A 72089-nucleotide genomic window follows, 5' to 3' on the forward strand; every position below is an offset into this window, starting at 1 on the left:
TGTCCAGCCATAACACAGTACCAGCCCTGTAACCCTAGCCATTGTGGTGTGCCACACCAATATAGTGACCAGGTGCATTGCTGTCACTGCACTGTACTACATATAGCCACTTGCTTGAAAACCCAAGCACACCAGGCCCAACCTCACGCCCCCAGCAGTCCCATGTGCAGTCCCACCTGCAACCCCCACCTGCCCCAGCACTTGCGGGTATCAAGCATAGGACTAGTGGTACAATGAAAATTTTGCTAACAATTCTATCCCACTATCAAGTTCCCCAGAGCTGGACTGCCTGGGTTACTGACCATAGAGAGCAAGCATAGCCCATCATAGGCAGAGAATCAGTGGAGATGATGACACTAAAGGGCAAATTGACTCAGACACAACAGAGGGTGGAAGCAAAACACATAGGACCCTGAAGTACACTAGAGGGCACTCCAGGACCTGTTCTTCATAAAGTCACTACATTCAAGAGAAAAATACACTGCTGACTTTCTTAACACACAGAAACAGACACAAAGAGGCAGACAAAATGAGATAAGAGAAATGTCTCCCAAATGAAAGAGCAAGAGGAGGCTATAGTCGGAGATCTAAGTGAAACAGACATATGTAATATACCTGATACAGAATTTAAAATATTTTGAAAATATTTTAAATTAAATTAAATTTAAAATAATTTTAAATTTAGCAATGATCATAAGGATACACACTGCACTTGAGAAAATGAGTGGAAGACATGAATGAGACCGTTAACACAAAGATAAGGTATAACATAGTCGAGATTAAGAGCACAATATATGAAATGTAAGACTTGCTGGATGGAATGAACAGCAGGCTGGAAAAAACAGAGGAATGAATTCATGACCTAGAACACACAGTAATGGAAAGTAATCAAGCTGAACAAAAGACAGGTAAAAACCATGACAATACACTGATTGAGGGAATTCGGTGCCTTCATCAAATTAACAACATTTGTATCATAAGAATCTTAGAAGAGGAAGAGGGGGAAAAGAGGGAAGAAAATTTATTTGAAGAAATAAGAGCTGAAAACTTCCCTAATCTGGGGAAGGAAACAGACATCGAGATCCAGACAGCCAGTAAATAGGCACAGAGATCCCTGACAGATTCAACAAAAGCAGGCCAACACCAAGAAATACTGTAAATTTAGGAAATAAAAAGTCTTAAAAGCAGCAAGGAAAAAGCAGTCCTTAACTTACAAGAGAAAGTCCGTTAGGATAGCGTGAGATTTTTCAATAGAAACTTAGCATGATAATACTGCATGTGCTGAATGGGAAAAACATGCAGCCAAAATACTCTATCCAGTGAGTGCCACTTAGAATAAAAGGAGAAAGAGTTTCCCAGACAAACAAAAACTAAAGGAGTTTGTGTCCACTAAACAAGCCCTGCAAGAAATATTAAAGGGACTCCTTGAGCGCAAAGGAGAGACCCAAAGTGACAGCAACAGTAAAAATAAGTATATCTGTAAAACAATCACTCAAGAAACTCACATAAAGTATGAATTTAGCTGTTTTTGTTTTTTTTTTTTTTGTATATGGTCTTTATTATGGTGAGGTATATTCCCACTAATCCTTTGTTGAGGGTTTTCATCATAAATGGGTGTTGTAGTTTGTCAAGTGCTTTTTCTGCATCTATTGACAGGATCATATGGTTCTTATCCTTCTTATTAATGTGATCAATTTGCAAATATTGAACTACCCTTGCAGTCCAGAAATAAATCGAACTTGATCAGGGTGAATGATTTTTTTTAAATGAATTTTCTGTTAGAAAAGGCCATAAAAATCTCCTGCTCCTGAAACTAGTGTGCTTTATAGAAGAGGTCATGCATGTATTGTCCAGGGCACATCACTTCAGGGAGCATCCCTGCTGTGTGCTGCGTGAAGTCTGCTGTTGTGTCTTGGCTGCTCTGTCCTTCAGACCAGTTGACTGCAGAGGCTCTCCTTGCCTTCAGTGGGCAGTGTTTGCTTCCTGGCATGAATGTGGTGAGATTTAACTGTGTGTGCTCTGATCTGCTTGTGAAATGAGACCTGACACCACCTCCACAGAACTGAAGTCTTACAGAACACTCTAATCAAGAGAAATGGTGTGAACAGGGTTTTCTGGTGGTCTTGTGAGGAAGGGGTCTGCTGTACTGGGACTGAGGCAGGCTTGGCCAAGAAGGGCAGTCCTGCCAGTGCACAAGGTGCATAACTTGGTATAAGCAAGTTATGCAGCCAGTGTTGGGACTCAGCTGCTTCCTGCACATAGCTCTTTCTATATGCTCCAGGGTGGAGAAGGGAAAGGGTGCCAGCCAGCTCCTTCCCGCACCCTCCAGGTGTCTCCATGAATATGTCTCTCAGGGAGAGGCTCCAAGAAGAGTGAAGGATCTTCCCACTGAGTGCCCCAGATATTCTTCAGATCACTGTTTCCATGCTGTTCCCCCTTCTCCTCCAGGTTGTTTGCCTGTCTTTTCTCCAGAAGCAGTGCAGTGCTCCCTGGCCTCTATACCAGCCACATTGCTGTCTGCTGTCATTTAAAATTCCAGGTCTTTAAGCCCTGCTAGTTGCTACAACTCATGAAATTCAGCCCCTGTTCTTCCAGCCAATGCTTTGGGGAAACATTCTCCTTGTGCATTACCTTGCGTGCTCTTCTCTCTCTGGCCCTTCTCTGTGATCAGGGCTCCCTCCCCTTGCAGCACCTGTAATCTGTTTCTCCCCCAAACCACATGTCTGCACTTCCTACAATCTTCAGTGAGTCCTCTTCTCCCCCTTTAGTTGTGGAGTTTGTTCTGTCAGTATTTAGGATGATTTCTGGGGTATTTAGGATGATTTAATAATTGTCTAGTTGTGTTGGAGGGATAAGATGAGTTTAGGGTCTTCCTACTGATGTAGAAAAATGCTGTGGTTCAGAGCCAATGCCCAAGAAAGAATTCTTGAGACATCTTTGGTGCAAAAAGTTCATTTTATTAAAATACAGGGACAAAAAAAAAGTACAGGGACAGGACCCATGGGCAGAAAGCGCTGCCCTGGGATTGTGACAGGTGACTGATTATATACCTTCAAGTTGGGAGTGGGGTAACCATAGCCGTAGTCTCCAAGGAATTTTGGAAGCAAGGTTTCTGGGACCTCGAGGGGCCTGGCTATTGTTGGGAAAAGGTCATTTATTACCGTCTAGTAAAACCTGACTCATGAGACCCTTCAGATGTGTATCGGTGGGTCATACGCTTGTGGGATGATTGCCAACACGTATATTGGGGGCGTTTAGAGATAAAGAAAGTTTCCAAATGAATTTTTATATGTGATAGTAGACTTACAGGATCCTGGGGGTCAGGCTAAGGTTGCCTCTGGCCCTTAGCAAAGTATTAAGAAATGGAGATATAACAAAGAATGCCTAACAAAGAATACACAATAATTGTAAAGATGATCAAATAGGTACAAAAGAACACATAATTTACCAAAATGAATAAAACAATAAAGGACAAAATATGAAGTTCAACAAAGTGATAGAAAAAATAAAGAATTAAACAGAAATTTTGGAGCTAAAAAATACAATGACTGAACTAAAGAATTTAACAGGAGCTTTAAAATCAAACTGAGCCAAGCAGAAGAAAAAAAAAAAATCTGTGAACTTGAACATATCATTTGAAATTATTTAGTCAGAGGAGCAAAAAGGAAAAAGAATGAAAGGGACTAAGAAAGCTTATGGGACTTATGGAACACAATCAATATAAACAGTGTATGCATTATTGGAGTTACAGAAGGAGAGAGACGAGGGAAAGGTAACAAGCTTATTTAAAGAAATAATGACTGGCAACTTCCCAAAACTGGGAGATATCTGACATCCAATTAATGGAGCTGATACGTACATAAACAAATTTAACTCAATTCTCCAAAACATATTATAGTTACACTATAAAAAATTAAAATGAAAGAGAATTTTAAAAGAGCAAGAGAGAAGAAGATTGTCACTTACAGCGGAAGGCCCACACAAGTGTTACTAGGTTTCTTAGCAGAAATCTTACAAGCCAGGAGACAGTGGAATGATTTATTGAAAGTTTTATCCAGCAAATATTTTATCCAGCAAAGCTGTCCTTCAAAAATGAAGGAGAGATAAAGACTTTCCCAGACAAACAAAAGCTGAGAGAATTCATCAACTAGACCTGCCTTACAAGAAATGCAGGAAGGAATAGGCAAGCTGAAATAAAAGGATGGTAATTAGTGACAAGGAAACATGTAAAAATATAAAACACATTAGTAAAGGTAAATATATACTGAAATTTAAAATGCTTCAATATTGTAATATGGCATTGTGTTATCACTTACTCTAATATAGAGGTTAAAGACCAGAAGTCTTAAAACAGCTATAGCTACAATTTTTTTAATGGATACCCAGTTTAAATCCTGACAATCAAAATGTGTGTGGGAGGGAGGAATGCAAGGGAAGATTTTTTTTGTGAGGGACTGAAGTTCAATTATCAGGCTAAAAGAGACTGTTATATCTCTAAGATGTTTATATAAGCTTTGGGCTTTTATTTTACCTTTAAACATAAGGCCTGAAGCCATAAAATTCCTAGAAGAAAACACAGGAAAAACCTCCTTGACATTGGTCTTGGCAATGGTTTTTTGGATATGAGACGAAGATAGGGCAACAAAAGCAAAAATAAACACATGTCACTACATCAAACTAAAAAGCTTATGCACAGTAAAGGAAATAAATAATCAACAAAATAAAAATGCAACCTATGCAATCTATTTACCAAACACAAATCTGAAGGATTAATACTCAAAACATGTAAGAAGCCCTCATGACTCATTAACAAAAAAACAAAATAATCTGATTAACAGGCAAAGGACCCAAACTGCTATTTTAAAGACATCCAGATGGCTAACAGACAAATGAAAGATGCTCAACATCACTCATCATCAGGAAAATACAAATAAAAACCACAATAAGATACCACCTCACACCTGTCAGAATGGTTTTTAACAACAAGCCAAGAGATACGTGCTGGTGATGATGTGGAGGAAAAAACACTTTGCAATGTGAGTAGGATTATAAATTAGCATAACTACTATGAAGAACAGTAGGGAATTTCCCCCCAAAATTAAAAATAGGACTTACATGGGGCATCTGGTTGGCTCAGTTGGTTAAGAATCTGCCTTTGGCCCAAGTCATGATCACAGGGTCCTGGCTCCCAGCTCAGCAAGGAGTCTGCTTCTCCATCTCCCTCTCCCTCTGTGCTCTTTCCCTCTTTCTCTCCCTCTCTCTCTATCTTTCCCTCTATCAAATAAATAAGATCTTTAAATTTTAAAATTTAAAAAAAAGAAAAATAAAATAAAACATAAAAGTAGGACTACCTCCTGATTTATCAATCCCACTTTGGCTATTTATCTGAAGGAAATGAAATCACTGATATGTACACCCCCACATTCATTGCAGTATTAAGCACTATAGTCAACATAAAGACAACCTAAATACCCATCAGCAGATGAGTGGATGAGTAGATAAATAAAATGTGGTGCATATGTGTGTGTACATAATTTGTATATTTAGCTATATTTAGTCATTTATAAAAAAGAAGGCTCTCCTGCGATTTGCAACATGGATGCACTTTGAGGGTATTACACCATGTGAAATAAGTCATACCGAGAAACACTATGATTTCACTTATATGTGGACTCTAAAAAAGCCAAACTACAGACGGTAAATATGTGGATGCCAGCACTTGGGGTCTCAGGGAAATAAATACATAATGGTAAAGGGCATAAAGTTTTAGTTATGAGGAATAAGTTCAGGGATCTATTGTATAGCAGGATGGCTACAGTTAACAAAACTATTCTTTACTTAAAAGTTGGTAAGAGTAGATCTTAAAATTTCTCAACATAACAACAACAAAAAATGGAATTACTATGCAGTGAAAAATGTGTTATCCAACCTTACTGCAGTAAACATTCTACAATGTATACATGTATAAATCATTGCATTTTACATCTTAAACTTTATGCAACGTTATATGTCAATTATATCCTAAAGCTGGGGCAGAGGAAATAATTTTTTCATTTCCTTTAGGTGACCTTTAAAAGAGTAAATGAAGCAATGTATGTGATGTACTTAGAGCAATGTCTGACAGTAAGTAAAGGGTAGTCTCTAAAAAAAAAAAAACAAAAAGGGTTATTTTTTGCCTTTTAGTGTGTTTTATCATTTTTTCATAACTGGATATGATGTACTGGGTATAACGAACTGACATAAATATATCTTTAGCAATGTGCTAGTAAGATGTGGTGGATGGGAATCATTTTGTAGTCCTAGGATTAAGTCTGTCTTTTATTAAGGTGGACTATGAACTTCAAAAGCGCTTCTCAGTTTTTCGCCCTGAGTAGGAGGTAGAATGGCTAGAGTTGGGTATTTCTTTTCCCATATGCCAGTTAGACTCCGATAGAACTCCAATAATTTAGGCTACGGTAAAAAAGTTTCTTCTCAGGGGAAGTTTTAACAGATGCTCTGGTGTATTTTAAAAATGGTTCCCTTTCCTTAAACTCTGTTAAAAATTTCTCTGATATTTACTGTGAGAGCCTGACTGAGCTTATGACTATAGCTCTCTGGAGTTTTTAACTCTTAGACTTGGCCACAATGAGTGTCTAGAAACTGGTCAGTTATATTTAGGTTTTCCTATCCTGATATTAGTTCCAAAAGAGGACTCCACCCATGGATTTGTCCTCTGGTAAGTTGTCAGTCTCTGCATTTGCCCCTCTTCAATTATAGGGGCAATATTTAGATTGGTCTCTGATGGATTAGAGTTTGATGAGTCTAAGAATAGTTACTGAAGTTAAATTTTTCAGCTTTTCACTTAAGATATCTATTTATCCACCTATATATCTATATGTGTATGTAAATATATCCTCTAAGATGACAGTGCATTATCCATTTCCTCTACACTTCCTCCTTACCACCCACTCAGAATCGCCCTTATTATCTATATTTCTAAGTATCTCTTCAAGGAAATCTTAGATTTTGCAGTCAAATGTCTCAAAATTCTTTTAGCCTCTATTAACTAGTTCCACAGCAATTGCCACATTTTTGGTAGTTGTTACAGCAGTGCCAAAATACGTATTAATTTCCTAGGGTTTAGTAGTTGTTGTTAAATGTTGATGATAACATGCTTTTATTTCCTGTCCCTCTCGAAACACAATTAAGTGAAAATAAAGGACCATTTAAGTATTACATTATACAGGACATAGAAGTACCAGTAGGAGATAGTAACACTAGAATGTCAACAAAATTGTGCAAGATAAAGTGGACACTGATAAGTGGTAACTGACATAGAAAAGCAGAGAAAGTTCTTGAAGAAAAGGCAACTAAACAAGTGGGAGCCAATTTATCTGACATACCCTTTGGGGTATACTGGAACTAGAGGCATTAAAAGTGGAAGACTGAACCATAGCACGGTGCTGAAAACTGGGGAATTGTTTGAAAGCAAGTATGCAAAATGAGCAGACCACCAAGACAGAAACCCCAATAGACTGGTAAAACCAAGAATGTGTACAAGGATGAAAACATTCATGACTTAGCTCTGTAGAGAACTATACTTACATCATCATAACTTATACACTGAAAATATATGTAAAACATACACACACAGACAAAGAGGAGACTGAGAGAAGATGGGAGAGCACTGTATTTTTTCAAGCAGTTAAGCACATAGCAATTCCTTAGTTTATACACAAGCGCCTAAGAGCACGAAAATGAGAACAGACTTAGAGAACTCATGACTCCATGAAATACAATAACATTTGCATCAAACGGATCCCAGGAAGAGTAAAAAAAAAAAAAAAAGAAAAGAAAAAAGAAAAAGAAAGAAAGGAAAAAGAAAAAAAAAAAGGGAGGCAGAAAATGCATTTGAAGAATAATAGCTGAAAACTTCCTGAATCCATGGAGGGAAACACACATCCAGATCCAGGAGGCACAGAGGTCTCGCAGCAAATTCAAAGCAAGGTGGTCCACACCAAGACACATAGTAATTAAAATGGCAAAACACAGTGATAAAGAAAGAATTTTAAAGGTTGCAAGAGAAAAGAAGACAATTACATAGAAAGGAAACTCCATAAAGTTATCAGCTAATTTTTTAGCAAGCCAGAAGAAAGTGGCATGATATATTCAAAGTGCTGAATAGGAAAAATCTGTAACCAAAAATACTTTATCCAACAATGCTATCATTCAGAGTAGAAGGAGAGACAGTCTCTAAGACAAACAGAAACTAAAGGAGTTCATGACTACTAAACCAGCCCTGCAAGAAATATTAATGGGGACTCTGTGAGTGCAAAGGAGAGACCCTAAGTAAGACTATGAAAAGTAGGAAACACAAAAGCAGCAAAACAACTATTTCTGTGATAAATTAGTCAAATGACTCAGAAAATAAGAGAATGTAGAATATGACAACAAATGCCTAAAACATTGGGCAAGGAGAGTAAAGAATGAGTCAAAACCCAAGTGACTATCCACCTAATATAGACTTCTATATACAGAAGATGTTGTATACAAACCTAATGGTAACTACAAAACAAAAACCACCAACATGCAAAGAATAAAGGGAAAGGAATCCCAGTATATCACTAAAGAAAACCAGCAAACCATGAAAGAGAACAAGAGAAGAAAGGATCAAAGAAAAGCTACGAAAACAACCATAAAACAAGTAACAAAATGATAATAAATACATATCTATCAATAATTACTTTGAATGTAAATGGACTAAACAATCTAATCAAAAGATAGGTTGACAGTGTGCTTTAATATCAAGACCATCTATATGTTGCCTATAAGACACTCACTTCAAGCCTAAAGACACCTGCAGATTGAAAGTGAGGGGATGGAGAAACATTTAAAATGCAAGCCAGAGAATCAATATTTGCTTTGGACAGAACAGGCTTTAAAACAAAGACTGTAATAAGACACAAAGAAGGACACTATAGAATCATAAAGGGGATAATACAACAAGAAGGATATAACAGTTATAAATATTTGTGCACCTAAAATGGGAGCACCCGAATACATAAAACAGTTAATAGTAAACATAAAGGAACTAATCAATAGCAATACAATAATAGTAGGGGACTTTAACTCCCCAATTCTATCAAAAGACAGATTTTTCAAACAAAATAAAGAAACAATGGCCTTGAATGACACACTGGACCACGTGGACTTCACGGATACATTCAGTACATTCCATCCTAAAGCAACAGAATATACGTAGTTCTCGAGTGCACATGGAACATTCTCCAGAATAGATCACATATTTGGTCACAAATCAAGCTTCCACAAATTCAAAAAGACTGAAATCAAACCATGCATCTTTTCTGAGCACAATGCGATGAAACTTGAAGTCAATCACAAGAAAAAGATCTGAAAAATATGTGGAGGTTAAATATCATGTTACTAAACAATGAATGGGCAAACCAAAAAATCAAAGAAGAAATTGAAAAGTACATGGAAATAAATGAAAATGAAAACACAATGGACCAAAACCATTGGGATACATCAAAAGCAGTCCTAAGAGACAAGTATATAGCAATACAGGCCTACCTCAAGAAGCAAGTCTGAAGTAAAACACCTAACTTTACACCTAAAGGAGCTAGAAGAAGAATAGCAAACAAAACCTAAAATCATCAGAAGGAAAGAAAAAAAGTCTAGAGCAGAAATAAATGATACAGAAACTGAAAAAGAATGGGTCAATGAAACCAGGAACTGGTCCTTTGAAAAAAACCAATAAAATTAATAAATCTCTGGCCAGACTTATCAAGAAAAAAAAGAGAAAGGACTCAAAAAAAAAATCACAAATGAGGGAGAAATAAGAATCAGGTCATAGAAATACAATTATAATTATTTAATGTCAATCTTATAATTATACATAATTATGAAAAACTATATGCTAATAAATTGGACAACCTAGAAGAAATGGATAAATTCCTAGAAACATATAATCTTCCAAAACTGAAACAGTAAGAAAGAAATATTTTGAACAGACTGATAACCAGGAAAAAAATTTAGTCAGTAATCAAAAAACTCCCAGCAAACAAAAGTCCAGCCCTAGATGGCTTCCCAGGTAAATTCCATCAAACACTTAAAGAAGAGTTAACTCTTCTCAAACTTTTAAAAAATAGAAAAGGAAGGAACACTTCCAAACTCATTCTATGAGGCATTACCTTGATCCCAAAACCAGATAAAGACACCACAGATAAAGAGGACTGCAGGCCAATATCTCTGATGAACATGGATACAAAAAATCCTGAACAAAGTACTAGCAAACGAAATCCAACAACACATTAGAAGGAAAAAAATCATCCACCATGATGAAGTGGGGTTTATTCCTCAGTTGCAAGTGTGGATATTCATTTGCAAGTCAATCAATGTGATACATCACCTCAATAAGAGAAAGGATAAGAACCATATGATCATTTCAATAGATGCGGGAAAAACAATTGACAAAGCACAACATCCATTTGTGATAAAAAAAAAAAATCCTCAATAAAGTACGTGTAGAGGGAATATACCTCCACATAATAAAAGTCGTCTATGAAAAACCCACCACTAATATGACCCTCAATGCAGAAAAACCGTGAGCTTTTCCCGTGAGGTCAGAACACAACAAAGATGTCCACTTTCACTGCTATTGTTCAGCATAGTACTGGAAGTGCTAGCCTCAGCAATCAGACAACAAAAAGAAATAAAAGGCATCCAGATTGGTAAGGAAGAAGTAAAACTCTCACTCTGCAGATGACATGATACTATATATTAAGAAAACCCAAAAGACCACCAAAAAATTGCTAGAACTGATAAATGAATTCAGTAAAGTCACAGGATAAAAATCAATGTACAGAAATCTTTTGCATTTCTATACACTAAAAATGTAGTAGGAAGAAAAATTAAGAAAGCAATTCTATTTACAATTGTACCAAAACCCATCAAAAACTAATGATGTAATGTATGGTGATTAACATAACAATAAAAAATTATTAAAAAAAAAACAATTGTACCAAAACCCATAAGGTACCTAAGGAATAAACCTAACCAAAGAGAAGAAAGACCTATACTCTGAAACATAAGACACTGAAGAGAGAAACTGAAGAGAATACAAAGAAAAGGAAAGTCCATAATTATGGAATGGAAGAATAGAAATTTAAAAATATCTATACTACCCAAAGCAATCTACACATTTAATGCAATCCCTACGAAAATACCACCAGTAGTTTTCACAGAGCTGGAACAAACAATCCTAATATTTGTATGGAACCACAAATGACCCCGAATAGCCAAAGGAATGTTGAAAAAGAAAAATATAGCGGGAGGCATCAGAATTCCAGACTTCAAGTTATATTACAAAGCTGTAGTAAACAAAACAGTATGATACTGCCACAAACTACACAAATACATCAGTGGGACAAAATAAAAAACCCAGAAATAAACCCACAATTATATGGCAATTAATCTTCAACAAAGCAGGAATGAATATTTAATGAAAAAAAAAGACACGTTTTAACAGATGGTTTTCGGAAAACTGGACAGCCTCATGCAAAAGAATGACACTGCACCACCTTCTTACAACATACACAAAAATAAATTCAAAATGGATAAAAGACCTAAATGTGAGAGGAGACTCAGAAATGTAGGTATTAGAGAACACAGGTAGTAAACTCTTTGACATCAGCCTTAGCAACTTCTTTCTATGGATGTCTCCTGAGACAAGGGAAATGAAAGCAAAAATAAACTATCAGGACTACATCAAAATAAAAAGCTTCCGCACAGTTAAGGAAACAATCAACAAAACTAAAAAGGAACCTACAGAATGGGAGAGATATTTGCAAACAACATATCTGACAAAGGGTTAGTATCCAAAATCTATGAAGAAATAATATAACACCCAAAACCCAAATAATGCAATTAAAAAATGGGCAGAAGACATTAACAGACATTTCTCCAAAAAAGACAAGCAGATGGCAACAGACACATAAAAAGATGCTCATCATTACTTATAACAGAGAAATGCAAATCAAAACTATAATGTGATATCACCACATATTTGTCAGAATGGCTAAACTCAGAAGCACAGGAAGCAACATATACTGGCAAAGAGGTAGAAAAAAAGAAACCCTCTTTCATTATTGGTGGGAATGCAAACTGCTGCAGCCACTCTGGAAAATAGTATGGAGGGTCCTCAAAAAAGTAACAATAGAACTACCTTATGATCCACCAATCCCATTACTAGGTATTTAGCTAACAAACAGAAAAACACTAATTGAAAGGAATACATGCACCTCAATGTTTATAGCAGCATTATTTATAAAAGCCGAGTTATGGAAACAGCCCAAATATCCATGAATGGATAAAGATGTGATGATGCATATATGCAATGGAATATTATTCAGTCATAAAAATGAAATCTTGCCATTTGCAACAAGGATGGAACTAGACAGTAGAATGCAAAGTGAATAAGAGAAAGACAAATACTGTATGATTTCACTCATATGGGAGATTTAAGGAACAAAATAAAAAGAAAAAAGAGAGAAACGAACCAAGAACCACCCTCTTAATTATAGAGAAACAAACTAATGGTTTCCAGAGGGGAGGTCAGTGGGAGGATGGATGAAATAGGTGATGGGGATTAAAGGACTTATGATGAGCACTAAGTAATGCACAGAATGGTTAAATCAGTATATTGTAATCTGAAACTAATAAAACACTAGTTGTTACTATACTGAAAATAAAATAAATGCGTAAAAAAAGAATTACTTGTAATTCACTCCCTTAAATATAAGTAAACTTATGATGATGAATGAACATCTACTAATGTATAGAATTGTTCAATTGCTATATAGTACACCTGAAACTAATATTAAACACTAAATATTCATTATACTGTAATTAGAATTAAATGCTTAATTGAAAAAGGATCTAGTTTTGAAAAAAATTCTAATTTATTTTTGGGATATTCAACAAAAAGTTTATGGGCCAACAAGGTCAGCTTTTTGCTTCCTTTTTAAGAAGCATTGATGGGTAATTAGCATTCCACATGGGAAACCTCATGTGTATATAAGGCTCCCCTTTCTTCATGTGTATAAGACAAGTTAGACTTGAGGGATCACACATTTTTCCATTAAAAAAGAAGAGAGAAAAAAGAAAAAAAGAGCACCCATTAGGTAAAAGGCACTATGCTGAGCATTATGGGTTTTAACAAGTCTATTAATTTCATGGTCCTTGTCAGTCAACTGATTTTTTAAAGTTTTTTCCAAATAGTGTAGGAGGCTGAGGTTATAAAATGAATGGTCAAAATGATGTGGTACATAGAGAGAAATGGGAAGTGGGTGAAAAAGAGAGTTTTACAATGTTTGGACAGAGTTTTACAGTGTCTGGATTCACCTCCAAGTTGGACTGAAAGCCAGCATGGCCGTGTCCAGTGCAGAAAGGAATGGGATTTACCGCCGAGAAAAGCCGCTGTTTGGGTTGTCAGTAGAGACCAGTCCGTCACCAGGCAGGACGGGCGAAGCCATCCATAGAAGACGTTTTGTCTCACGTGCAAAACGTACAGCAGTACACACGGGTCGGAGGGGGCTTCCCATTTTTAGTTTCAGGCAGTTTTGTAGCAGAAAAACTTGCAAAAGACACTTCTAATGCCGGCACTAACTACACGAAAGATCTGAGTTCTTTCACCCAGGATAACAGCGCCCTCTCTCCTACCATTCCATCGGGGATAAGCTGCTAGTCTTTTGGGGGCACGGAGAATTACCCGGCCTTGAAACTGTCTCTTCACTTGCAAAGGTACGAAAACCTTCCACTTGAACTAGGACAAATTCCCTCTGGGTCTCCTTAGAAAGAAGTGCGCAGGCGCCCTCCCCCAAAGCTGTTTCCGGGACATGCCTCCTTGTCATTCCGGATTCCTCGGATTGTGAGGTCCGTGCGCAGGCTCCCGAGCCATTGGGGACAGCGGAGCTGCGTCCCGCATGTAGTGCGGTGCTCCCCTCCGTTCGACACAACTCCGGCCCTTCTCTCATCCGGTCCTTGGGGCGGGTTTGTAGGCCCGCCTTCTCCTGGCTGCCAAAGCCTTCCTTCCGCCAACTGGGTCCGCTCCTGACAGCAACACTGCTTCTCTTCCACAGCTTGGCGACAGGGGCTTCCCCTCAACTGCCGCGGGTGCGGCAGAACAAGTTACGGAGAGCCCGCGGCCCGCGGCCGCCGTAAGTCCTGGGGGGCGACTGGGGCGTCGGGGGCCGTAAACGAGTGTTGAGCACCTTTTCCATCCGCGTCACCCCGGGGGATGTGGAAGCCAGTGACTGATGCGGTGTGGCCTAACCCGTTATCTTTGGTTCTGGAATCATTAAATTTCGTGGGTCATATTTGGGAGGGGCTCGCGAACAGGGACGCTGTCGGCTGATGCCTTTATTGTGCACCTTGCCTATCATCTCCCCTGGCGTCCATCATTGGTGAAGCATAGGAGACGACCCGTCGAGGAGAGTTGGACGGCGGCCCAGCGTCTTGGTCGAGCCGGTGTGTTTAATACCAAAATCAGAGTTCCGGTATGCTGTCGTTTTCGGCAGAGTAATAAAAGCATTGCTTTTTAACAAGGCGGGTTATGAATACTTGTATGTTGCAAGTAAGTACCTGTCCATTCTAGGAGAAAATGTATATTTAAAGAAGAGTAAGTTATTACTCCTATAAAGAATAGCTGGGGTTGGTGTGGAGGTGCGGAATACCGGTACCCTACAAGCAGTCTTAGGTGCATACCCTACCTTTCCAAAGCAAATCCGCACCCTCACTTCTGTTTCAATATCCACGAATTTAGGCTCCATTCTTTTCCGAATTCCGGTAGCCAGTTTGCATTTGTATATTGCCTAGTGACACTTATTTGTTGTTCCTTTTCAGAGCTGCTGTGTACAATATTAGGAAGCGAGTTGATGTATACGAATGTTTGTAGTTTGTGCTAATGAATCATTTTCAGTGAAATAAAATGGGTTGGATCGTTAAGACAATACTTAATGTCGCTTCATAAATTTCCAAATGTTTGCTTAATGTTTCTTGGATTATGTGGAAATCTTCGGATTTCTTAGTAGCTTTGCGATTTAGGAGTCATTCTTTTTCTATTCTGGTTGTCTAATTCACCCTTATTCAAATCTAAGATAGTGTGGCAAATATTAATATCAGGCTTGAATTTTATTTTTTTAAAATAAAGAGAAATTTCAGCAAATGAAAAGAAAAGATTACCTACGTAAATTCTGCCTTTAATCTTTGTAGAAATATCACTTTCTGTTTGCAGTTGGTACAACCAGTTGAATTACAACAGGCTTTCTTCAAAAACTAACCATGAAGATAAATCAGATTGCTTTCTAGATTCTAAATAAATATAAACGAAATATTTTATAAATTTGCTAGATTTCAACACCCACTCCATCTGTAGAAGCTGCTATTTATTATTTTCAATGAAGAATTTTGTGTAATGCTTCCAAATTTATATCTTTTGCCTTTTAAAGGCTTATATACTTTTATATTGCATCAACTCAGTTCTTTATTGTATGCATATTTTTTGGATTTTTTTTTTAAAGTGAGATGAGAAAAGGTACCTAAAAATTAGCTTTTCAAGAAAAACCTGTATGTACATTTGGGTTTTTTCATTGATTTTAGATTTTTAATGTTTGCTTAAAATATGCTAGCTAGCATTAACTGAAGAAAGCATTCTAAATGAAAGTCTAAATGATTCTTTCTGGAAGTGGAAAGACCCAAGTGTCAAAAATTGTGGGTCTCTTTTTCTTTTAAATTTGTCTAACTAATTGATGTATACAGTTCTCTTTTGTTTAAATAGAGTATGGAATGTACAGAAAAGATAGAAAATAGTTTTTTAAGTTGCAAAGTTGACTGCAACAGGCAATGCTTTTCTCTTTTCCCCATTCATTTCTTTCCGGATTTAAGCAGACCAAAGTAGGTTGGGAAGATTTTTTTCTACAAGAATTATCTATTTTCATTTTCTTCAAAGGCCTTTTATTTTGTAATCTTAACTTTACTGAATGAAGTCATCAAATGTAACTTTGGTTTTATTTATCTTAACAGATGCAGTTTATGTTGCTTTTTAGTCGTCAGGGAAAGCTTCGACTGCAGAAATGGTATGTCTCACTATCAGACAGAGAGAAGAAAAAAATCACAAGGGAAATTGTTCAAACTGTTTTAGCACGTAAACCTAAAATGTGCAGCTTTCTTGAGTGGCGAGATCTGAAGATTGTTTACAAAAGGTATAATTTTTATTTATCAGAAATTTGGAAGTAGAATCAAATGTTAGGTCATTTGTAGTGTGGAAATTGTAGACTTTTGAGGGCGAACATTTATAAATAGTAAAATTTTTGATAAACCTATTTAGGTAGAAACTTTGTTTTTTAAAATAACTTTTTTATTACCCAGATTAAATCTTAAAAGCAGGGGAATACTTTTAACTCAGTTTACAAATAATGTTCATGTTTACCTTCTAGAAAAATTCAGTGAACTCGTTTTCTTGCAAATTATGTAGGGTCAATATTTTAAGTCATCAGTTCTTTAATTTAGGTAAGAATAGATAAGAGAATGTAATAATGCATTCTCCCACTCCACTCCACCTCTCCTTATGACTCTGTAATGATTGATATTGATAAGGCTTTTTTCTTCATTTTCAAGTCTTATTCAATTATAAACACATCTTAAATATGATGTTCAGTCATTTAGTTGTTTAAATACATTTATTTTGTAACTTACGTTTGTGTACAGGATCTGGTTTTTAGGTAGGTTTATTAATTTGAAGTAAAATGAAGCAATGGTAGAAGTGTGAATAATTATCAATTTTGCCACGGATAACTTCTTTAAAATTTGATCTCATAGTCCATCTCATGGATTTCTCTTAACACTGAAGTTACCAAAAATATGCTATCTTAATTATTATTGGAAATAGCATATTCTTTATTAGTATCTGAAGCTTTAAAAAATTTAGAACGAATTTTTAAAGATTCTTCTGAGAAGGTTAAAAGAAATGTAATTTCTTTTATAGAACATCTGGGCCATATTTACTTTGTTTCTTCCCCATTCCTATTCCCTTTAAGCTCTTTAATTTAAAGATAAATAACTACCTTAATGGTTCGGCGGCTGCCTTCGGCTCAGGTCATGATCCTGGAGTCCTGGGATCGAGTCCCGTATCGGGCTCCCTGCTCGGTGGGGAGTCTGCTTCTCCCTCTGTCCCTCCCCCCCCCATGTAGTCTCTCTCTCTCTCATTCTCGCTCTCTCAAATAAATAAAGTCTTCAAAAAAATGTTAAAATTAAAAAAAAAATAAATAACTACCTTAATGAGTTCAAGTAAAGACAAGACAGTTTCTGTATGTAAAAAATTGTTTCTTACATGGGAAATGTGCAGGAAACTAATGGTATGGATGCTGTGAGGATTAAAAAGAAGTTTGATTTTTTTTTATCTGCTTTCATTTATTTCACTCGATATGGTTGGTGATATCTTTGTTGGAATGGTGGCAGAACAAATGGAGATTATAGAACATACAGTTTAAATATTCTAACAGAATGAATTTGATCATTTTTGTTTTTTTTTAATATTCAGTGTTATTTTAGTGTTTACTAAGAAAATATCATAGAAAACCATAGAAATTTAGAGCTAGGAGATACCTAGTTAAGATAGAACCTAATAAGTAGAACAAGTAGAAGTGGAGCTGCGATTGTAAAGTCAGGAATAGGGAGCCTGTGCCTTTGTTCAGTTGGCTTCTGTCTTCTGCATAGAGTTTCTCAGAAATCTGTTGCTGTTGATCAAACCTCAAATTCAAGGAGTCTTGTCTGAAGGGTGAATGACATGCCACTAAAAGTCAAATTTTAATCATAGAGATAAAAAGACCTCACAGATAAGGGATCAGATTTATATTTCTTAAAAGATTATTGTAATAAGAAAATAATTGAAGTTGTATACTTCTGAGACTGAGTCCTAAGAGATAACTTAAGAAGATATTATAATGAGGTCCTGAACAAGGACAGTGGCCCTCAGCAGGTGGAAAGGAAAGTTCTAATAAAGGTAAATTTTGTAAGACTTGGTTATTCATAGAAGTAGGGAAGGCAATGAATGAAGGAGGGTAGAGGGGTGATTTCTGGTTCAGCTCAGTAGGAAAATGATAAACTGGAGAACTTGGCTCATTTTTTAGGTGGTTTGTGATGCCTGTGTGACTTGCATTTGCCAGTGTTTAGTTTTCTGATGGAGTGAGTATGCTGAAAAGTATGTTGAAATTTTTGATATAAATTGTTAATTAGCAGCATTTAGCATTTGGCAAAAGGAATAAAAGAAAAAAACCTCCAGAGTGGAATAAAAACGAAAAACAATGAGCATATAATCAGTGTAAAGTCCTGGACTCCCCAAGATTATCCTCACATCTGACACCAGATATAAAATCAGGGTTTTCTAAGGCTACCCTCAGGTTCATAACTCACTTTAAGTTAATTTCATCATAATTCACAAAACTTATTGAAAAGTAGTATATTCATGGTTACTACGGGGAAAGGATCCAGATTACAATAAGCCAAGAAAAGAGGACCGTAGCATACAGTTCAGAAGAGTTCCAGGCTTGAACTTTCTGACTGGTTTCTCTCACTGGAATTATGTGACCTTCTCTATGCTGTAATGTCTAAAAATACATATAAACATTCTAACCAGGGAAGTCGTGGTGACCAGTTTTTATTGGGGTTTGCTTGGTCACATAAACATAACTGAATGGCCTACTTCAGCTGATATATGGTGGCCCAGAACCCCCACTGTAAATGATTCTCAGCATAGACTATGTGGTACGCCCAATGCCTCCAGGTAAACAAAGATACTCTCGTCGGGCAGGGAATTGCAAGATGTTAGATATTAGAGATAATCTTCTAGAACCCAGATGTCTTTTTGGGCAAGGCTGTTCCTCTAGTATACAATCAAAAAGATAATTTATTTAAAAATAAGATTACTAGTTCAAATATGGCTCAAAATGTCAGATAAAGTTCCCAATTAAAATGAAGAAATAATCCATTAGATTTTACAGTGGGGCATTTCATGAATGTCTTTTGCCAAAACATTTTCAATAGAGTAATAGAGGCAGAACTCTCCATGTAGTGAAATGCAATGTGAAGAAATGAAGAAATTTAAAAGGCAAATGTAGACTATTTGGGGGAACTTTGCCATGAAAGAAAAGAAGAGGTAGTATCCACCCATACTCCTAGGACTGGGAGATAGGGCTTCAAAAAGGATTGAGAACCTTAAGCTTGTTTATACATAGAGGGAGTCCCTGTTAAAAGAGGAAGATTTGAAAGTGCTTTCAAGAGAGTAAGTCCCATGAGTCAAAGTTCCTGTATTTGAAGTAAAAGGGCTGTTAAATGGATGAAAGGAGAAGCAGTACACATATCAATCAGCCTGTCCCTTCCTTTTAATAGCTATAGTATGTAATCTATTGTGATTGATACTTGAATTGAGGGAAAATTCACATGAAAAAGTTTTGTGTCATTTGTAATCAGTGTACCTATTAAAATCCCCTCCCCCTGTTTTGTATTGAAGACTCATTTATGCTACTACTTAATGAACTATTTTTTGTTGATATAAACAGGTGATTTGTTTTCTCTAGCCCCGCTGGAAGAGGAAAGATCTTTTAAGCAAGAGAATTACTTTTGAGCATCAGAGAAATTCTGATATTTTGCTGTTCACATCAACAAGTGGTCTTTATATCTTCATTAACTTATACATTGTGTTCTGTCTCATCCATATTCTTATCCTGAATATCTCTTATGCAGATTTTCCCTATTTGGGAAAGAAAGATAAGAGACTAAGGACAATACAGTTGAAAAAAAAAAACAACACATTGAAAAGTGTAGAGACTTCAGTTTTATTCCGTTTCTACCACTAGCATTTTCCCTTTGTTTCCTCCTCTCTACAGAAAATGTTCTTAAAGATTGCTTGAAGACAGAATATTGAATGCTTTTTTTTGGGCTGGGGGGAAGAGGCGCTGAATTTACATTTACTATAAAATAAACATACTTCCAAATTATCATTTTGAGAATTTGTTAAAGAATATTGCTGAACAGATTTTCTTTAATAGCAAAACAATTTTTATTAATATACCAGTGGGTATGACATTCAGCTATATTCATGGACAGTCAGTCTATAGATATTTAGCTGACGGAGAAGTCAAGTGTTTTGAATATATGAATAGATACTTCTATATGTTTTTGAAAGCTAATAATTAAAAGAAGCTGTGTTAAAAACAACGCAGATAATTTCTTACTGCTCTGGGTTTTTTTCTTTAACAATTTTGAGATATAACTAGCATATCAGATAAATCAGTCATTCAAAAGTGTATAATACGGTGGCTTTTAATATATTTAGTATATTCACAGAGCTGTGCATCCAGTATGATCAATTTAGAACATTTCCAGTACTTCTCCCCAAAAACCATGTAGCTTTTAGCTGCCACACTACCCAAAATCCATCCCCCTTGCCTTATGTAACTAATCAACGTACAGCCTTATAGATTTACCTGTTGCACACATTTCATGTAAATGGACTTCTAAAACATGTGATCGTAAAACATGTCACTGATTTCTTTAACGTAGCATTACTTTTCAAAGATTTATTGTAGCATGTATTAGTATTTCATTTCTTTTCCTTGTTACATATATTCTGTTATATGGATAGGCAACATTTTATGCATTAATTAGTTGATGGACATTTAAGTTGTGTTTACTTTGGGGGTATTATAGGTAAAGTGAGCATTTGTGTACAAACTTTTTGTAGACCTAGTTTTTATTTCTCTTAGGTTTATACCTAAGAGTAGAATTCCTGGGTCATAAAGTAACATTTTGAGGAACTGCTAAACTGTTTTCCAAAGCGTATGTACAATTTTACATTTCTAGTAACAGGTTGTGAGGATTCCAATTTCTCCTCACCTAGGCCAACAGATGTTATCTGTCATTTTTTATTATAACCATTCTATTAGGTATAAAATGGTATCCCATTGTGTTTTCCTAGGTTGATATAAAATTCACATAAACCATTAATCCTTACATTATTCATTATTTTTACTGTATTTACAGAGTTGTGCAATTATCACCCAGCTGTATCACCTCTATTTTCATCATCACCAAAGAAACTTCACACATATTAGCAGTGACTACATATTTATTTCTGTCCATTTCTCTTGTGACCTTAATTTTTTCTGTCAGGGTAGGTTTATCTTCTTCTGGACATTTCAAGTAAGTGGAGTCATGTGAAATGGGCCTTTTGCATATTACTTTTTTCATTTAAAATAATGTTTTCAAGATTTGACCATGCCATAGCACATATCAATAATTCAGTCCTTTTTATGATGCATAATATTCCATAGTATGGATTTACTACATTGATTATTCATTCATCTGTTGGTTGACATTCGAATTGTTTCTAATTTTTGGCCATTATGAATAGTGCTACTATGAACATTCATGTACAAGTATTTTCTTGACTACCTGTTCTCAGTTCTTTAGCGAGCTAGGAGTGGAATTGCTGAGTTGTAAGATAATTTTGTGTGTATCCTTCTGAGGTTATGCCAAATTTCTGTGATGGCTCTAGTAGTTTACATTCCTACTAGAAATGTACAAGAGTTCTGGGGCACCTGGGTGGCTCATTTGGTTGTGTCAGATTCTTAGTTTCAGCTCAGGTCATGATCTCAGAGTCAAGAGATGGAGACCCATGTCAGGCTCTGTGCTCAGCAGAGAGTCTCCTTGAGGATTCTCCTCCGCCTTTGCCCTCTGCCCCTACCCCCTCAAAAAATATTTGTATGTATAAATGTACAAGCTGAGTTTGAATTTCTCTGTAAGTTTGCCAATACTTAATTTGCTTTTTTCCCTTATTATAGCCATCCTGGTGAGTGTGAAGTGATATTGTGGTTTCAATTTGCATTTTTTTAATGACTAATGATATTGAGCATCTTCTTGTGCTTTTTGGTCATTCATTTATCTTCTGTGGAGAAAAGTCTACTCGAGTTCTTTGCCTATTACTTATCATAAAAAGGTGCTGGATGCTTTGTGCATCACTTGAAATGATTATGTGGTTATTATCTTTCATTCATTCTCTTACTGTAGTGTATTATAACAATTTTTTTTTCTGTATGTTGACCACCCTTGAATTTTTTGAAACCATATGTGGTCATAATGTACAGTCCTTTTAACATGTTGATGGATTCAGTTATTCTGTTGAGGAATTTTGTATCTGTATTTATAAAGGAAATTGATCTTTAGTTTTCTTGTGAAATCTTTATCTGGCTTTGCTTTCATGGTAATGGTTGCATCCCAAACTAAGTTAAATTCCTCCTCCTCTCTCTTTAGGGAAGAATTTAAAGATTGTTATTAATTGTTCTGTAAATATAGTAGGATTTACCATTGAAGCAGTCTGGTCATGGGCATTTCATTGTTGGGAGGTTTTGCCTACCAGTTCAGTCTCTTTACTTGCTAGAAATTTATTCAGATTTTCTGTTTCTTTAGTCATTTGACATTTTGTGCATTCCTTTGAATTTTCCATTTTGTCTAGATTGTCTAATTTGTTGGTATTCAGTTGTTTTTAGTGTTCTGATATACTTTTTCATTGCTGAAAGTTAGTAGTAATGTTCCCACTTCTATTTCAGATTTTAGTAACCAGGATCCTCTAGTTTCTTGGTTGACTCTGTTGTTCTTGTTGTTGCTTTTTGCACTTTACGTATGTAGTACCACTGCTGGCTTCCACAGTTTCTGAATAACAATCAGCACTTAATATTATTGAGGATCTGTGTACTTGGTGAGTTTCTTCCCTCTTGATGCTTTCAAGAATATGTCTTTGTCTTTGGCAATTTGAATATAGTCTGTTTCAGTATAGAGCTCTTTGAACTTTTCTGTGTGGAATTGCTAGAGAATATTGAATGTGTAAATTCATTTCTTTGATCACATTTGGAAAGTTTTTGGCCATTTCTTCAAATATTCTCTAGTGTCTGTCCAGGCTTTTTCTGAGTATGTGTCCAGCCATGGACATACATGTGATGTTCTAAACTACCCAAAATACCTCAGGAATCTTAAAAACTCTCTTTCCCCATCATGTCTCCTTTCCCACTCTCTCACAAGCCTTTAGGTCTGCTTTGCTCTCTATTGCTTCTCCCAGCTATTATCTCCTGCCCATTGTTGGTGCAGCCAATAATTTTGCATTTAAACACTTTGGGTAAAAGCTGCCTGTGAAGTTATCCTAGCCCTGTGAATGCTCACAGCTGGGAGAAAAAATCTTTATTATATTACTTACCCTGGGCCCTTTACTTAACTAAGCCTTGTTCTGTGGTTAGGGTCATTGTGGTGTTTCAAATGACAGTATCTTCAATAAATCCTCTATTTTCTTCTTTGCTTACTTGTCCTTTGAACTAATCATGGAGTGTATTTTGTTTTAATTAAGTAAGCGCAAGAAAAAACCTGGATCAGGGTCACCTGGGTGGCTCAGTTGGTTAAGCAACTGCCTTCGGTTCAGGTCATGATCCTGGGATCGAGCCCCACATCGGGCTCCCTGCTCTGTGGGGAGCCTGCCTCTCCCTCTCCCTCTCCCCTGCTTGTGAGCTCTATCAAATAAATAAATAAAATCCTTAAATTAAAAAAAACCCTGGATCAGCTGTGTTTTAAAATACTCATAGAAAGGAGCCTGAAAGAAAGTATAAAAAAATATGTTAGCCTTAATTTCTCTTTCTTCTGTCTTGTAAAAAAAAAAAAAATGTTACCCTTTCTAGTTTATGTGATTGAATGATGTTTCTTCTTTTTCCCTGTGTGTATTTTTCGGAATTTCTCTTAGAAGCATTTATTATTTTTTTAGTCTAGAAGAAAAGTAATCTGGACTATTAGAAGAAAGAAAATTTGTAAGTCTGGGGATTTTCACAATAGTGTATAAAAATGTATTTAGAAAACACAAGTACAGGGTAAAATTTTATCCCACATTTATATTTTGTTACAGATATGCTAGCTTGTATTTTTGCTGTGCTATTGAGGATCAGGAAAATGAACTGATTACTCTGGAAATAATTCATCGTTATGTGGAATTACTTGACAAATATTTTGGCAGTGTGAGTAGTATTGTAAGAAATTGAATGCCATAGTATTTTTTTAACCTTCATGATGAGTTTATCATTTGTTTTACGGATTCTCTTTAAATGCTACTGTTACTGAGAGGTAAAGAATGACTCAGCTTCCTGTAAGTGTGAGTAGTCAGTTAACTCAAATTCCTTTCACCTAGGGGAGAAGAACCATGAGAGACTATGGACTCTGAGAAACAAACTGAGGGTTCTAGAGGGGAGGGGGCGTAGGGGGATGGGTTAGCCTGGTGATGGGTATTAAGGAGGGCACGTTCTGCTTGGAGCACTGGGTGTTAAACACAAACAATGAATCATGGAACAGTACATCAGAAACTAATGATGTAATGTATGGTGATTAACATAACACAATAAAAAAAATTCCTTTTACCTAGAGAACTATTCATTTATTTATAGTACTAAGAATAAGATTTAAGATACTGGAATTGGAAGTTCAACTGCAAATAGTTTACTGTTTTGAAAATGTTTAGTATGGAATTTAGATTTGAATAGCAGCTATATTTACTTGTTAAATAAGTACGGAAACAATAGTTTTGAAGGTAGAAAAATTTTGTTGGGAACATGCAAAATCAAATATTATTTAGCTTGTAGACATTGTGTTTTCAGGTACTTCAAATTTGAAAGGTAAGTTGGTGATGCTTTGACTAGTATAATTGCTATTTTACAAGGAGTTAAGATTGATTGACTGTGTTAGGTTTTATTTTACCACCTAATAGCATATAAGCAAAATTTGCTTCCTTTAGTTTAACATTATTATTATTCTTACTATTTTTGCTTTTTAGGTGTGTGAACTTGATATCATCTTTAATTTTGAGAAGGCTTATTTTATTTTGGATGAGTTTCTTTTAGGGGGGAAGTTCAGGAAACATCCCAAGAAAAATGTCCTAAAAGCAATTGAGCAGGCAGATCTACTTCAGGAGGTAAGCTACTTCTACTAGTCTTCTTTACTAGGACTATCATGTTTTGCTGTTGCTAGAGAAGTCTTGGTCATCATCCTTATACTTTCAGAAAGTACTCAGAAACATAGGTGGAATATAGTGTTCATGTGCAGGCTATTTATTTCTTATAACACATGTTCAGTCACATCAACTCAATTATCAATGGATATTATTCACTTTGAAAATGGTCTGTCAGTGTTCTCTCTGTGCCTATTTTTAGCACTCAGAATATCAGCCTGAGTTTTTAGTAGGTAGACTACATTAAGAAGGGAAAAAAAAGAATCAGTTAACATTAATATTTCAAGAACTTTATTATATATTGTTTTAGTTACTTAAGAAAACCTCCTTTTTTTAGGCTGGGTAATTGAGCCTGGCATTTCTTTCCCAGTTGGTCCTTATTTTCATTTGATGCCTGATAAGTGTAAATGTAGCAAAGCAGATTAGAGTTTTCTTAGGGTTTTTTTTCCCTTTTTTTCACCTTTGAGGAAATGTGTTTCTCAATTTTCTTCATATTTTTCCATTAGTTCTCACAGTTGTTAGGATTTGGTAAATCAGGTATACTCCATTCATGTATTTTTTAAAAATTTAACTTTTTTATTTTCTTAGGGTATATGTAAAATAAAATTTACCATTTTAACTGTTTTGCAGTGCATAATTCAGTTTCACTAATTACATTCACAGTGTTGTGCAACCATCATCACTCTCCATTTCCAGAACTTTTTATCATGCCCATACTGCAACACTCAACCATTAAATAGTAGTTTCATCTCCCTGCTACCCTTTACCAGTCCCGGTAATCTCTATGCTGTTTTCTGCCTCTTTCCGGTTCTACTTCATATTGTTTTGTGTCTGGCTTATTTCACTTAGCATAATGTCCTCAAGCTTCAACCATGTTTTACCATCAGAATTATGGCTGAATAATATTCAGTTGCATTTACATGTCATACTGTGTCCATTCATCCATTCATCCATTGATGGACACTTCGATCATTTCCACCTTTTGGATATTGTGAAAAATATGTTACTATCATGGGTATAGAGGTATCTGTCTGTGCCTGCTTTAAATTTTCTTGGGTATGTATATACCTAAAAATAGAATTGGTGAGTCACGGTAATTCTTGGTTTAACTTATTGAAGAATAGTCAAATTGTTTTTCACAGTAGCTGCTCCATTAGTGCTTTCCACCAGTAAAATACAAGGTTTTCAGTCTGTTCTCACTCTTGCCAGTAGTTGCTTTGTTGTTGGTGGTGGTGGTGGTATTGTTGTTATACCCATTCTAGTAGGTATGAAGTACTATCCTGTACTTTTGATTTGTATTTCCATAATGACTAATGATTTGGGACATCTTTTCATGTACTTGTTCTCAGTTTATATCTTATTTGGAGAAATGCTTATCCAAGTTCTTTGCCATTTTGAATTGGTTTGTCTTTTTGTGGTTAAACTGCCATAGTTTTTTATATATTATGAAAATTACGGGTGCCTGGGTGGCTCAGTCAGTTAAATATCTGACTCTTGATTTTGTCTCAAGTCATCACCTCAGGATTGTGAGATTGAGCCCCAAGTCGGGCTCTGTGCTCAATGGGGAGTCTGCTTGAGATTCTCTCTCTCCCCCTTTCCCACCCCTCCCTGTCTCTTGAAGGAAGAGAGGAAGGAAAGTATTAAATGTATGTCAAGTATATGATTTCCAGATGTTTTTGCCCATTCTGTATGTTAGCTTTTGATCTTGTTGATTAAATCCTTTTTTGCATAGAGGTGTTAATTTTGAAAAGTGCAATTTATCCTCTTTCTTTTGTTAGTAATGATTGTGGTGTTATACCTGTAGATCTGTTGCCATATCCAAGGTCATCAGGTTTACACCTGTGTTTTGCTCTATGAGTTTAAGGTTTTAGCTCTTACATTTATATCAGTGGTCCATTTTGAAATAATTTTTATATATAGTAAAAGTTGAAATGGGTCCATATCTCGTTTTTCATGTGGAAATCCAATGAGTCCAGCAACATGTATTGAGGAGACCATTCTCTAATCATTTAGTGTTCTTGGCACCCTTCTCAAAAAATCAGTTGGCCAACAGGTACATGAAAAGATGTTCAACATCACTAATTATTAGGGAAATGCAAATCAAAACAACAATGAGATATTATGCCTGGCCATCATCATCAAAAAGATAAGAGATAACAAATATTGGTGAGGATGTAAAGAGAAGGGAACCATTGTGCCCTTTTAGAGGCATTGTAATTTGGTATAGCCACTATGAAAAACAGTTTGGTTATTCCCTAAAAGATTAAAATTGGAACTGTTATATCCAGCAGTGCTACTTCTGGGAATATACCCAAAAAAATGAAAACACTTAATTTGAAAAATTATCTGCACCCCTATGTACATAGGAGCACTATTTACAGTAGTCAAAACATAGAAATACAACCCTAAATATCAATGCATGGATGAATGGTAAAAGAAATTGTGAGATAGATGGATAAGTAGATAGATAGGTATAATGGAATATTATTCAGTCATAAAAAAATGAGGAAATCCTGTCATAGGTGACAGTGTGGCTGGACCGGAGGCAATATGCTAAGTAAAATAAGTCAGACAAAGACAGATCTCACATGTGGACTCTACGGGGAAAAAATCATGGAAAAAGAGATCAGAGATCAGATTTGTATTTACTGGGGGTGGAGGAAGGGGGAGTTGGAGGAAGGTGGTCAAAAGGTACAAACTTCCATTTATAAGATAAATAATTATTAGAGGTAGAATGTAAAGCATGATAACTATAATACTGCTGTATGATATATAGGAAAGTTAAGAGAGTAGACGCTATGGTATATGATTACAAGGAGAAATTTTTGTTTCCATTTCTTTTTATTGTATCTAAATGATGATGGATGTTAGGTAATCATTTCACAATACATGTAAGTCAAACTTTTATGCTGCACATCTGAATCTCATACAGTGATGTATGTCAATTAGATCTTAATAAAATTGGGGAAATAAAAAGACTTGTAATACAGATGCTTCTAAGAAAGCTACCTACAAGCTGTGTATATGACAGAATTATTTTACCATTTGGAAGTGATACCCATTCTGTAATGCATGTAGCGCAGCGTTTAAGAAAATTTATAATAAATAGATTACTAATAAAACTGATACAAAAAATCAGTTGGCCCCAGATGTATGATAGGCTTATTTATGGGTTCTCAGTCCTATCTAACTGGTCTGTATGTCTTTTTATGCCAGAGCCAGAACCACACTGTTTTGATTACGGTAGCCTTATATTAAGTTTTGAAATCAGGAAATACGAGATCTCCAGCCTTGGTCTTCTTCAAGGTTGTTTTCACTTTTGAAGATTGGCTTTTGAAGATAGTTTGGTCCTTTGAGATTTTATATGAATTTTAAGATAGATTTTGCAATTTCTGCAAAAGCACCATTGGGATTGCATTGAGTCTGTGGATGACTTTTTGTATAGTTAATCTTAACAATGTTAGTAAGTCTTCAGTTAGTGAACACTGGATATTTTTCCATTTGTGTTTAATTTCTTTTAGCAATGTTTTGTATTTATCAGTGTACAAGTGTTTTACCTCCTTCTTGGTTAGTCTGTTCCTAAATATTTTACTTTTCCTGATGCTATTGTCAATGGCATTGTTTTTTTAAGTTCCTTTTGAAATATTCATTTCCAATGTGTGGAAATAAGACTGATTTTTGCATATTGATTTTTTTTATCTTGCCATTTTGCTGACTTTATTGATTTGATTTTTTTGTGGATTTTGTAGGGCTTTTTCTATAAGATACATGTTATAGCAGACATAATTTTCCTTTTTTCTTTCTAACTTGGATATTTTTTATTCCTTTTTTAATTGCTCTGGTTAGGACTTTAAGGACTATGTTGAATAAAAGTGGAAAGAATGGACACCCTTATCTTTTTCCTGATCTTAGAGGAAAAGCTTTTAGACTTTTCATCACTGAATGTGAGTGTGGACTTTTCATACATACCCTTTATTATCCTTCTGTTCCGGAAATGTTAATTTTTTTAAATCATAAAAGATTATTAAATTTGTCATGCTTTTTGTGCAGCAGTGGAGATGAGTATGTGGTTTTTTTTCTCTGACTTTCTTTTAGTGTGGCTTCTTATGTTGATTGATACTGATATGTTGAATGAACCTGATATTCTAGGAGTAAATTGCACTTGGTGGTGGTATATAATTTTTTTTATTTTGCTTTGAATTGTGTTTGTTAGTAACTTGTTAAGGATTTTTAAATCAGTATTTTTTAGGGATATTCATTTGTGCTTTTCTTATAGTTGCCTTTGTTTGGCTTGGTATCAAAGTAATACTGGCTTAGTAGAATAATTTTGGGAGTGTTTTCTGCTTTTCAATTTTATTGAAGAGTTTGAAGAGAATTGGTGTCAGTTCTTCTTTAAATGTTTGGTGTAACTCAGGTACTGGGCTTGCTTTTCTTTGTTGGGAAGTTTTGATTCCTGATTCAGTCTTATTAGCTACGGATCTGTTGAGATTTTTTATTTCCTTATAGCTCATTGATAGATTGTGTTTCTAGGAATATATACATCTTATTTGGTTATCCAGTTTTGTTGGCACACAGTTGTTCATAATATTCTCTTACAATCCTTTTTTTTATTTTTATAAAAAATCGTTACAATGACCTTTTTGATTTGATTTTAGGGATGTGAATCTTCTGTTTTTTAGTCAATCTAGTTAAAGATTTGTCAGTTCTTTTAAATTGTTTATTTAAATTCAACTTACTTAACATATACTGTATTACTAGTTTCAGGGGTTGTCAATTTTGGTCTCTTCAGAGACCAAACTTTTGGTTTCTTTGATTTTCTCTGTTTTTCCAGCCTCCCTGTTGTTTATCTATGCTGTAAATCTACTATTTTTCTCCCTTCTGCTAACTATGGGTTTAAGTTTGTTCTTTTCCTGTTCTGTAAGGAGTAAGTTTAGGTGTTGGTTTTGAGATCTTTTATCTTTTTTAATGGAAATTTATAGCAAAACCTAGAATTTTAACATTGCATGTTATAATTTTTTTTCGTCTAAAGATAGTTTCTAATTTCTTTGATTTCCTCTTTGACTCATTGGGTATTTAGGATTATGTCATTTAATTTTGTGGATTTATTTGTGGATTTTTCTGATTTTCTTCAGCTATTGATTTCTAGTTTGATTCACTGTGACAGGAAAAGATAATCTCAAATGTATTAAGACTTGTTTGGTGGTCTAATATATGGTCTCATGTGCACTGGAGACGAATGCATATTCGGATGTTGCTGGGTGGAGTATTCTTGTCTTTGTCTTTTAAGTCCACTTGTCTCATAGTATGATTGTTCAAGCTCTAAATTTCCTTATTGAGCTTCAGTCTGATAACACATAGAGTGGCAATAGTATCTTTTCCTCAAAGTAATTACTTGAAAAATGTAAATGGGGATGCCTGGGTGGCTCAGTTGGTTGAGTGTCCGACTTTTGATTTCGGCCCAGGTTATGATGCCAGGGTTGTGAGATTGAGCCCTGCCCTGGGCTCTGCATTGGGTGCGGAACCTGCTTGGGATTCTCTGTCCCTCTCTCTTCCTCTAGTTCTTTGAGCTCGCTTTCTATTCTATGTCTTTGTCTGTAATCTGCAGGCACCCATAGGTCTGCAGCATCCCTACAATTCCTCACACACCATGGCACCTGCCATTATTTTAAGTAGCCTCCAACTTGATATCCAAATTATGCCATTCTTCCCATCATCATTTTGAGTAAGGTGAGGAGATACCATTTCATGGAGTAGCCCCATACAAACCAGAATGTTGCAAGCAAGTTCCACATTTTTTCTTCTAACTCAAGGGAAGACCAGAAATTGGGTGGCTTTGTTCCTACTGGGGTTACTACTGGTTTTAGCCCTGCTGGGGAAACATGTAGTTTAAGGGTAAAGTGAAGATGTCATGAAATTTCTTAGTATTTGAGTTCAGCTTTTGCTTATTTCCGTGTTTGCTTGGTAATTGCAATTTTCTAACTGGCTCTTAGAGTTCTCAGTGATACTTTGGTTTGTGTTATTGTTTATTGGTGTAATAATGGGAGAACAAATGCCTGGAGCTTTCTAGTTCACTGTCTCTTTTATCCCTCTCAAGATGTCTTTATCTGGCTTTGGATCAGAATAATGGTGGCTTCATAATATAAGTTAGGAAATGTTTCCTTCTCTTCTGTTTTTGCAAGTCTCAGTTTCCCAAAGAATCTCCTATAGCTTTCCCTTAAGGCCTTAAGTAGTCAGTTGTAAGTCTTACTTTTGCCCCAAGCACTGCGGTTAATTTGCTTTATATTGTTTTTGTCCAAAGTCTACATGGAAGCCCTTTTGCTGCATGAAAGAACTGAGTGCCTTACATGAATTCTTCAGAGAGCCTGCACACAGTTTAGTATAGATATAGACAGTACTTTACAAAGAAGTTCTACTTTGCTCCTTCCAGAGCCAGAAGGGTCCTACACTAGAAGCATGCCTATCTGTACTTCAGAACTGCCACTGTGGCCTATAGGGAGTGGGTGGTAGTATAGAAAATGCTACAAAGCTTTCCTACCACTTTCAAGTTACCTTTTTCTTCATTCAGAACTTACTTAGTTCCTGTAAACTTGACTGGTTTCCAGTGTCCTGACAAAATTGTTTTTTTTTTTTTTTATGTTATGTTAGTCACCATACACTACATCATCAGTTTTTGATGTGGTGATCCTCCATTCACTGTTTTTGTATAACACCCAGTGTTCCATTCAGTACGTGTCCTCCTTAATACCCATCACCAGGCTAACCCCTCCCCCCACGCACCTCCCCTCTGAAACTCTCAGTTTGTTTCTCAGAGTCCATCGTCTCTCATGGTTCATCTCTCCCTCCAATTTCCCCCCTTCGTTTTTCCCTTCCTTCTCCTAATGTCCTCCATGCTGTTCCTTATGTTCTACAAATAAGTGAATCCATAAGATAATTGACTTTCTCTGTTTGACTTATTTCACTTAGCATAATCTCCTCCAGTCCCATCCATGTTGATGTAAAAGTTGGGTATTCATCCTTTCTGATGGCTGAGTAATATTCCATTGTATAGATGGACCACATCTTCTTTATCCATTCATCTGTTGAAGGACATCTGGGCTCTTTCCACAGTTTGGCTATTGTGGACATTGCTGCTATGAACATTGGGTGCATATGGCCCTTCTTTTCACTACATCTGTGTCTTTGGGGTAAATACCCAGTAGAACAATTGCTGGGTCATAGGGTAGCTCTATTTTTAATTTTTTGAGGAACCTCCACACTGTTTTCCAAAGTTAGAATACTTGCCATTCTAACTGGTGTAAGGTGGTATCTCGATGTGGTTTGATTTGAATTTCCCTGATGGCTAATGAGGAACACTTTTTCATGTGTCTGTTAGCCATTTATGTGTCTTCTTTGGAGAAGTGTCTGTTCATGTCTTCTGCCCATTTTTTGACTTGATTATTTGTTTTTTGGGTGTTGAGTTTGAGAAGTTCTATATAGATCTTGGATACCAGCCTTTATCTGTAGTGTCATTTACAAATATCTTCTCCCATTCTGTGGGTTGCCTCTTGGTCTTCTTGATAATTTCCTTTGCTGTGCAGAAGCTTTTTATCTTGATGAAGTCCCAAAAGTTCATTTTCGCTTTTGTTTCCCTTGCCTTTGGAGACGTGTTTTGAAAGAACTTGCTGTGGCTGATGTCAAAGAGGTTACTGCCTGTGTTCTCCTCTAGAACTTCGATGAATTCCTGTCTCACATTGAGGTCTTTCATCCATTTTGAGTTTATCTTTGTGTATGGTTTTACAGAATGGTCGAGTTTCATTCTTCTGTATATAGAAGAATGATTGGTTTTTGATAGTTCAGCTTGTTTCTTGATGTTTCTTTGAGGGAATGACAGGTTGGCACTGCCTATGCTACCATTTTGCTGCTATCACTCCGTAATTCTTCTTATTATTTTTTTTACTCCCAAGATGTATTAATGTCATGAAGACCCAGAATACTAAATTTATACTTACCCCATTATATTTTCTTGATACATGAGAGAACAAAATGAGTTGATTAATTGTCGGGCTTATATATCATTTAACTAAAACTCAATCTTAAATATTTAAATGTCATTAACGTATTTATTTTTGGCCGAGTCTTTCAGAGATTTCTTTTAAGGTTGTTTTCTCTTACAATGAAGAGGATTTTTCTCCCTAATAAAGGAGAATGGCCTTCATAGCTAATTAATGTTAATCTTTTATTTTAGTAGAATGATTATTGCCTGTGAGGAATACTCTGGCTTATTATCAATCCTTGCCTAAAGAAAAAGATCTGCTCATCTATGTAATTGTAGGGTTGGCTGAGACTATCACATTTTGTAGGTGTTCATACAGGGTTGTTTATTCTCTTTCATAATAAGTCTCTTTTAGGATTTTGAGACTGGATAATGAGTTAATATCCAAAATATATCAAGAATTCTTAACAACTCAACAAAAAACTGATTTTAAAAATGGGCAAAGGACTTGGTAGACATTTCTCAAAAGAAGACATACAAATGGCCAACAAGTGTATGAAAAGATGCGTAATATCCCACCACTCATCAGAACTGAAAAGCACAGTGACATACCACCTTATATGCGGTAGGATGGTTGGTAACAAAAAGCAGAATCTAACAGCTGATGATGAAGATATGGAAATTGGACCCCTTATACACTCAATGGGAATGCTAAATGTACAGTTACTTTGTAAAATAGTATGGAAGTTCTTCAAAATATTAATAGTAGAACTACCATATAATCCAGCAGTCCCTCTTCTGTGTGTCTATCCAAAAAAGAAGCACTCTTCACAATAGCTAAGATATGAAAGCAACCTAAATTTTCATCAGTAGATGAATGGATAAAGGAAATGTGGTATATACATACAAAGGAATATTTAACCTTAAAAAAAGAAGGAAATTCTCAATATGGAACAGCATCATTAACCTTGAGGACATTAGCATATATGAAATAAGCCAGTCACAGAAACACAGATTAAAAATTTAAAAACTAGTACAATTTGTGAAGTCCATTTGTATTTATAATTTTGTCAGGTTTGCCATTTATGTTTTCATATTACCTGAAAAGTCTAATTGTATCACAAGAGATAGCCCCAAATATTTCATTAAATTGTTACTTTCATTGGGAATTTTGCCCTGTTAATTATTTTTATTGGAAATTTTCCCCTGTAAATTAGTATTTTTATTGGAAATTTTGCCCTAATGTGTTAACATCAGAGCTTATAATGCAACTTTTCTAGAGAGAATATTGAAATAGATCCAGAATTTCACTGGAAAAATATTTATTCATAAAATAATATGAATCACTAATGGCATTGATTAAAAAATAGATTCCCCCCAGAAAGTAAGATCTTTTGTAAGAGAATGAATTGCGTTTGTGTTTAACTTATTTTAACTTACAGCTTCATTCCATTACAAGTGGAATGGAAAAAAGAGGTAAGGTAAATATCTCTTTAAAATGTTGGGGAGTGGACTAAGGGTTACTATTTAACTGGCTTTTCTCCATTTAATTGTTTTGTAAGTTTAGGTTGAAATGTATCTACATTTTTTTAGAGTACTTTACATAATTTCATACCTTAAGTATTCAGTGTTTGTGGTTAAATATTAAAGTGAAATACTTTAAAAATACTTAGTATGCATTGCTTTTTAAAATTAATAGTTTTAGCTTTGGGTATTACAGGTATTTTGGGCATGACTCGGAAGAGCCAAGGACCCTCTGCCTAGAAAAAAAATGTACATAATTTTGTCTCTAATGTTAAGGGTTTCTCGTATTACTAGAATTTCATCCATAGACTTTATAAGGGACAGTAAAAAGGTGGTTCTTTTTTCCTGTGGAATTGAGAGACATGTTTTTAAATTTGTAGGCTTGGGCATCTAACACATCTGTTTGGGGAATTCTTTAAAATCTGTGGAGTGTTTTGTTTATTTTCCTAAAGTAATATCCTTAGTTTCAAAGTCATTCTTTTGGCTTTTGTTGTTGTTCATAGCTGAGTTTAATAGTTAGAAATCTGCATTACTATTTAAAATGGCTGATGAGAAACTACTTTTCCTTGGGAAAAATTTTCCTTGGTGATCTGTAGGAGTTTATGATCACATTAAGATGTAATGATTATTACAGTGTAGTAATTTTCATGAAGGCAGTAGTAATAAGATCCTGCTTAACTTAATCCTGATAAACTGGCAGAGTGGATTATTCTAATTGAATTTTCAGTTAACTCAGTATTCAGCAGATGACTATACTGAACATATTTCCATTATTTTTAATAAAATGCTTCATGGTTTTGCGGAAGGTAGGTTGTCATTTTGAATGAGTATCATGATATACATTAAGATAGAAATAGTAAAATGAATCTGAATTCTTGAGCGTTCTTTTAAAGTTAAATATTCAATCATTAAAAAAAACAGCAAAATTTGTTTTTGTTTTACTGTGCACTAAGTGTTGTAGAAGTCTTACTGTATGTCAACTTAATGTATTCTATGTAAGAACATGCCCATTTCTTTTTCTGCCACATTATGAATAGTCTAATAACTGGTGTGCTAAATAACTAGTCATCTTTTTAAAAGAAACATAAAGAGCTGACACACTTATGAAAACCTACTTATGAATGAAGATACACTCAGCTCAGTGTAGATCTAGTATTTTTACAAGTATATATTTCCCTCTCTGCAACTCTAATCCTACTTTTTTATTTTTATTATGTGTGTGATCTTCATATACCTTATTCCTGCCCACAGTTGACATATTTCCTATTGAAAAAAATTTTGACCTATGAACATTTGAGGAATATTTCTTTTTAAACGCATATGTTTCTAAAGATGAAACATCATGAATTTCATCATAATGAAATTTTTTTTTATGATTGAATACTTTAATCTTTGGTTAACCTTGTAAGATTAAAATCTGCAATTATTAAAATGTTTACTAAAGAAAACGAAGAGTTGGAAAACTAGGTTAGCATAAGTAGTGCCATAATCAACAGTGTAGTTTGGTCTCCAAACCAATAATTGATATATTTAAGAACATTAAAACTTAAGTTGTAGGTTTTATGTTACATCCATTCTGTACGAGCTTATGTGTTATCACTTAGTTTCGTCCCATAATAATAGTATGTGGAAACAGTATTCAAGTAAAATTAATTTTTCCATTATATAATGTTTAAGGTAAACATTTCTTAGCAATTTTAAGGATTTCTAATGCCTCATTCATTGAATCATATTTTGCTATATAATGGTATTAAACGGTCTCTCTTTAGGATCTCAAAACTGTCAGAAAATATACAATATATGTTGCTTAGTAGTAAGTATCACTTTAAAGGTATTATTACTAACTTTATTTATAGAGTTAAAATATCATCTGTTTTGGGGCACCTGGATGGCTCAGTCAGTTAAGTGTCTGCCTTCAGCTCAGGTCATGATCTCAGGGTCCTGGGATCCAGCCCTTTGTTGCGCTCAGGGAGCTTGCTTCTCCCTCTACCTTTGCCCCTCGCTTTGCTCGTTCTCCCTCTCTCTCTCTCATCTCTCAAATAAATAAAAGCTTAAAAAATATATATCCATCTGTTTAACTAAGTATTTTTACCAAAATATGGTTTTGGTTTTGTAATATAGTTTAAGTGTGTTTATAGTTAATGATTTCTAGTTATGGTTTTATATTATAGAATATTAAAACCAGGTTTTTAATATTGTATGTGCTTTTATTAAAACATGCATCACATTCAATATAAAAGGAAAAATACCAAATAATTCATTGTTTATATCTAGGGAATTTAATGTCTGATTTAAGTAAGTTATAATTAAACAGTAAATTCAAAACTTAATCAAACTGGTTTACCACTAAAAGAGGGCTTTGAAAGTTATTTCCTAAAGTCTAATATTATGGACATATACAGTAGATCCTTGAACAACAAGGGTTTGAACTGTATAGGTCTGATTGGTGGATTTTTTTCAATAAATACAGTATAGTCCTTATGATTTTTAATAATACTTTCTTTTCTGTATATAATATGTAATACAAAATATGTGCTAATCAATTATTTATGTTATCAGTAAGTTATTAGAATTATTTTATTTGATAATCTAAATGCATGACATAAGTACTATTTTTGTTTTCCACATAAGGAAACAGACCATCCAGTTAAGCAGATAAATAAGATTACAATGTTTAGTGCTCTAAACACATTAAATCTAATGTTTTAACAATTTGTGGTTTTATATAATTTGTATTTTCTTTTTTTTGTGCTATACCATGATTAGGATGCAAAAGTAAGTTTATGTATTTAGTTGATGGATATTATAAAATTAAACTGTTTCTTCCATTAACGTACAGTTCACCTTTAAATTACAAAACTGTCGGTGGTAAAATCTAAAATTTGACTTACTTGGAACCTTTTTCTTTTTTTTGTAATGTGCAAAACCAGCCACAGCAGAAATTTTTCAAAATTTTTCTTAATATTCCTGCTTTGTTTTGTCCTCTTGGAAATTTAACAATGACTACCAATTGTTAAATATGCCTTTTTTGTCCCAGAGCATTATTTCTCTATTTTGCCTCTACCATTGCCTTTGGTTGCTTTTGAAAGGCTTGAGGCAGTAACTCTTTTTGAAGGTTTGCCTATGAATAATTAATTTAACAGAATTTTTTTAAAAAGTATATTTTTATAAAAATGTGACCCAAGAACAGCACAAAAAATAACTTTTGAAGATTTATGGAAAGAAACACTTTTTTTTTCTTTCAATTTGGAGAAGAGGAGTTTAGTTTTAACAGTTTCTCTTTCCTGCATATGTCAGTAGTAGTGATTTCAGAAATTGCTGGTCAGTTTGCAATTTTGTGTTATTAGTATGGTAGGTAATCATTAGGTATTTAAAGAATGCTGAAAATAATTTTTCTGTGATCCCAGGTGTTTTGGACCCCAAACACTAAATAACCACTAGCTATCACTAGTAGAGAGCTCCTGTAATCCTGAGGAGTTTTTTTAAAGGTTGTTTCCCATTTTGCTTTCTTTATTCTCTAAAACATGTACAACCTGCCATGTCAATTTCACACTTTTAAGCCTCTCTAGATCTCCTTACTAGTCTCACATTTTCCCTCCACAGAAAGCTGAAACCCCACGTAGTGTTCTTGAAGAAATTGGACTGACATAACTCTTCTCCCTTGTTGATGACTTCTTGTGGCATTTCACACACTGTAGATGGTCATTGCTGTAATTGTCAAAGTTACTTAATAGTGTTAAATGATGTCTTGTCAGTGTTACTGTTTCATATGCCACTTCTTCAAATCTACACAGAAACATTTTTTGTGCTCCCCAGAGAGAACTTTGGTTAACTAATAAATAAGTTACTTTAAATATGAATTACTCTGATGGAGCACAGAAAAGATACCTTTTATGGATATTTTAGTTTGAAAGTCAGTTCTCTTAAATGACACACCTATATATATATTTTTAAAAGTTAGGTGATATGCATTTATTACATTACTGTTTTTGGCAAAGGAAACTGAAATTATAATGTGAAAGCTGGTACAATAACTAAAAACCGAAGAAGCATTTCAGTATATATTGGTAGACATGTTGCAAATTAAATTAATGAAATTTTAACTCTGCTAGAACTTAAAAAGTACATATATATATATATATATATATATATATGTATATATATATATATATATATTACACTCACATATGTATACATATGAAAGACCTATTGGAAGTTATGTATCTTACAACACAACCAGTTCCGCATAATTTAAGTGACTTTGTTAGAACAATGTTATTTTATGCTAAATTTATCACTTCAGGATTCTGAGCCTGGGGCAAGATAGGCTGTTTCATAACAGTACTTTTTTTCTTCCTTTCTATGGCAAGGACATAGGACTATGAAAGGTTCTTTGTGGTTATATCATTTGATCACCTGTTTTGACATTCCACGAAAAAGTAGAATGGTTGTCAGGAATTCTTCATAACACTGTTTTGACAAAGCACATTGTTCTTACCACAAAGTGTTACAGAAGTCATTGTTTAAAGCATGAATGCTCCTTTGGGGGTGCTTGTTACAGTCAAATTTATTTTGCCTCCTATTGCTTCCCTCCACACAGAAGTACTGCATACTTTACGGCAGTATCCTTCTGTGGCATATGACACTTTGCTAGTTATCAAAAGGCTTAAAAAAAAAAACTTTCAAGTGAAAGAGTTGAATGACCTAAAATAGCATCAGTAGTGCCTATATTTTTTAAAGTTCTATAATTGTTTCACTGTCATTTTTATAAATACTTGTATGTACGTAAACATATCTTCACAGTTTACACTTTGGCTTGTATATGCTCTGGAGGTATTTAATCATTCTTGTGATTGTGCTGATACTCAGTCTATGTAGCATTGTCTTGCCACATTACCAATTAGTTGTAATGTTTAACATTCACCATTCTCTGTTTTTATGTGTTTCCATAAGTACTTAAGCTAGGGAGAGTTTGCTAAAGAAGAATTTTAATTTTTTCAGTAAAATGTTAAATACTCATTTCCATTTGAATGTAGAGTTTGTTGTAAGCACACACAAGTAGGGATTTAAGGCGTTTGTGTACACATCAAGTTCATTAAAAAATGTGAATTCTTTGCTACCAGAAGTGCGTCTATGTATTTATTTTCAGTCAATAAATGCCTCTTTTAAAACTTTGATGTAATTGACTTTTTTGAATGAATAACTTAGATCATTATTTTATTGTTATGTTAATCACCATACATTACATCATTAGTTTTTGATGTAGTAATCCATTGTTTGCGTATAACACCAAGTGCTCCATTCAGTACCTGTTCCTTGATACCTATCACCAGGCTAACCCACCCCCCGCCCCCCTCCCCTCTAGAGCCCTCTGTTTGTTTCTCAAGAGTCCATAGTCTCTCATGGTTCATCTTGCCCTCTGACTCCCACCCCCTTCATTTTACCCTTCCTGCTATCTTCTTTTTTTTAACGTATAATGTATTATTTGTTTTAGAGGTACAAGGTCTGTGATTCAACAGTCTTACACAATTCACAGCGCTCGCCCTAGCACATACCCTCCCCAATGTCTAGCACCCAACCACCCCATCCCTCCCACCCCCCACCACTCCAGCAACCCTCAGTTTGTTTCCTGAGATTAAGAATTCCTCGTATCAGTGAGATCATATGATACATGTCTTTCTCTGACTTATTTTGCTCAGCATAATATCCTCCAGTTCCAAACTCATTGTTGCAAATGGCAAGATTTCATTCCTTTTGATGGCTGCATAATATTCCATTGTGTATATATACCACATCTTCTTTATCCATTCATCTGTCGATGGACATCTTGGCTCTTTCCACAGTTTGGCTAATGTGGACATTGCTGCTATAAACATCGGGGTGCACGTACCCCTTCAGACCTTCAGATCACTACATTTGTATCTTTGGGGTAAATACCCAGTAGTGCAATTGCTGGGTCACAGGGTAGCTCTATTTTCAACTGTTTGAGGAACCTCCATACTATTTTCCAGAGTGGTTGCACCAGCTTGCATTCCCACCAACAGTGTAGGAGGGTTCCCCTTTCTCTGCATCCCCACCAACATCTGTCCTTTCCTGACTTGTTAATTTTAGCCATTCTGACGGGTGTGAGGTGGTATCTCATGGAGGTTTTGATTTGGATTTCCCTGATGCCAAGCGATGATGAGCACTTTTTCATGTGTCTGTTGGCCATTTGGATGTCTTTAGAAAAATGTCTGTTCATGTCTTCTGCCCATTTCTCGATTGGATCATTTGTTCTTTGGGTGTTGAGTTTAAGAAGTTCTTTATAGATTTTGGATACTAGCCCTTTATCTGATATGTCACTTGCAAATATCTTCTCTCATTCTGTCACTTGTCTATACCCACTTCTTTTCATCCATTTTGCCCATCCTTCCCTTTTATCTCTGGAGCCATCCATTTGTTCTCTGTATTTATAGGTCTATTTCTGCTTTTTATTTGTTTATTCATTTGTTTTGCTTTTTAGATTCCACATATGAATGAAATCATATATTTGTCTTTTTCAGTATGACTTATTTCACTTAGCATAATGCACTGTACATCCATCCATGTTGTCACAAAAACAGTATTTTTTTAGGTTTGCACAATATTCCATTATATATACACCATGTTTTCTTCATCCATCTAACAGAAGACATTTAGGCTGCTTGCATATCTTCACTATTGCAAATAATGCTGCAGTAAATAGGTGTACACATATCTCTTCAGACTGGTGACTGGTATTCCCATTTTCTTTTTTTTCTTTTTCTTTTTTAAGATTGATTGATTGATTTGATTGATTGATTGATTTGACAGGGAGAGACACAGTGAGAGAAGGAACACAAGCAGGGGTAATTGGAGATGGAGAAGCAGGCTTCCCGCTGAGCAGGGAGGCCAGTGTGGGGCTCGATCCCAGGGCCCTGGGATCATTACCCGAGCTGAAGGCAGATGCCCAACGACTGAGCCACCCAGGCACCTCTGGTGTTCCCATTTTCTTTGGGGAATAATTGAACTGCATGGTATTCATATTTTTAATTTTTTAAAGAACCTCAAAAGTTTTAATTAAATAGAATATCACAGTTCCACACTGGATTATCATTCAGAATACAGCAGAACAATTGGTGACCATATCATTTTTTTCTAGAATTTTGCCATACCACTAATTGACATTACTAACATTGAAAAATTAGCCCTTGGAGGGTGCCTGGGTGGCTCAGTTGGTTAAGCGACTGCCTTCGGCTCAGGTCATGATCCTGGAGTCCCGGGATCGAGTCCCGCATCGGGCTTCCTGCTCAGCAGGGAGTCTGCTTCTCCCTCTGACCCTCTTCCCTCTCATGCTTTCTATCTCTCATTCTCTCTCTCTCTCAAATAAATAAATAAAATCTTTAAAAAAAAAAAAAAGAAAGAAAAATTAGCCCTTGGAGTCCCTATGGCAGTGTGCTTTGAGGGCACAGTGGTGGCAAGACAAAACTACTAGTCAAAAGAGAGAGCCTATTAAAAAGAAGTTTAACACTGGCCTAATCTTTAAATTTACCAAGTTCTCTTAATACAGAAGATTCTTGTCAAAATGAAACCTGTTTGGCTAATCCCTTTGGAGCTTTTAACCTTTCTTAAAAAGCAGTAAGTTCTCCAAATATATAAAACAGTGAAAGATGAAATAACTTTCTCTATGACATTTTTATACACAAAAATTAACTCAAAAATGGCTCTTAGACCTAATGTAAGACATGAAAGTTATAATATTCTTTAAAGACAAAAAGTAAATTTTTCTAACATGGGGAGAAGCAATGGTTTCTTGGATATAACACCAAAGTAATAAGCAACAAAAAATAGATGAATTGGACCTCATTAAATATTTTTGGTGCTTCAAAGAACAGTACCAAAAAAGTAAAACAATAGGAGAGAATATTTGCAGAGCATAAAACTGTGATAGGGAATTTGTACCTACCTTATCTAAGACCACTTACAACTCAATAATAGAAAGGCAACAACAGTTTAAAAACAAGCAAAGGAGTTGAATTGACATTTCTCCAAAGATATAAAAAATGAACAACAAGCTCATTAAAACATGTTTAACATCTGAAGAATGGTCAGGCAGCTTCTCAAAATATTAAATACAATTAACAGCCAAGAAAACACTCATTTCAGACCTAAGGACATCTTTCTAAAGACAGAAAATGAGGGATTGGAGAAACATCATGCAAATGGGCAGACATCAAAAGAAAGCCAGAGTAGCCATGCTTATATCAGAGAAACTAGACTTTAAAACAAAGACCGTAACAAGAGATGAAGGAGAGCACTATGTCATAATAGAGGGGACAATCCAACAAGAAGATCTAACAGTTGTAAATATTTATCCACCCAACATGGGAGCACCCAAATATATACAATAATAACAAACAAAGCAACTCACTGATTATACAATAATAGTAGGCGACTTTAACACCCCACTTAAATCAATGGTCAGATGATCAAAGCAGGAGGAAATCAACAAGGAAACAAGGAACCGACAAAACCAACCAAGGATTGACACACTGGGCCAGATGGGTTTAACAAATATATTGGGAACATTTCATTCTAAAGTAACAGAATACACATTCTTTTTGAGTGCATATGTACAGAAATCTATTGCATTTCCATACACCAATAATGAAGCAGCAGAAAGAAATCAATTCCATTTATAATTGCACCCAAAACCATAAGACACCTAGGAATAAACCTAGACACAGACATGAAAGACCTGTACTCTGAAAACTACAAAACACTGATGAAAGAAATTGAAGATGACACAAAGAAATAGAAAGATACTCAATGCTCATGGATTGGAAAAACAAATATTAAAATATCTACACTAGTCAAAACAATCTACACACTCAATGCAATCCCTATTAAAATAACACCAGTATTTTTCACAGAAGTAGAAAAAAGAAATCCTAAAATTTATATGGAACCAGGAAAGACCCTGAATACGATGCTGGAAGTAAGCTTGAAAAAGAAAAGCAAAGCTGGAGGCATCACAATTATGGATTTCAACTTATATTACAAAGTTGAAGTGATCAAGACAATATGGTACTAGCACAAAATAGACACACAGATCAATGGAACAGAATAGAGACCCCAGAAATGGACCCACAACTGTATGGTTAACTAATCTTCGACAACGAGGAGAGAATATCCAGTGGGAAAGAGACCGTTTCTTCAACAAGTGGTGTAAGGAAAATTGGACAGCCACATGCAGAAGAATGAAACCGGACCATTCTCTTACACTAAAGAAAAGCAAATTCAAAATGGATGAAAAGGCCTAAAATGGAAGACAAGAAACCATAAAAATCCTGAAGGAGAACACAGACAGTAACCTCTTTGACATCCACCATAGAATTTCTTTCTAAATATGTCTCCTTGGCAAGGGAAATGAAAGCAAAAATGAATTTTTGGGACTTCATCAAGTTAAAAAGCTTCTGTAGAGCAAAGGAAATAGTCAATAAAACTAAGAGGCAGCCCATGGAATGGGAGAAGATATTTGCAAATGACATTACAGATAAAGGGCTAGTATCCAAAAAATATAAAGAACTGGTACAACTCAATACCCCAAAACAAGTAATCCAATTGAAAGTGGGCTGAAGACATGAATATACATTTTCCAAAGAAGATATCCAAGATGGCTAACAGACACATGAAAAGATGCTCAACATCATTGATCATCAGGGAAATACAAATCAAAACTACAATGAGATAGCACCTCATACCTGTCAGAACAGCTAAAATCAACAACACATGAAAGAACAGATGTTGGCGAGGATGTGGAGAAAGGGGAACCCTCCTACAGTGTTGGTGGGAATGCAAGCTGGTACAGCCACTCTGGAAAACAGTATGAGGTTTCTAAAAAATTTAAAAATAGAGCTACTCTATGTGCCAGCAATTGCACTACTGGGTATTTACCCAAAGGATATGAAAATACAGATTTGAAGGAATACAGGCACCCTGATGTTTATCGCTACATTATCTACAATGGCCAAATTATGGAAACAGGCCATGTGTCTATTGACTGATGAATAGATAAAGAAGATGTGGTACAACATATACACATTGTGTACATACACACCCAATGGAATATTACTCAGCCAAAGTTCAGAGTCACCGAAATACATAATGAATTATGAAGATTTTGTCTGAATTAAGAACATTTTAGAGTCAATTCAACATTTTGTAGGAGCATGTTGTGTGCAACACAGGGACAGTACTTCAGAGACAGAAGGAAAACACTGCTGCATCTCAGAAAACACTGCTGCATCTCAGGTAAACTCATTTTCTGTTCTCTCCAGGCATCCAGGAGGAATACATTTCCCAGCCTCTGTGTGGTTGAATTCTGGCTAATAAGACTTGAGCAGTGGATTCTCCTTCTAGGTTTGGCCCAGAAAAATCACAAGGACAGGCCCTTGAGTTGCAGGATAAGGTCCTTAATCACGACCAGGAAGGTTGTTCACCCACTATTGATTAAACTATAGGGCAAGGAGACATTTTTTATTATTGTGTTGAAGCACTTAGATTTGAGGTTCCTTGGGTTCCCTACTTAATGTAACTATTAATTAACTGTTGCTAGAATTGTATGTTTATACAAAGATTTCACATATCAGACCACTCTGGTAGCCACATTGTGAATAGCTGAGTTATTTTTTTTTTATTTCAGAGAAGCTGAAAATGATACTTACTGAGTTTTGAATTATTTAATTATTATCACATATGTAGGACAAAGAGTAAGGATTCTAAATCACTAATTCTCAAATTTACAAACACTAGTTGATATAACACTAATATGAAAATAAATCTAATGCAAGACATTTGATCAATATAGACAGGATATTAAGAAAACCACGGAAAGGAACTGGTAGTCCTCCTAGTGCATGAAGTCACAGAAGACTCAAATATTCTATGTAGGATTTGTGATGTTTTCAAACTGACAGGAGAAATGGAGAAGTGAACATGGAGAGTTTCTGTAAGGTTTTGACTGCAGTTTGAGTGGACAGTTGGCATTCGTTCTAATATTTCAAAGGAAGTGGATCAAGTAATACAGTGTTACCTAGGAAAACAGGCACTGGTACTTCAACACAGACAAAAAATATTGAGTACCTGACAGGCGAGTGTCCTTCAAGAAGTGTAACAAGGATACAGAGAGGAGAGTATAGGGGCATAGCTTTTGTTTTAAATATGCTTTCAATCTATTAGAGGAATTTGTCCTAATGACTATCACACAATGTCAAATAAGGTAAGCATCAATAAAAAGATCAAGTTGATTGGTTTGAAGGGACAGAAAAATAACATGAAAAGTAACGTAGGAAGAATGCAAGAAGAATGGGTAAATCTTTACACAGAACATAAAATGTCAATACTGACTTTAGAGGAGGTGCCTGGCCTGAGTATGCTTATGAGAGTACATGCCGGTCACAGATATAATCCCTTTTGAAGGATTTCTTCAACATTTTGAGCAAGCACACTGCTATATGGATAATTAAATGACTCAAAAAAGTGATCATTGTTTAGGGGACAAGAAAATGGAATTTATAATCTTGGTATGTTTGTTTAAGAGTGGAGTCACATAATTCTAATAAACTCAAGTGCACTGAAATTTCTATTCCTACTGAAACTGCCTAGGTTCCGAAGAATTCAGACAAGAGGATGGTGTGCTTGAGTTTCGTTAAGCCACCATGTGATGATTGATAGGCAATTCCCCAAGATGTTTTGCCAAAGAAGGGCCACCTGCCGTGAACTTTTTAATTTCCAATCATTTTCTGCACCACAGTGATGATAGCTGTGTTCTCCTTAGCCTGTGCCAAACTCCGGTCTGAGAATTCTTTGATAACTTCTGCTTATGAAGCAGCTTGAGTTCAAATATGGTGTCCAAGCTTAGAGAAGTCATTTCCTTCCAAGTCATCTAGGGAGAAGAGAACACAAGAACTGTTATATTTGCATTTCCAAATGCTGGGTGGTTCAGTAATGAATGGAAACTTTTTTCTTTCCATTTTTCCCCTTCATCCTCCCTGCACTTTTTTTCACTAATTCTGAGATTGAATTCATAGCCCAGAGGCCATCTTAGGAGCATATTGAGTAAAAGTTTGAATATTGAAATTTTATTGTGAAGTTGGCATTATACAGAATTTCTATGTACTATCCGTGGTTAAGATTTATTGATGTCCATCCTTCCATTCATCAATTTATCCATCCATCCATGCACCCATCCATCCATCCACCCATTTTTCCTCCTATCCATGTATTCATCCATTAATCAATCCTCCCATCATCTTTCCATTCATCCATTAAATCAGCACCTACCATAGGCTAGACATTTTTCATGGTTTATATTTGTTTTAAAAATTTCCAAAAATAATTGGAATACAGTCTTTAAAGACCTGATATCACAGTGAGAAAAATAAATTTATCACTTACAATATCAAGTAAAATGTATGAGGCTATCAATTTTGGGAGCTCTAAGGACATTACTTCAGAGGTGGTGGTATTTACACAAAATCTTGAAGAAAGAACAGCTACAGTGAAAAAGCAGAGGCTCTGGGACCTGGCACATATCAATAATGGGGAGAACATAATATATAAAGGCAAAACATGTAAAATATGTCAAGTTTCCCTGGGAAGCTCAATATGGCTGAGGGTTCGGCAGAAAAGATAGTCAAGGGTCACCTAAGAAAATATTCTGTGTATTACAGAAGGAGTTTAGATCTAGGTTAGTGATCTAAAGCCAAAATGATTCCTCACAGAAGAGAATGGAGATTGGACTTGCATGTTAGAAAGAGTAATCTATGGCCCACATAGATGAAGCAAGACTACCTGGGGAACACTGCAGTAGTCTAGGTTATAGCAGCTTGGGTCAAAAATAAAAAAATGAGAGGTGAAGAACAGTTTCTGAAGTTATAAGCAGAGAGTAGAATGAAGGAGTAATGCTGAGAGTCACTGGGCTTCTCACTAGGAACTGATGACCACAGAGCCATTGAACAAATGAGAGAATACAGGTTAGTGAGTAGGTAGAGAGAGATGGAAGGTAATAAGTTCAGACTGAATAGAGTTGAGTGTGCACCATTTCTGGGAAAGCCAGAGAGGTGTCATGGATATTTATTTATTTACTCACTTAATAAGTAAGGTATAGTTGACGTGCAATGTCATGTCAGTTTTAGATGTTCAACAAAATGATTTGACTATTCTGTACATTACCCAGTATTTGCCACAGGTGTAGCTATCATCTGTCACCATGCAAAGTTACTACAATATCATTGCCTATATTCCTGATGCTGTACTTTTTATCACTGTGACTTGTTTTATAACTGGAAGTTTGTTTTTCTTCATTTATTTTACCTATCCCTTAGGGGTTTATATTCAAAATATATAAAGCACTCATACAACTCAACATCAAACAAAAATCCAATTTAAAAATGGGGAGAAGACTTGGATAGATATTTATATTTTCAATTTTAATTTTCTGTTTTTATAAGCAATGCTACAAAAAAACATTCTGAAAAGGCATTTTTTGAACTTGCTATAGTAGTGTCTTGGAAGGAATTCCTATAAATGGAACCTTAAAAGGCTTAGAAATTTGTTTGTTTTCTCTATTTTTGTGTCTAGGGCAGAGTTTAACATTTGTATCTGCATAAAGAGAAGCAATACCCAATGTAGACAGCTGGAGAGTAGTGAAGAGTAGTGAAGTTGAAAAGCAAACCCAGGCAGCCCCATTTTCTTAATTATGACCATGCACCTCCCACTTTTCATCTTACTTGGCAGACACTTACTTGACAGGATGGGGTGAAGAGGTACTTTGTGGGGCCCAAAGTTTAAGTGGCACCAAAAACATAATCATCAGTATAAAAAATATTTTAACGCAATACACTAAAAAATTAATGTAAAAAAGACATGATCAACAAAATATCAAAATTTTAATAAAGGAAACATCTGACGGTGCTAGACTTTGTAGAACTCCATCTTTACTGGAAATTTTATTATTTTGTTCTTCATAGATATTTTACATTCATTGATGTTCAAAAATATTACACTAAAACACTATCTCGATTATTGAGATTGATAGGTCCTTTAAAGCAAAGGCATCTACTCAAAGGTGTCTACAAATACCTCTACTATTTGATAAAATATCTATTTTTTTTTTCAGGAAATCACTGATTGAATAGTGAATGACTTTTCTCATACCTTTCTCTTTGACATCTTTAAGATCCCATGAGCTAATGATATATTTATTTTGAGCACCTAGTAGAAAAAAAAATCAAAGCATTTGTCAATAGGACATGCAAGACTCCTCTAGCTCCATTTTCTTTCTTCTTTCATCCTTCTTTTATAAAGACAAGTTTATGTAGCAAGGTGCTGGCAGAGACTGTGTGAGTGTCAAGTGTCTCAATACACTGAGTGGCTCATTTGTCTTTCATTTTGCAATCCATAAGACTATCAATCTAACAAATAGATAACATGATTAGCACAAACTAACAAACAAGTAAGAGAAAGCATTAGAAAATATTGTTTCTTGAACTATATTTATATTTTCTCTACAGTCAGCCCATTCTGTCTTTTTAACCTGATAATGCAAACTAACATAATAAACAAAAAAACTGTTTCATTGTTTTCCCTCCATTCTATTTTTTAAATATTTATTTATTATTTATTTTATTTATTTATTTATTTATTTATTATTTATTTATTTATTTATTTATTTATTTATTTTAAAGAGAGAGAGAGAGAGCAAGCACACACGTTGGGGGGAGGGGCAAAGAGAGAATGTCAAGTAGATCCCCCACTGAGCTCAGAGCTGATGACACAGGGCTCGATCTCATGATCCTGAGATCATGACCTAAGCCAAAACCAAGAGTCAGACACTCAACTGACTGAGCCACCAGGTGACCCTCCTCTCCCTCTATTCTTATATTCTATTGGAAGAGGTTTAGCTAACTTCCCTTGCTATGCTGTGCTTCTGCAGTTTACTCAATCCCTATATACTCTTCAATGTATCACTTAAATATCCTCAGTGAAGTCATTCATAACCTTTGTAGGCTGTAGTCATTATATATTTCTCTTAAGTTCTAATTTTGTGTACATATATATATATACACATATAATATATACACATATACATATCTGAAGTTCTTAAAAATATAATATTTTTTTTTTGTCAAACTGGTTTGCTAGTCACTAAATCAACCTGACCACTATTCAATAAGTTGACTTTGTGTAAATTAGAAAAAGAAGCCCTTTCCTCAAGATATTTTCCTGCCATCTTCTCGGATATTGTCCTACTAACTCTGCAAATCTGCAGTGACAATGGGGTACATGGGCCTCCCCCAGAGTTGTGAAATGCACAAATGTGCAACAAGTGTGGGTGGAGCTCCTTATGAGACACTGCATAAATTACTAAGCTTCTCTAGGTCTCAGTTTCCACCTCTGAAACATGGGGCAATGATATCTATCCCGCACGTTAGAATTACTAAATATAATATGTTAAGCCCCTACACTCAGCCGGCACAAGGAAGGAGGTATACTAATGGTAATTACTGTTTCTGCATGCTATTTCATTTGTACTTATTCAAAAATTTTCTTGTCTTTGATATAGGCAATGAAGTTTTGTTCAGCATTTGGACTGAAAGAGTGTCTGAAAATGATTCTGAAAAGAGAAGAGTGACTTCAATTGAAACTTGTGTTTTACTCAATGCCTTCTTAATCAGTATTGAAATAGTATTTCAGAAGCAACAGGGAAGGAATTGACATGCCTAGGAACACAGACTCTCTGTCTTTACCCAATGATTAGGCAGATGATTGTACAGTCTCTGTTTTATCTATAGCTGATAAAGGATGACACCCAGATGGGTAATATAATTACTCAACAATTATGAGAATTATAGTATATCCATGGAAGAGTTGTGTCTGCTGAAATCAGGTGTCCATGCCAGATTATGAAACCTGAAGCCAGCAGTCATTATACTAATTATATATACTAATCATTTCACTAATTATAACTATTATAGAGATAAATTACTAACTCAGGAAAGTTCCAGTCTCACACTGACACACTGAGAATAAGAAAAGCAAAATTGTCTTTTTGGATTAAAGTAAAAAATATATATATGACCAAAATTACATGGGGCTATTATACATAGTCTTTGGGAGAGATATTTGACAAACACAGAAATGAGTCCACAATAGAGCAGAGTTCTGCTTAACAAGGATTTAAAAGAAAATGTTTTTGTGGTTAACTAGTTTGGAATACTCCTGGTCCCTTCTTGTTGATTTATAATGAGCGTTAGCATAGTAAAGAGTCTTCTCAGATCTGGGGAATCCAAGATCAAGGAGAAGTACGCCTGCAGGGTAACAAAAAGGGAAACAGGTGGTGAAAATTAAATGGGTTGCTCACTAAATAGTCACCTTGAAGCATATGAGTATGACCAAAGAGAACTAGAGCCCAGGACCTCAGATAGGCAGTGAGTGGGATTATCCTGGGGCCAAAGGGGGTAACAGTTTCAATGAGAACATCCCAGGAGGGCCCATAGAACTGTGCAGAATCTGTCTAGCTCTTGACACCATGTGGCATCAAGATGCATGGCAATGATTCAGCTGATCAGACCTTCTAGTTCTTTCTGCACTGGTTTAGAAAAAGGACTGACCGTCCATTGCATTGAGCCAGGGTATTTTGCAGGGAGGACTTCAGGGGAGACAGGACCTCTCAAAATAAGGATACTAGACTTCTAGCTCTAAGGCAGTTGGGAGCTTGAGGAACAAACTGGCAAAATAAAAAGGTGATATATTTGGGTTTCAAGTTAAAGAAGCAGATCAAATGAGTTACAAGGACAGTAATCTTCCTTACCATCATTATTCCATTTTTTTAAAAGATTTTATTTATTTATTTGACAGAGAGAGACACAGAGAAAGAGTGAACGCAAGCAGGGGTAGTGGGAGAGGGAGAAGCAGGCTTCCCCTGAGCAGGGAGCCTGATGCAGGGCTCGATCCCAGGACCCTGGGATCATGACCTGAGCCGAAGGCAGATGCTTAATGACTGAGCCACCCAGGCGCCCCCATTATTCCATTTCTCATAATTGTAAACACCTCTGTAGTTCATTTTCTTCTTCACACAAATGAAAATTCAAGGTCTTGAGTAAAGCATCATCATGGAAAATGACAGCTTCATTTGGAAGAATTCTTGAAACACAGGAAGTTAATGCCCTATGTACTCTGAGAGACAGACTATCTTTCCAGACACAACCCTGCATTAGTTCTCTTCCTGCACAGACAACTGGGTCAGGAAAGGGCATGTTTCATTTCCTCCATGTGAAATGTTTAACAAGTTGATGGCCCACTCTTTTACAATAGAGTCTACGGCAGCAGGGGTACATACGTCTTGCTCATCATTGTCATCGGCATGCCTGGCCAGCATGGAGAGGAACTGTAGGTGGTGGTGGAGTGTGTCACAGTTGCAGAGAGATAGAAGGCAGAGGAGGAGCTTCAAGATGCCCAGCTCTTCCTTTGGCTCCAACATTAAACAACTCAAAAGAGACAATCTAAGAAAGTAAAAGGGGGAACTCCCATCATTCAGGCTCAGAGGAGAAGCCCCTCTCAACAGGAATTTAGCACAAGGCTGTTCAATATCGATTGAAACAAGGACTTCACAGGCAACATGATGACAATAAATTCATATCTTTCAATAATCACTCTCAACATGTATGGCCTACATGCTCCCATAAAGTGGCACAGGGCTGCAGATTGGATAAAAAGACAGGACCCACCATATGCTGTCTACAAAAGATTCATTTTGAACCTAAAGATACATCCAGACTGAAAGTAAAGGGATGGAGATCCATCTTCCATGCCAGCGGACCTCAAAAGAAAGCTGGGATAGCAATTCTTATATCAGACAAATTAGATTTTAAACATCCCGAATTCACCACCTTTACACCTCTTTCTGAAACCAGAAAGAGCAGCCAATAATGCCTAAGCCATGCATTAGAAGAGAAATAATTAAGATTAGAGCAGAGATCAATGAATTAGAATCCAGAAACACAGTAGATCAGATCAACGAAACTAGAAGCTGGTTCTTTGAAAGAATTAATAAGATCGATAAACCACTGGCCATACTTATCCAAAAGAAAAGAGAAAGAACCCAAATTAATAAAATTATGAATGAAAGGGGAGAGATCACGACTAACACCAAGGAAATAGAAACAATGATTAGAAATTATTACCAACAACTATATGCCAATAAACTAAGCAACCTGGAAGAAATGAATCGCATCCTAGAAACCTATAAAACTCCCAAGACTGAAACAGGAAGAAATTGACAACCTGAATAGGACAATAACCAGTAAGAAGATTGAAGCAGTGATCAAACACCTCCCAAAAACAGAGTCCAGGGCCTGATGGATTCCTTGGGGAATTCTACCAAACATTCAAAGAAGAAATAATACCTACTCTCCCAAAGCTGTTTCAAAATATAGAAACAGAAGGAAAACTTCCATACTCATTCTATGAGGCCAGCATTACCTTGACCCAAAACCAGGCAAAGACCCCATCAAAAAGCAGAATTTCAGACTGATATCCCTGATGAATATGGATTCCAAAATTCTCAACAATATCCTAGCTAATAGGATCCAACAATACATTAAAAGGATCATCCACCTGCAAGGGTGGTTCAACATTCGCAAAACAATCAATATGACAGAACACATTTTAAGAGGAGAGAGAAGAACCATATGGTCCTCTCAATTGATGCAGAAAAAGCATTTGACAAAATATAGCATCCTTTCCTGATTAAAACTCGTCAGAATATAGGGATAGAGGGAATATTCCTCAAGTTCATAAAATCCATCTATGAAAGACCCACAGTCAATATCATCCTCAATGGGGAAAAGTTGAGAGCCTTTCCCTTAAGTCAGGAACACAACAGGGTGCCCACTCTTACCACTATTGTTCAACATAGTACTAGAAGTCCTAGCAACAAGCAGTCAGACAACAAAAAGAAATAAAAGGTATCCAAACTGGCAAAGAAGAAGTCAAATTCAGTCTCTTCCCAGATAGCCTGATACTTTATGTGGATACTTTATCCAAAAGGCTCCAACCCCAAATTACTAGAACTCATGCAGCAATTCAGTAATATGGCAGGATACAAAATCAATGCACAGAAATCAGTTGCTTTTCTATACACTAACAATTTACCTGTAGAAAGAGAAATTAGGGAATTTATTCCATTTACAATAGCACCCAAAACCATAAGATACTTCAAAACAAACCTAACCAAAGAGGTAAAGGATCTATACTCTAGGAACTACAGAACACTCATGAAAGAAATTGAAGAAGACACAAAAAGATGGAAAAACATTCCATGCTCATGGATCAGAAGAATAAACATTCTTAAAATGTCCATGCTGCCCAGAGCAATCTATACTTTCAATGCCATCCTGATCAAAATTCCAATGACATTTTTCAAAGTGCTGGAACAAACAATCCTAAAATTTGTGTGGAATCAGAAAAGACCCCGAATCGCCAAGGAAATGTTGAAAAGAAAAACAAAGCTGGGGGCATCACATTGCCCAATTTCAAGTTATATTACAAAGCTGTGACCACCAAGACAGCATGGTCCTGGCACAAAAACAGACGTATAGACCAATGGAACAGAATAGAGAGCCCAGATATGGACCCTAAACTCTATAGTTAAATAATCTTAAACAAAGCGGGAAAAAAAAATGCAAAGGAAAAAAGACAGTCTCTTCAATAAATGGTGCTGGGAATTTTGGATAGCCACATGCAGAAGAATGAAAATCGACCATTCTCTAACACCATACACAAAGATAAACTCAAAATGGATGAAAGACCTCAACGTGAGACAGGAATCCATCAAAATCCTAGAGACGAACATAAGCAGTAACCTCCTTGACATCGGCCACAGCAAGTTCTTTCAAGATACATCTCCAAAGCCTAGTGAAACAAAAGCAAAAATGACCTTCTGGGACTTCAGCAAGATAAAAAGCTTCTGCACAGCAAAGGAAACAGTCAACAAAACAAAGAGGCAACCCACAGAATGGGAGAAGATATTTGCAAATGACAAGGGCTGGTATCCAAGATCTATAAAGAAGTTCTCAAACTCAACACCCAAAAAATAAATAATCCAGTCAAAAAATGGGCAAAAGACACGAAGAGACACTTCTCCAAAGAAGACACATAAATGGCTAACAGACACATGAAAAAATGTTCATCATCATTAGACATCAGGGAAATTCAAATCAAAACCACATTGAGATACCACCTTACACCAGTTAGAATGGCAAAAACTGACAAGGCAAGAAACAACAAATGTTTGAGAGGATGTGGAGAAAGGGGAACCCTCTTACACTGTTGGTGGGAATGCAGGTTGATACAGCCACTTTGGAAAACAGTGTGGAGGTTCCTCAAAAAATTAAAAATAGAGCTACCCTATGACCCAGCAATTACACTCCTGTGTATTTACCCCAAAGACACAGATGTAGTGAAAAGAAGAGCCATATGCACCCCAATGTTCATAGCAGCAATGTCCGCAGTAGCCAAACTATGGAAAGAGCTGAGATGCCCTTCAACAGATGAGTGGATAAGAAGATGTGGTCCATATATTCAATGGAATATTACTCAGCCATTAGAAAGGATGAATTCCCAACTTTTACATCAATGTAAATGATGTACATGTACATGATGGTTGGGACTGGAGGAGATTATGCTAAGTGAAATAAATCAAGCAGAGAAAGTCAATTATCATATGGCTTCACTTATTTGTGGAACATAAGGAAGAGCATGGAGGACATTAGGAGAAGGGAATAATGAAGGGGGGGGGGAACTGGAGGGAGAGAGGAACCATGAGAGACTATGGACTCTGAGAAATAAACTGAGGGTTTTAGAGGGAAAGGGGGTAGGGGATGGGTTAGCCTGGTGATTGGTATTAAGGAGGGCATGTACTGCATGGAGCACCGGGTGTTATATGAAAACAATGAAGCGTGGATCACCACATCAAAAACGAATGATGTATTTTATGATCACTAACATAACATAATAAAATTAAATTTAAAAAAAAACCTCCCCAAAAACAAGAGTCCAGGACCTGATGGATTCCCTGGGAAATCTACCAAACATTTAAAGAAGAAATAATACTTATTCTCCTGAAGCTGTTTCAAAAAGCAGAAACAGAAGGAAACTTCCAGACTCATTCTATGAGGCCAGCATTACCTTGATCCCAAAACCAGGCAACAACCCCATCAAAAAGGAGAATTTCAGACTGATATCCCTGATGAATATGGATTCCAAAATTCTCAGTAAAATCCTAGCTAATTGGATCCAACAATACATTAAAAGGATCATCCACCACAACCAAGTGGGATTTATCCCCGTGATTCAAGTGTGGTTCAACATTGGCAAATCAATCAATGTGATGGAACACACACTGGAAGAGACATATGGGAAGAGAGATGTATGGCCAGTGGTTTATCGATCTTACTAGTTCTTTCAAAGAACCAGCTTCTAGTTTTGTTGATCTGATCTACTGTGTTTCTGGAACCATATGATTCTCTCAATTGATGCAGAAAAAACATTTGACAAAATACAGCGTCCTTCCCTGGTTAAAACTCTTCAGAGTGTAGGGATATAGGGAACATTCCTCAAGTTCATAAAATCCATCTATGAAAAGCCCACAGCAAATATCATTCTCAATGGGGAAAAGATCAGGAATATGACAAGGATGCCCACTCTTGCCACTGTTGTTCAACATAGTACTAGAAGTCCTAGCATCAGCAATCAAACAATAAAAGGAAATAAAATGTATTCAAATTGGCAAAGAAAATGTCAAACTCTCTCTCTCTTCATAGATGACGTGATACTTTATGTGGAAAACCCGAAAGACTCCACCCCAAATTACTAGAACTCATACAGCAATTCAGTAATATGTCAGGATACAAAATCAATGGACAGAAATCAGTTGCTTTTCTTTACACTAACAATTTAACCATAGAAAGAGAAATTAGGGAATTTATTCCATTTACAATAGCACCAAAAACTATAAGATACCTTGGAATTAACCTAACCCAAGAGGTAAAGGATCTATACACTAGAAACTACAGAACATGCATGAAAGAAATTGAAGAAGACACAAAAAGATGGAAAAATATTCCATGCTTATGGATTGGAAGAATAAACATTGTTAAAATGTCTATGCTGCCCAGAGTAATCTATACTTTCTACACCATTCTGATCAAAATATCAATGGCATTTTTCAAAGTCCTGGAACAAACAATCCTAAAATGTGTATGGAACCAGAAAAGAGCCCTAATTGCCAAGGAAATGTTGAAAAAGAAAAACAAAGCTGGAGGCATCATGTTGCCTGATTTCAAGTTATATTACAAAGCAGTGATCACCAAGACAGCATGGTACAGCACAAAAATGACACATAGATCAATGGAACAGAATAGATATGGACCCTCAAGTCTATGGTTAAATAATCTTAGACAAAGCAGGAAAAAAACGCAATGGAAAAAAATACAGTCTCTTCAATAAGTGGTGCCAGGAAAATTGAACAGGTATATACAAAAAAAAAAAAAAAATGAGGGCGCCTGTGTGGCTCAGATGGTTAAGCGTCTGCCTTCGGCTCAGGTCATGATCCCAGGGTCCTGGGATCGAGTGCCACATCAGGTTCCTTGCTCCTTGGGAGCCTGCTTCTCCCTCTGCTTCTCTCTCTCTCTCTCTCCCTCTGTCTCTCATGAATAAATAAATAAAATATTTTAAAAAAAGAATTTAAAAAAAATGAAACTGGATCATTCTCTTACACCATACACAAAGATAAACTCTAAATGGGTGAAAGACCTCACTGTGAGACAGGAATCCATCAAAATCCTAGAGGAGAACACAGGCAGTAACCTCTTTGAAATGGGCCACAGCAACTTCTTTCAAGACACACCTCCAATGGCAAGGGAAACAAAAGCAAAAATAAACTTTGGGACTTCATCAAGTTAAAAAGCTTTTGCACAGCAAAGGAAACAGTCAACAAAACAAAGAGGCAACCCACAGAATGGGAGAAGATATTTGCAAATGACACTACAGATAAAGGGCTGGCATCCAAGATCTATAAAGAAGTTCTCAAACTCAACACCCAAAAAAGCCCAAATAATCCAGTCAAAAAATGGGCAGAAGACACAAACAGACACTTCTCCAAAGAAGACATACAAATGGCTAACAGGCACATGAAAAAATATTCAACATCGTTAGCCATCAGGGAAATTCAAATCAAAACCACTTTGAGATACCATCTTACACCAGTTAGAGTGGTAAAAATTAACACGGCAGGAAACTGCAAATGTTTGAGAGGATGTGGAGAAGGGAACCGTCTTCCACAGTTGGTGGGAATGCAGGTTGATATAGCCACTTTGGAAAAGTGTGGAGGTTCCTCACGTCGTTAAAAATAGAGCTACCCTATGACCCAGCAATTGCACTACTGGATATTTACCCCAAAGATACAGATGTAGTGAGGAGAAGGGGCACATGCACCCCAATGTTCATAGCAGCAATGTCCACAATAGCCAAACTGTGGAAAGAGCCAAGATGTCCATTGACAGATGCATGCATAAAGATGTGGTCCATTTATACAATCGAATATTACTCAGCCGTCAGAAAGGATAAATAACCAACTTTTGCATCAACATGGATGGGACTGGAGGAGATTATGCTAAGTGAAGTAATTCAAGCAGAGAAAGACAATTTTCATGTGGTTTCACTTATTCGTGGAACATAAGAAATAGCATGGAGGACATTAGGGGAAGGAAGGTAAAAATGAAGGGGTGGGGAATCAGAGGGCGAGAGGAACCATGAGAGACTATGGACTCCAGAAACAGCAGAGTTTTAGAGGGGAAGGGAGAGGGGGATGGGTTAGCCCGGCGACTGGTATTAAGGAGGGCAGGTACTGCATGGAGCACTGGGTGTTACATGCAAACAATGAATCATGGGACACTACATCAAAAACTAATGTAGTGGTGTATGGTGACTAACATAACATAAAATAAAAGCATTTCCTTGAATAATAGTGAAATTGGATATGAATATTGGCTGTGTTCTGTATATGATACCCTTTGCTATTTTCCTACTGTCCTGTTTTCTTAAGGTTTTCATAAAGATTTCCTTGTTGAAATCAAGTTTTGCCATTTCAAAAGTGTGTGGAGCTTATCAAGATGACATTATGAACAAAACTGTTATTTATTATGACTTCCACCAAAGGGCAGAGAGTAGACCAAAAGGTTTACTTTCATGTCAGTTCGCAAAATATTAGAGTTTTTCCTTCTTTGTTCCATAGTGTCTGAGAGAGTTTATATCTCATGAAAATACTATTTCATATTGTCATGTCCCAGTCACATTTTGCTCTTCTTGCTGTCTCCTATAAATCTTCCAGAGGCCCTCGCCCATGTGTCTTCCGTTTGCATGCAATATCAGTTATAATTATATGCAGATAGATTTCCGCATACCTGTGCATTCAGGCCTCAGTTCAAATAGATTACTTCCCGGTAGCTGGAGGATAAAGTAGTCAAATCAATGAGTTCCCACTCGGGAGTCCCAGAGGAAGCCCCGAGCAGTGCCGGCCACCCTGGAGCGCCCGACGCCGTGTTCGAGCCCTCGCTACAGGCGCACAAAGTCCGGGCGCTGACGTCATCGGCCCCCAGTGCTGGCGGAGCCGCGACGCGCTCCCACCCCCTCCCCGGAGCCAGGAGCGAGCCGCCAGCGGCCCGCCCAGCAGCTCAGCCCGCCTGTGCCACGCCGGCGCACGTGCCCGCCAGACCCGCAAACTTGTGCCACCGGCTCTGCTCGTGCCCGGGGAGCCCGAGCGCCCGGTGCCCGCGCCGCTCCCACCCATCTCCAGCCATGGGTAAGCGAGCGCGTTGGCCCAGCGCCACGGCCCCGGCCTCGGCCCCGCGCCCCGGCCCCGCGCCCCCGCCTCGCGCCCCCGCTCAGGTGGGGCTCCCGGGGGCACCTGCGCTCCTGGAGGCCGCAGGTGGGAGGGGCGCTACGCAGGTGTCCCGAACGCCTAGGTGCGCGTCTCTGCCCGGTGGTGGGGGTGTCCGCGTCCCCCCTGCGCTGAACCACACCACCCCGCGCGTCCGCCATCCCCAGCAGGACTCTGGAAGTCCAGTAGCGATTGGTCCTCTCAGGAGTTGAGGCAGCAGTTTGACAGCTGGGTATGCCCTTTTTCTAAGCCTTTTCGGTTCGGGTCTGCCTGCCGCTTGCTGCTCCCCTGTCCGCCGGCTTTAACTAGATAGCTGTGGGGATTTGCACTCCCTGGCCCGCAGCTCCTGCTTGATAGAGTACATTCTTGTTCATTTCCCAGAACGATCACACGGTAGCGCGAGCTCCTAGCTATATGAGTCGCATCACGTCCGGACTTCGCCTAACCCAACACGAAACAATCGCCCGGTTCCCCAAGGCTGGGGTCTTCCGAGAGCTCATCTGGGAACCATGACCCTTGATACCAGGAAGGGGGGAGGGGAGAGGGACAGGCTGGGTCAGAGGGTGAGTCTCTTTTCTTTGTCCCCCGTTCCAACTATCAAAATGCGGACCTGGGCGCAGGTGGACACGGTTTGCCAAGCGGATTCGAGTGCAGCTGGGGGTTCGACTAGTGACGGTGAAAGCCCAGTTCTGGAGACTGAAAATCTCCAACCTGGCCCGGGGCGAATGTTAGGCGGCTGTGGGAGTCTTTCCGTCCCCTCCTAACACCCCGAAATGCTGCCGTCAGCAGCATGTCGTTAAATGGGGACTCCATCGGAAGGGAAACTCGGGAATGCTGTGGAAAACGACCTAATTCCGCCGCACCCCGGGAAATGTCTGAGGGCTGTGATTGGGAAAGGGCTTCTCTCCCTGCTCTGTTATCCTTCTCTGCAGCCAGACTGCGGCCACAAGCGCCACAAAAGCCACAGACTGAGGAGCCACGCCGAAGCATTCCTAATGAGGAGCGCCGTGGGTTTAACCGTTGCGGGTTAATGGTCGGGGCTTGGGACTCCCTGCCCGTCCCCCCACTGATCTTTTATCAACCCCACCCCTACTGCTGTTTATTATGTCGGGGACGGAGATGGGGACTTTATGTGCTAATTAAAAATTGAAGACGAATAAGAAAAACATGTTTAACATTTAAAACGAAACTGAGAGTGTTATAATTAAATATATTTTAATAAACATTTACTAGACTATCAAAATATGAAAGGAAATAAGCCTCCTGAATATAAAAGGAAAAAAGTTTTTACCGTAATGTTAGGGAGGAGCAAGGATAAAATCCTTCTAAAAAGGGCAGAATTTTGTTACCTGTAATTCTATTCTCAGTTCTTTTTAATACCCCATGTGAGTAGTGGCATCACTTAATGTTCACTTTTAAGTAAAGTTCATATACAAAAATTAGATAATGGCTGTCTTTCAGACTGAAACAACTTTGACAATATTTACCAAAACATTTTGAAGTTACAGCAATGCAGTGGTTTTTTTTTTTTTTTAAGTTTTTATTTATTTGAGAGAGAGAGAGAGAGAATGAGAGGGGGGAGGGTCAGAGGGAGAAGCAGCCTCCCCGCTGAGCAGGGAGCCTTTGTGGGACTCAATCTCGGGGCTCCAGGATCATGACCTGAGCCGAAGGCAGTCGTTGAACCAACTGAGCCACCCAGGGGCCACACAGCAATGCGGTATTGAGGAAATTGTTAACTAAGTTCCTATAATAAATTCTTTTCGTTTGTTTTGTTTTGTTGTTAATGCTAGGCCTACCGGTGCCATTTAGATTTGTAGCACTCATAAACAGCATTAGATTACCACCTAGAACCTTCCTCAGAGTGACTTCACAATACGGTGGAGTTAATTGGGAACAGACTTTGTTTTATTTTTTTTTAAAGATTTATTTATTTATTTGTTTGTTTGAGAGAGAGAGAGTGGGGAGGGGAAGAGAGTGACTCTCAAGCAATTGAGCCACCCAGGTGCCCCAGACTGTTATTAACTTTTGAATCAAAGTTGTGGTAACGTATGCATTACAGTGTACAATTCATTGACATTAATTACACTTATAATGTTGTATACTATTACCACCATTTCCAAAACTTATTCATAATTCCATACAGAAACTGTGTACCAACTAAGCAATAACTTTCTTTTCCTCTGACCTAGGCTTGGTAACCTCTACTCTAATTTGGTTTCCATAAATTTGCCTGTTCTAGGTACTTCTGTAACTAAAATGATACCATCTTCATCCTTTTGTGTCTGGCCTCTTTCTCACTTAGCAAGTTTCACCCATGTGTTATACATATCAGAACTTTATATGTATCAGAACTTATATGTATATATGTTTATGTATAAATCTATATTTTTTTAAGTTTATATATATAAGGTTCTTTATTTGTATATATTCACTATGTTATAATTACCAATTCATTTGTCAGTGGACACTGAAATTTTTTCTACCTTTTGGCAATTATGAATAATGTTGCTATGAATTTTGGCATACAAATATATGTTTAATTCCCTGTTTTACATTATTTTGGGTATAAAGCTAGGAGTGGAATTCCTGGGTCATATATTAATTCTGTATTTAACATTTTTAGGAACACCAAATTGTTCTCTACAGTAGCTGCACAATTTATATTCCCACCAATAATGTATGAAGATTGTAAGCTTTATTTTTAAATAGGTGAAAGATAGACTTCTCATGAATCAAGTACCCAAACCAGATGCCTGTTCTCAAGGAAATATTTTGCGTCTTGAACAGTTGTCAGTTCAGCACATTAAAATTGTGTTAATTTGTGCATATTTTACTGGTTCTGGCAGTATGCTTGGTTTTAGTTTAGTTTTTACATTACAAAACAAAACAAAGTGTTGCCTGTAAATCAAAAAGGAAACATACTAATTTCCTTTGGGAGATTTTTAGTTCATACACCAGAAGACTATGAACTATTTCTTTGGTTTCATGTTTTAACAACTGAACTTACATTTATGAATATTCTAATTGAAACTATTTAATGTTAGAAAAATTCTGCCCTGAGGACCATTGGAATAGGACTTGTAGGTCTTATATAAATAAGTTACTTCCCTGACTTGATTTCAGTTAATTTTCTGGTAAATAGGTAGAGTTTTTGGAAAGGAGAGTCTTTTAAACTCAAATTTTTAAGTATTCAAATCTTGAAGCTGAAAAATAAACTATTGAGCAGTGGTGGTCTTTACTTTTATTTAATGCATATTAAAATAAAACATAGATTTTTGATTATTAAACCAACTCATTTTTCCATTTACTGAGACTTATATCCCACAGAATTCACCCATTTGAAGTATACAAGTAAGTGGTTCTTAGTATATACACAGAGTTGTACAACCATCACCATTATCTGTTGTTGGAACATTTCGTCACTCCAAAAAGAAACCCTGTATTTATTCACAATCACTCCCCATTCTCTCTTCCTTCTACCCCACCCCACCATAGACAATGGTAACCATTAATATTTGTATGTCAGTACATTTGCCTATAGCTATTTCATATAAATAGAATCATATAACTAATTGATATTTGAAATGTTTGCTTAGTAATTTTGGTTCTTTTGCACACTGGGACAGTACACACTGAAATGTGTGTATAAAAACCAATTATTATTCATGTGGCTGAAACTTTCCACATTAGGCACCCTCATACACACATACATACACACACATTCTCATTGTTACTCTGGTTTTTCCTGATGGCATTTCATGTTGCCCAACAAAATTTTGATTCTGTTGCCTTCTTTATAAACTTCAAGCTTTAGCAAATAGATTCAATGTAATAACTTCCTCTAAGGCATTTGTGTAATATTCATCACATATGTATTCAGAGAGAAATTCTAATTTTGTTTAATTAGTTGCCTGTAATTTTAAATGAAAATGGTAAGTAAAATTAACAGATATAGCAAAACAGTTGAATAATCATTTTTAACCATTTTGTGGTAAGGACATTTTTATAAGGATTATGAACTTTAATGTTGCCAATCATTGCACTGAAAGCTTTTAGAAAAAACTGATTAAAAGTAGCCCTTCTCAAACTGTAATGTCCATGTAATGTCAATGTGCATTGAATCATCTGATGATCTTGCTAATAAAGTAAGATTTTAATCTAGTGGGCCTGGATTGGGGCCTGAGTGCTAAAAAAAACAAAAGCTTCCAGGAGATATTGATACTCCAGATCTCAGAAGATGCTTGAGGAACCAGGAAATAGAAATATAACCAAGATTATATTACAAATTAGTAGAAGAGCTGGAGAAGGGCACGCAGGCCTCTGGCTTGCCATGCTTTTCGACACTATTTGCAGACGACATGATATTAAATACAGAAAACCCAAAAGCCTCCATCAAAAAACTATTAAAACTAATAAAGGAATTCAACAAATTGTGAAATATAACTATTATATACACAAATCTGACGTGTTTCTATATACTAATAATGAACTGTCAAAGGGGGAAATTAGAAAATAATCTCTTTTAAATTTCACCAGAAGAATAAATACCTAGAAATAAATTTGACTAAGGAAGTATAAGACCTGTATTCTGAAAACTACAAGACAGTGATGAAAGAAATTGAAGACAACACAAACAAGTGGAAAATATTACAACTCATGGATTGGAAGAGTTAGTGTTGTCAACAAGTAATCCTATATTTGTTTGGAAACACAAAAGAACCTAAGTAGCTAAAGCAATCTTAAGAAAGAAGAACAAAGCTGTAAGTATCAGACTTTTATATTTCAAACTATATATCAAAATTATAGTTATCAAAACACTGTGGGCACAGAAATAGACAAATAGATCAATAGAACAGAATAGAAAGGCCAGAAATATACTCCCCAGTTCAGTGGTCCATTAATCTATGACAAAGCAGGAAAGAATATCCAATGAGAATAAGCCCGTCTCTTCAACAAATGGTGTTGGGAAAACTGGACAGCAACATGCAGAAAAATGAAACTGGACCACTTTCTCACACCATACACAAAAAAACTCAAAATGGATGAAAGACCTAAATGTGAGACCTTAAACCATAATAATCCTAGAAGAATATATAGGCAGTAAGCGCTTTCACATTTGTCTTAGTGATGGTTTTCAGGATCTGTTTCCTCAGACAAGGATAACAGAAACAAAAATAAATGGGACTACATCAAATTAAAAAGCTTTTGTACGGTAGAGGAAACCATCAACAAAATGAAAAGACAACCTACTGAATGGGAGAAGATATTCTCAAATGATACATAAAATCAAAGATTAACTCCAAAATATATAAAGAATTTATACAACTCAGTATTAAAACAAATAATGTGATTAAAAAATGGGCAGAAGACCTGAATAGATATTTTTCCAAAGAAGACATTCATATGTTCAGAAGCATATGAAAAGATGACAACATCACTCGGCATCAGGGAAATAGAAATAGAAGTCAAATGAGATACCACCTCACACCTGTCTTATGGCTATGACGAAGAAACAAGAAACAACAAATAGGGAGGCTGTGGAAGAAAAGGAACCATCTTGCACTGTTGGTGGGAAGGCAAACTGGTGCAGCCACCATGGAAGACAGTAAAAGTACAATTACCATATGATCCAGTAATTCTTTGGATGTTTATAGCAGCATTATCAACAAGAGCCAAACTATGTAAACCGCACAAGTGTCCATCAACTGATGAGTGCATTAAAAAGACATGGGTGGGGACTGGGTTAAATAGATCAAGGAGATTAAGTGGTACAAACTTTCAGTTATAAATGAGACATACAGATTTAATGTACATCATAGGGAATATACCCAATATTGTAACAACCTTGTATGGTTACAGATTGTGATTAGAGTTATTGTGGTGACTGTTTTGTATTAATATGTTGTACACCTGAAACTAATACGATATTGTATCAAATATTTCTCAATTTAAAAGGAAAACATTAAAAAATTGTTTTCTTAGTCTCACTTTAGTATAAAATAAAAAGATTTGATGAAATTTCTTTGGGCCCTTCCAGATTTCAAAATGTGTAAGTTAGAAAAAGATAATAAAATGGTAATGTTATGCTTGGAAAAATATCAGAATATAGACCTCTAGTTGCTTAAACATTTGGTTTCTTAAAGCTAGCATGATTTGTTTGCAACATTTATTGTTGTCTTAAATGCTGGCATCTTCAATGTGCTTCCTACGGGAAGATTGGCAACTCACAAATGTGGGACAGTGTGACTCAGTTCAACAAAAGACCATGAAAATTTGAATACCAAAGTTTATTTCTCACAGATTCTGGAGGAAGTACACAGCAAGCATATAAAGGCATGCTGCGGGGTCAAGGCAGGATTAGGCAGAGAGACAGATGGGACCTGGGCACATGCCTTTATTAGGGCTTGAGTGAGGATTGATTTGGGGCTCCTGGGCTAATGCTTCATTGGTCAATTCAAATCAGTAAGAGCACAGTTTTGGAAACACAAAGAAAAGGACTTTGAAGGTGGGGAGACTAGTTATCACAAGGGCTGTTGAGAAACCATATCAAGAACATATATTTTCTTGTGACTCCTGGGCTACTATCTAGGGCAGGTGCTTGCATGAAGGGGTCAGTATCCATTTAAGGCCTCCGTAGGCCACATGTATCCCAACACTCTCCTAGGAAATTAGTGGAGAAAACTCTAATGTTCATCCCGTTTAACACTTTGATTCAAAAGGAAATAAACTGAAGAAGTGAAGTAGCAAATTACAGGACACTTCACTCCCTTAGAAACAGTGAGAACCTGGCAAAAACTGGCAGAACTACAACAACTCTGGAAGACAGAAAAAGCTTTACAGCAACCAAAGAATGTTTATTCTGGAGAACAGCCACAAACATGGTAGAAAACTTTCTTATGTTTTAAATTACCCTGCACTACTCATGCTTGGTTGGTAGCAGTCTCAATAACAGCAGTCCTTGTTCCCCACACGGGTACCTAGTTTGTTTGGGAGGAGGATATCAGACAATGTGGGAATTGTGTGTGTGTATTTTTTTATCTGACTGCGAGTTCACAGAAGGAGTAACCCAGGGTCCTTTGTTCACTTAACTCAGAACTTTTGCGGGGTGAAGTGGCTCTGTAGAGGACATTCCTTGAAAACATTTGAGGCAAATGAACAGGTTGCTGCCTGGCACAAAACAGAAAAAACAACAAAAAACAACAAACCTTTCGGACAACAACAACAACAAAAAAGACACATGAAAGTCTAGAGGGAAACCTAGCTAATGATAGTGGGTTAAATAGAGCTTTGAAAAACAACCACATCTATCAGTGAGTTTAGAAAGCCAAGTGAATGCCAGGGGTATGAATCCTGCTTAGAAAGGAGCCAAGACCATAAACTTTTACTTTCATTTTCACTGATTTATATGCACTGCAGCAACAGAAATTGTAAGCTAGAGCCAGTTGTGAATGGTTTCACTAAACATTGAAGAAGTGCCCCAACAAAGACCCATTCTTCAAAGACCTGGAAGGTAGGATTTTCCTTACCCTCTCCCTTCCTCTTTTGTTCTTACTTCCTCCCTCCCTCCATTCCTCTCTTCCTTCCTAATTTTTTTAATCCCTCCTACTCCTATTTTGTCTCCTTCTTCTTCTTCTTTGGCTCCAGATGTTTAATTAAATTTTATAAAATTTTATAAAATCATGACACAGAAAAGAGATTTCAGAGACCACACATAGTAAAGAACACAGTCGTTATAAGAAAACTTTAGAAAATCACTATACAAAAAAACAAAAAATAGCTAAATCCATGAGCAGCAAGAAATACTAAAGACATGGGAAAATTTGATTTCCAGAGTAACTACAGCACATAATTCAAAATGTGCAACTATTAAAATAATTACAAAACATACAAAGAAACTGGAAAGTATGGCACATTCACAGGAAAACAATCAACTGGTCAGAAACTGTCCCTGAGGTTGAACAGATACTGCGTTTTCTAGGAAAATATTTTAAATCAATTATCTTAAATATATTCAATAGATAAACCATGTCCAAAAAACTAAAGTAAATCAGGAAATGGGATGATGTCTTAACAAAAAGAATATAAAAAAAAAGAAATTATAAAATAGAACCAAATAGAAATTCTAGAGCTGAGAATTACAATAATTAAAATGAAAAAATAATTTGGGGGCTGAACAGCACAATTCAGTCTTAAGAAACAATGAACCTAATGAATCATTGAACACTACATCAAAAACTAATGATGTTCTATATGCTGGCTAATTGAACATAATAATAAAAAAATGAAAAAAAAGAAAGAATGAATCTAACTGAATGAGAGTCAAATGAAATTACCCTGTCTGAAAGGGACAAAGAAAAAAAGAACAGAGGAAATCAACTGAGCCTGAGACCTGTGATACATTATCAAGCACATGCAAGGAAAGAAAAAACAATTTCATTGAAAGTTTTATGCATCAGAGTATTAGAACATGAAAAGATAAGTTACAGAATGGGAGAAAAAAATTGCAAATCACAGATCTGATAAGATCTGAGACTATCTAGAATACACAAAGAACTCTTAGAACTCAACAGCAAAAAGGCAGCTTAAAAATGGGAAAAAAAACTTGAATAGACATTACTCCAAAGAGACAAATGGGCAACAAGCACATGAAAAGATGGTGAATGTCATTGGTCATTGGTCATTACAGACGTGCAATACCACTTCCCATCCACTAACATAAAGACAATTCTTTAAAAATAGAGGATAGCAAGAATTGGTGTGGATCTTGGAAACTAGAAATGTCTTTCTCTGGCACTACTGGGTATTTACCACAAAGATACAAATGTAGGGATCCGAAGGGGTACGTGCACCCCGATGTTTATAGCAGCAATGTCCACAATAGCCAAACTGTGGAAAGAGCCAAGATGTCCATCGACAGAGGAATGGATAAAGGAGATGTGGTATATATACACAATGGAATATTATGCAGCCATCAAAAGGAATGAGATCTTGCCATTTGCAACAACGTGGATGGAACTGGAAGGTGTTATGCTGAGTGAAATAAGTCAATCAGAGAAAGACATGTAACATATGACCTCACTGATATGAGGAATTCTTAATCTCAGGAAACAAACTGAGGGTTGCTTGGAGTGGTGGGTGGTGGGAGGGATGGGGTGGCTGGGTGATAGACACTGGGGAGGGTATATGCTATGGTGAGCACTGTGAATTGTGCAAGACTGTTGAATCACAGATCTGTACTTCTGAAACAAATAATGCGATATATGTTAAGAAAAAAAGAAGAAGAAGATAGCAGAAGGGGAAGAATGAAGGGGAGTAAGTCGGAGGGGGAGACGAACCATGAGAAACCATGGACTCTGAAAAACAAACTGAGGGTTCTAGAGGGGAGGGGGTCGGGGGATGGGTTAGCCTGGTGATGGTATTAAAGAGAGCACGTTCTGCATGGAGCACTGGGTGTTATACACAAACAATGAATCATGGAATACTATATCAAAAACTAATGATGTAATGTATGGTAATTAACATAACAATAAAAAATAAATAAAATAAAATATTATGTTAAGTAACAGAAGACAGACACAAAAAATCAAAAACTCTTTGATTATACTTATGTAAAAAATCTAGGATAAGTAAATCCTTAGACGCAGAATGATGAAGATGTGTGGTTGTCAGGAAACAGACCAGGGAACAATGGTAATTGGCTATTTAATGGGTTTGCGATTTATTGGGGTAATGAAAATTTGGGGCACTAGATGCAGATGGTGGTGGGACAAAGATTTTTTTAAGTTTTTATTTAAAGTCCAGTTAATATATCGTGTAATATTACTTTCAGTTGTACGATAGAGTGATTCAACACTTCCATATAACATAAGCATAAGTGGTCATTAGAACAAGTGCAATGCTTAATCCCTCTCAACTATTTAACACATTCTCCACCCACCTCCTCTTTGGTAACCATCAGTTTGTTCTCTAAAGTTGAGTCTGTTTCTTGGTTTGCCTCTCTCTCTTTTATATAGTTTTCCCTTTGCTTATTTATTTTGTTTCTTAAATTCCATATATGAGTGAATCATATGATATTTGTTTATCTGACTGATTTCACTTAGCATAATACCCTATAGTTCCATCGATGCCATTGCAAATGGCAAGATTTCATTCTTTCTGATCGCTGAGTAGTATTCCTTTGTATATATGGACCACATCTTCTTAATCCATTCATCTGTTGATGGACATCTCGGCTCCTTCTGTAGTTTGGCTATTGTGGACATTGCTGCTATGAACATTGGGAATGCAGGTGCCCCTTCTTTTCACTACATCTGTATCTTTGGGGTAAATACCCCAAAAGATAAATACCCAGTAGTGCAATTGCTGGGTCATACGGTAGCTCTATTTTTAACTTTTTTTTAAAGATTTTATTTATTTATTTGAGAGAGAGAGAGCATGAGAATGGGGAGGGTCAGAGGGAGAAGCAGACTCCCTGCCAAGGAGAGAGCATGATGCAAGACTTGATCCCAGGACTCTGGGATCATGACCTGAGCCAAAGGCTGTCGCTTAACCAACTGAGCCACCCAGTCACCCCATCTATTTTTAACTTTTTGAGGACCCTCCACACTGTTTTCCAGAGTGGCTGCACCAGCCCACATTCCCACCAACAGTGTAGGAGAGTTCCCCTTTCTCCACATCCTCACCAACACCTATCATTTCCTGACCTGTTAATTTTAGCCACTTACTGGTGTGAGGTGGTACCTCCTTGTGGTGTTGATTTGCATTTTCCTCATGAGGAGTGATGGTTGGACAAAGTTGTTAATGCAGTGTACTTTACATTTTTTAATTCTTAAAATGGAGTCTTTTATGTTATATGGAGTATCCCACATTAAAAAGAATTCAGTATTTATAATCCTAATGAATAAGTGGGCACCAAATATTCCTAAAAAGAGTGGCCTCTCTTTGATTAAAGGGTTGATAAAAGATTCCAAGCTTGGGTCTTTAAGAAAGCTCCTTTTTAGTCTTAGGATGAAAACTAAAATTTAGTGTAAACCTAGTAATCCTGTACCATCAGGATGTGCCAGTCTTTGTGCATCTGAGTTTTTACATGCCTTTGCACCATTAAGGCTCTCAGGGAAATTTATAAGATGGGTTGCTCACTCAAGAAGCATTCACAGAGTCCTTCTCTATGAGTCAGGCACTGTGTTAAGGTTATAATCAATAAAGAAGCAAACATAAATAAACAAAACCTAGCCTTGTATTCAAATAACCATAGGTATTTAAAAGAGGCAAACAAGTAATTATAATAAAAATCACTAGGTCCTATAGCATAGAGAAAAATAATATCTGAGGTTAAAAGAGGGCAGTGGTGATATTTCAGAGAGGTATTCCCAAAGGAAACAGTTACCCCTGATTTGAGTCTTAAAGATGAACACAACGACAGGGGTCAGATTGTCTGGGAGAGGACATCCAGGCCTGGAGTTCAGATAAGCAGAAGCAGGAGGTGTGGCAGAAATTGCCCAGGAGTTGGGTGTGGTCTAAATGGGGAAGTGAGGAGAACGGAAGTGAGAAGAGGGGCTAGGCCACAGAGATAAAAGCAGGAAAGAATCTGATTATTGCCTTGATGGTCACAGAGAATCACAAAGGGATTTAAAGCAGGGAAGTAAGAGCTGGGAAAAAATGACAACCTACCCAAAGGAGATAAAAGATTCTACCTTTCAAAGTGTAGAGTGGTGAAGGAAGTATGAAGCTTTCTTGGATGGTTATGAATGATATTTGATGTGATTCCAGAGGAGTTTAGACATTGAAATGGAACATGGTTTTTGTGCATTTTTTATTATTAATTTTTTGAGACGGTTAATTTTAGGTGTCACCTTGACTGGGTATGGTGTTGGTAAACATTACTGTGGTTGTATTCATGTTGGTGTTTCTAGATTAAAAAAACATTTAACTGAAATAATGAATAAAACAGATTACCCTAGGTCATAATTAGATCTCTTGTAGCATGTCTGCCTGGGGTGGCATCATTCAATCTACTGAAGACCTAAACCAAGCAAAAAAGAATGAACAAGAATTTGTTATTACTGCTTGAGTGTCTTTTACGCCAGGACATCAGTCTTCTGCCTTCAAACATGGAGTGGGACTGCAATTTACATTCTTTGTCCTCCCCAGTCTCTAGGTCACTGCTGATCTTGGACCTTTATTTTTGCATAACCCAACTCATATAATCATAAAAGTGTATTATTTCTTCCTTAACTTTCATTAATGAATTTATTAATGAAGTCATCTGGATCCAGAGTTTTCTACTGGAAGTGTTTAAGTTATGAATTCTATTCAGAAGGGACTATTCAAATTTTCTTTTCCTTTTTGTTTCCAATTTGATAAATTGTGTTTCACAAAGACTTTTCCAGTTTATCTACATTATTACATATATTGTCATAAAATTTTTCATGATATTCTTGTATTATCTGTTTAACTGTTGATTGTAGGACCTATAATGATGTCTGTTTTCATTTCTAAAGATGTAT

General features: G+C 36.4%; 1 protein-coding gene across 1 annotated transcript; it reads left to right on the forward strand.

Annotated features, from left to right (window-relative positions):
- The first annotated feature begins 13924 nt into the window (after nt 1-13924).
- LOC148162083 (AP-1 complex subunit sigma-2-like) lies at nt 13925-38687 on the forward strand. Its single transcript, XM_088020297.1, has 5 exons — nt 13925-14216; nt 16081-16259; nt 23996-24104; nt 24914-25051; nt 38187-38687. The coding sequence occupies exons 2-5, from the start codon at nt 16081-16083 to the stop codon at nt 38232-38234; spliced, it is 474 nt and encodes a 157-aa protein (XP_087876423.1). The 5' UTR covers nt 13925-14216; the 3' UTR covers nt 38235-38687.
- The last annotated feature ends 33402 nt before the right edge of the window (nt 38688-72089 follow it).

The sequence above is a fragment of the Eumetopias jubatus genome, unplaced genomic scaffold (assembly GCF_037043125.1).
Source record: "Eumetopias jubatus isolate StellerSeaLion01/CBP00866 unplaced genomic scaffold, mEumJub1_p1.0 scaffold_23, whole genome shotgun sequence".
NCBI classification, from domain to species: Eukaryota; Metazoa; Chordata; class Mammalia; order Carnivora; family Otariidae; genus Eumetopias; species Eumetopias jubatus.

What these genes read in the sequence shown, in the direction of transcription:
- LOC148162083 (XM_088020297.1), top strand. Translation starts at nt 16,081, where the DNA reads ATGCAGTTTATGTTGCTTTTTAGTCGTCAGGGAAAGCTTCGACTGCAG. An exon ending in CTGAAGATTGTTTACAAAAG is followed by an intron (nt 16,260 to 23,995) that starts GTATAATTTTTA and finishes ATTTTGTTACAG; the next exon opens with ATATGCTAGCTTGTATTTTT. An exon ending in AGGCAGATCTACTTCAGGAG is followed by an intron (nt 25,052 to 38,186) that starts GTAAGCTACTTC and finishes TTCCCTCCACAG; the next exon opens with AAAGCTGAAACCCCACGTAG.